A 72,089-nucleotide genomic window follows, 5' to 3' on the forward strand; every position below is an offset into this window, starting at 1 on the left:
AATAGCTATACCTGAGAGAATTTCCACCATGTACGTTTCTATAAAAAATCGTTGGGTGCTTTGTCTCATGATTCAACCAATAAAATTAGTTTTTGAATCTTGGAAAATTGCCATGAAGGCTTAATTAGTTGAGTGGAATTGTTGTGTTCAGGTTCATTGCAATTAAATATGCCAATCAAGAAATTAATCTGCAATTTGTAATATCAAGGCAAAACAGTGTAATGCAACTTACCTCTGAAGTTTCAACAGCATTGCAGTCAAAGGAACTGAAGTGAATTTTGGAGACAAAATACCTTTCAATTCTTTAGCTTGTAACTGGCATAGTGAGTGCTATCATGTGAGTATAACTTATTTGACAACAATGTTTTGATAGAGTTAGTTTTGTTTTAATCTAGAAATCTCACTTGGTGCTAAATGCAGATGTAAAATCTTCAGTCATGTCTTACTGTAAACAAGAATAGCTAAATAATAACTTCCTTTGTCTACATAATCCCATCAATGGAGTCATGTCCTAAATACCACGAGAATTATAGTTCATTTCTGAGAATAATACACGTGAAATCACTGTTCCTTATCAGTAGATAATGCTTTTATAAATTGTAGGCACATTTTCATTCTCTCTAAATTATCATAATTTATAAAATGATTTGATTTTCCAAACCATGTATCTGGAATATTTTCTCAACAGATGAATAACAAAAGTGAAATAAATACAGGTATTGATAATGTCACCTTATGTTCTGATCTCCATTTAATCTCTATTTTATAGTTGTTGGTGAAATTAAAATAGGAAAGTTTGAGGAAAAGAACAATGCATTACACCATCCATCTTAATATTAGTGCTCTGGCACCCAGCTTGTTGGTGAACATTTCAAACAAATTTGCCTCCTGTCTAAACACATGCACCTGCTATTAATGTACAGTTGATAAATTGTACTGTTGTCAATTCCTAGAATAAAAAGACAAATCTTTTAAAAGTAGATATCCTGATTTTTTAATGAGAAAGGATATTATTTTTTCTCATGTGTCATTACAGTTATAATAACTGAACAAAAATTATTAACAGGGATACGATTATAAAGATGCAAACAAGACAACAATTTAGACTGATTCAGGTTACATTCAGTTATATCAGCAAATAATTCAATATGGACCATTACCTGTTGGGCCCACTCTTCATAATTGAATGCTTGTAGAGAAAAATATCTGAGATGTGCTTGATATTCTAACTATATTCAAACTTTGTATTAAATCTGAATGTTTATAACGTTAGTGGGAGATATTTTGGTAACATTTCCCTGCAATTTTGCATAGAACTGTTGGCATACCCACACATAGGTTTAAGGAGCACTGAATTCAGTTTTATTCTCCACATTTAGGGAGATTGTTCAGTTCTGGTAGTAGGATAGAGGAAACTCATTAAGTTTAGTAATGAGGTGAAGTGTTTGATATACGATGAGAGGGTGATCATATTGGCCCAATGTTCATTTGAGTGAAGAAGAATGAGAGATATTCTGAGGGGATTGACACAGTGCATGCCAAGAGAATGTTTCCCTTGGAGGGATTATCAAGAACAAGAGGGCATAGTTTCAGATTAAGGAGATCAGCCCTTTAGGATGGGAGCAAGAAGGAATGTTTTCTTTTGAAAAGTTGTGGATGTTAATGGTGAATAGATTCAAGTCAGAAAATGTCAAACAATTGAATCAAAAGGTATGGGGAGGGAGTGGGATAGTGGTGTTGAGGCTGTGCCATCATCTTATTGAATGGCAGTGCTGTTTTGAGGAGCAAAGACTCTTGCTTCTGTTTATTATGTTCTCACACTTTAAGTGAGCAGTTCGTGAAATTTATAACAGCTTTGCTCCAAATTTGAACTCCTCAGGTATTTCGACACTGGAGCATAAAATCGTGCAGTACCCCAGTATTTAAGCTTAAAGCTTAAAGAACCTTTATTGATTTCAATGGCTTTGAGAGTATTCCATTGCTTTGAAGCACTTTTGTCAGTTAGCTTTTTCATTTTAATCTGACTTTTTGAAATAATGTTTTAATATTATAATTGCTTTTACATAGTTTTTGGCATTTTTGTGAATGTCAGGAAGTTTAAGGAAACTAACAGTGGCTTCTTCAGTGAGGCTAGAGTTTTGAAGTGTGCATTCATAAGTTCCTGATGACTGCGGACTAGCTGCTGAGTTTCCAAACAATTTATTTCTGCTATGCTCTGCTTATGGGATAGTGGGCAGGTTCCAACAATCTTCTGTTTTCCATTGTTTCTATGTAAATTAAGATTGAGCACATAACTTATTTGTGAAAGAATACTAATGTCCAAGTTTACCTTGTGTACTATTGATTTTTTCACAGAAAGTAGGCCCCTTTGTCAGATCTAACATTTATCGTCCTTGCCTAATTAACCCTGAACTGTGTGCGTTGTTAGGTTATTTAGGAGGCAGTATAGAATAAATCACACTGCTGTGAATCTGGAGTCAGATAGAGGCCAAGGGGACCAACAATGACAGATTTCCTTACCTTAGCTGGTTATATTTTTTATGATAGTGATTTCTAATATTAATTACTTAAAATTCTGTCTACCTTTTATGCTACTTATTTAATGATTGTATTATAAAATTGCATAGTTATCCTGGTGGGATTCAAGCTTAAATTTAGGGTCAATGATCCAAGCCTTTATATGCTAATCAAGTTACATAAACACAATGTTGCCATTACCCATAAATGGATTTGTGAAACTCTCTTGCATTTGTATTTTAAAAGATGACTTCAATGAATTCCCAACATGTATATTTTTAATTCACAATTACCACTGGATGTCTTTGTATATGAATTTATTGGTCCCTGTGGATTACAGAGAAATGGTTGTCCTGTGGAGTGTATAACAATAACTAAGTCTGGGATTGCAATACATTCTCAGTTATTTTAATTTTTAAGTCATACACTTAGCAAGCTGGGGTATAAAATCTTCTTTGACAGAAATGTTGCTTTCTGGTAAAGGGGCTCTATAATTGCAGCTGAACAAAGTGCTGAATTATTTTAGAGAAACACAACAATAATCCCAGGTTTTACTTAACTTCAGCAATGAGAATTGTTCCTTAAATGATCTCTCCAGGTCGGACCTTCTGCCAAGAGACCTCCTCTCATTGTACTCCCTCCTGTGATTCTTTGCATGATTCCTCCTTTGCAGCGACTACTTGTCAACTCAGATCTGGGAGCAAACTGTTTGAATAGAAAGATTTAAATCAAGTCAAAGTCACAAGCTACAAGCAGCCACTGGTGTTAAAGCAACATGAGCTCATTGACACCATGAATAGTCTCTGTATCCTGTTACCAAATCTGCAAGAAAGCAAACACATTTACAAGGATTAAAATCAGAAAATATGGAGATTTTGCCTGACTTTCTGAGTAGTTCCAGTATTTGCCATTGTGTTTCATACTTCTGACATCTATAATGCTTTCCTTTTGGACTTTTGAGAAAGATGCAGACCCTTCAAAGGTACACATGTAATTTTTTTAAGGAAATGTTTGGAAATAAAAAAAATATTGTAGCATCAAAAATGTGTGGCCTTCCAGGCTCAACATTGCTCCTTTATTGATTTAGGTCCAATCTCATCTGTGTACATACATTTTATGTGGAAACAAAAAAAAGCTCACATGCCCTGAAATGAGCTTCATTCTTAAAACACAGGAAGGGGTTGGGCTGTCAGCAAATTACAGCAACAAAGGAAAAAGTGATTATGGTCTGAACTTACACTTTATATTTTTAATGTTTATTACAAGATATAAATGATTCAAGTGGTGAGAGAGAGAAACTATGTACCTGGGTGCAGAATATTTTTGGCACTTGGGAGAAAATGTTTTCTGCAATGTAATTGGGTAAAGGCCAAAAGTAGAAAAACTAATTATTATAAAGGAGAAGACATTGGAATTTAACCAATGAGAAAAAATTGGCAACAAACTTTGCAAGCAGGAGAATAGATAACAGACCATCAAGAGGTATTATTGATGGAAAAAATGTTTACATTATATCAAAACATTTTAATGGGTATTGCTAGGAAGGTCTGCGTCAATGAATAGCGTATATTGGATTCACTCTATGATAACAATTTTCTGATTTGAACTGGACTGTGAACAAAGATGGATAAATGAAGATATGCATGAAACTTCACAAAGAGCTAGTAAAGGCAGTCACGTTGCATATGTTACACAAACGAGTCTTGTTCTTCTTTAACAGCTGAGCTTTCACTGTTTATTCATTTACTGTTTTCTTTTAAATTTACAATTGAAAGACAATATTTTTGAAAAGGTTCATAACAACGCGCGCACTATCTGCAAAATTGAGGAGACTGAATTTGTCACGAGACTTCTGGTTAGAGTGTGATATGGAGCAGAGGTCTCCTTCACAGCTCCATAACTTCAGCGCACTTTCTTCCCCTGTTTAAGTTTTGTCGAATTTCATATTTTGTGTTTGAAATCGATACAAGAAGTGGAAAGATTAGAAGAAATGGAAAAAATGGGAAGAAACGAGAAACTCTGGCTAATCCACAGCCAAATCTGATTACTGAAGGCTTTTTTGAAACACTTGAAGAAGTCAAAATGTTTTTTTGCTGCAGAATTTAAATATCTAGAAGATAAGCTTGTGGCACTGGAGAATCGACTTACACAGGTCTGTCGTTCTGCTGAAGACAGGGTAAGCATTTAATCTTGGTAGAAACTACTCTAAAGGATTTGAAAGACTGGCTCAAACAACAGGAAGATATCAATGAGAGGCTAACGACCAGCTGTTGATCTGGATAGTCGAAATAAAAGACAAAACCTGCATATTGCAGGCTTGACTAAAGATACTGAAACTGGTATGCTTACCAAATTTTTCTCTGAGTTGTTGGTGTTTGGGAACGATACATTTCTGACACCACAGGAGGTTTTCAAAGCACATTGCTCACCATTGTTCAAGCCTAAACCAGGGCAAAAGCCATGCTCGATGGTTATGCGCCTACATCATTATCAAACTAAGAAACTGCTGATTCATGAAGCCTGTCAGAAAGGTACACTCCAATATCAAGACAAACAATTTAGAATTGTTGAAGATTACTCCCCCAAAGTTATGAAGCAGCATATCATCTACATTGAGGTTATGTCAGAGTTGTACAACCATGGGTGTAAGTCATCACTCCTGTTTCCAGCAAGACTTCATATCTCTCTCTCGTCTATAATCTCAAAAACAAATATGACGTATTTCTAAGAAATTGGAATTTATACCTAAGGTATATTGGGGTAAATCTTTAATGATTCCCCTCTCTTATCTCTTCCCTTACAATGTCAAGGACCCTAGATAAGTCAGGTTATATGTCCCTTGATGGGAGTGGGGTTTATCCTAGGTGAAGCCAACTTATTTTTCTTATTCTTTCTCTTTTCTTAATTTTTCTTCTTGTTTCAGGGGGTGGGAGTGGTGGGAGGGTTCCTTTTGTTCTTCTTTTCTCTATTATCTTTTTCTCTCTTTGGTTCATTATGGACATTGAATTTGCATTTTTGTAGTATTATTGTAATTTTTCTTTCTTTATAATAATTGAATCATATGTTGACATTTTGTTTCTCACTTTCTTTAATATTGACATGGGGTCGAAATTTGTATTAATTTGTTAATATTATGGATATTGATATTTTACTTTTTGATTATTCTTCATTTTGTCTGCAGGTTGATTGAAAATTCTCAAAATAAAATATTAAAAAATGAATTTGTATCTCTCTTCCACATGGGAGTAAGAAATGGTTCGGTTCAATGGAGCCTTCCTGCTCCAGTTACTGAATGACTGGCTGAATAGCTGTTTTGAACTGATGATTGAACTTTGACACATTCAAAGTTCATTCATTTGTTTTTTAAGGCTTTCACAGGAAAGCATTGTTATTGAGAATTGATTGAATTTGGAGTGGCTAAAGGAAATGATTGTATTTACGATAAAGATTGCTTTAGCAAAATAGGATAAATAATCTTATTTCTTATATTTTGTAACACATTTAAAACAACATTTTGTGATTTTTTTTAATCCTTTTTCTGAAGGACGGCACCTGCAGGGGAATTGTTAGTATTTTGTTTTAGAGCAGGAACACTTTATCTTGACTCGAAGATAATGGGGATTCCAGATTTAATTAGCAGGCTGTTGGCCTATTTGACAGCCTCAGGGGTACGCGACTGGAAGGTCTATGGGATTTTTGTATTGCCATGGTGCTTCATTGTTATTGTTGACATGGTTCCATCTTAGGAAGTCATACTCTCAGATTTAATAAGACCATCTGCAGGCCGGAAGTCGTTGTGTATACTGCACAAACTCAGCTTTCCACATGCACATTGGAATTTCTGAAATTAGCTTTAATGTCAATGTTACTTTTTATAACAGAATGATCATGGCTAATCCTATTAAGTTCTTGAGTTGGAATGTGAAAGTCCTAAATCATCCAGTAAAACAAAGGAAAATGGCCTCACATTTAAAATAATGTAAAGCTGCGATTATATTTTTACAGGTGACACATATAGGTGGCAGTAATGTTTAGTGCCTGATGTTGTGGTGGAAAGGGCAGTAATATCATTCTTCCTTTCAAGCCAAATCTAGAGGTGTATCAATTCTCATCAATCAGAATATTCCTTTTAGTTTCAGATTCTAACAGTCGTTTTGTTATTGCTTCGGGGAAATTACACAATGTAACTACAGTAGAAAAAGTCAACAAAAGATTTCAGTGGAGTTAAAAGTTGCAAACCCAAATAATAAAGGCATGGTTGATTGTTCCACACCTTTAAATGAATGGTTTTTTTCAAATGTTTATGCTCCCAATATTGATGACCTAGGTTTTTTATTTTTTTTTAAACTTCTTTTCTGGATTTAGGTTGATACTCACTTGATTTAGGTGGGGATTTCAACTGCTGGTTGAACCCTATCCTAGATCATTCATCTCCTAACCCAGCTACATTAAACAAATCTGCCTCATTAATACATTTTTTGTATTGGACTCTGGCATTTCAGATGTCGGCACTTTTTAAAATCCTACTAATATAGAGTACTCTTTCTTTTCCCAAGTTCATCACACTTACTCACATATTGATTACCTTTTTTTTACTGATAATCACTTAATTTCACTAATTCTTGTGAATATCATAGTATTATAATATCTGAAATTCTTCTGTAATAATGTCACTGACTCTTTCTAATTTTCCTCTAGATAAAAGACCCTGGAACTTTAATTCAGTGTTATTATCAGATAGAGATTTTGCTAAATTTATGGAAGAACACATAGTTTTATTTTTTGATACTAATCTTTCCTCAGAGGCCTCTAGTTTAGTTATATGGGATATTTTGAAGGCTTTTCTTAGAGGGCAAATCTTTTTGTATGCTGTTAATAAAAAGGAAGACTAATAAAGATCTGAGTTAATTAAATAAATTAAACAGTTAGATCAACAAAAGGCTCAAACTATAAACTCAGATGTTTACAAAATATGGATTGAACTTAAAACTAAATTTGATCTTCTCTCAACATATCCTGCTGAATGCCAACCTTTGAAATCTAAAAGTCAATTTTACCTTCATGGTGATAAATCTGGTAAGTTTTTAACTAACCAATTGAGAGGAATTAGTGCTAGGTGACACATTACAAATGTTCATAAGGTTAATGGTATTATGTCTTCAGATCATTTGGAGATAAATGATATTTAAAAGATTCTACTGCAAGCAAAACTATTCTGAATATACAAATGATGATAATTTGATTAGATGTTTTCTGGACAATTTGAACATCCCCAAAATTTCTTCAGAAAGGAATATTAGACTGGATGAACCTATTTTGCAAGAGGAAATAATGGTTGCTATTTCCTCATTACAAACTGGGAAGGCCCCTGGACCCAATTGGTTTCCTGTAGAATTTTTACAATTATTTTCTTAAATGCGCACACCTCACTTGAATATGGTGTTTGCAGATTCATATAAACAGGGTAAATTTCCAGATTAATTTAATGAGGCTTGCATATCTTTAATTGCCAAGAAAGGTAATAATCCAACTGAATGTTCTTCCTTACTGATTATTGATGTTAAAGTTTGGGCTAAAGTTTTAGCCAATGGGATGGAAAACACTTTACCAATAGTTATTTCTGATGATCAAATGGGGTTTATCAAAATTCATTATTCCTATTTTAATATACATCACTTAATGAATATTATGTATTTGCCCTTTGGGAAAAGTGCTGAGTGTATTCTTTTATTGGATGCAGAAAAATCTTTTGATTGGATAGAATGGACATATCTGTTTACAATCCATGAAAAATTCAATTTTGGTTCTGATTTTATTACATGGATTAAATTATTGTACTCACGACCAATTGCCCCAATACTTACTAATTTACAACCATGTCAACCTTTTAATCTGCAATGTGGCACTCATCAAGGATGTCCATTAAGTCCCTTATTATTTGATCTGCTGATTGAACCATTGGCAATTGTATTTCTTGAGTGCAAGGACATCTTGGGGATACAATGGAAAGGGATAGAACATGAGGTTCCCCTTTATGCAGATGATTACTTTTCATCTCAGATCCAGATGACTGCCTCCCCCATATGATGAAATTACTTTCACAATTTCATTAATTTTCAGGATATAAATTGAATGTATACAAAAGTGAATTATCACTTTCAAATTTTCAATTTTATTATTGGGCAATCAATCTATTTATTTATTCATTATTACATTTTGATCAATTAGTGAATAGCTCTTCTTGGGTAGAAATGGACCAGAAGTTTTCAAAAAAATCATCTATGTTGGAAATTTTAGGTTGTGTTTAACCCTTTCCCTTTTCTAAAATGACACATAATCCGATAATAGATTGAGAATAAGGGCTCAATTTAGGATTTTTTTTGGTTATAACAGTTTTTGTTTTGCTAGTCCCATTATAGATAATTACCTTGTTCAGCTATCTGTATCAGAGGCAGGCTCTAAGGATGGTACAGATTAGGTATCAAAAGTTAAAGGTTTTTTTTTCAAGATAACTTTGCCTCTTTTGAACAATTGTCAGTTAAATTTAATCTTTCTAATAATCATTTCTTTAGATATTTACAAGAAATGCATTTTGTTCAGTCAAAATTACATGATTTTCCTCGAATTGCAACTATTCTTGATACATTTTTTTAATTTACAATTTGTTCCTGGTGGACTAATATCGTGCATTTATAATGACTTCTTGGATTTAAGATCAGCCTCAATGGCTGAGATTAAGAATGATTGGGAATGTGATCTCAATATAACATTTTTAGATGACACCTGGTACTCTACTCTATTTGATTCATGATTTTTCATTTTGTGCAAGGCATTGTTTATTACAATTTAAGGTGAAACGTAGAATATGTATGTCCAAACTTAAATTATCTTGTTTTTATGCAGATGTTAATCCATTATGTGAGAAGCGTAAAATTTTTAAAGTGTCATATGTTTTGGGAATGTCCCAATTTAGGAAAATTTTGGGAAAACATTTTTTAATGTTTATCAACAATTTTTAAGATTAAAATAGAGCCATGCCCTTTAATTGCCTTGCTTTGTTTTTCTTGTGAACAGATATACTTGTGTCTGCATCTCGAGAGAAAGTTTTAGCTTTTAGCCATATTAATAGTCAGACAAGCAATTTTAATGAAAAGGAAAGATGACTCTTCACCTACTCATATACAGTGGTTATGTGATGTAATGTCCTATTTAAACTTGAAGAAAAATAGATACAACATTATAGATAGAAAGTTTCAATTTCAAAAGATGTGAGGCCCATTCATAGAATACAATCATGATTGGCAAATTTAAGTAATTTGGATGCTCTGGTGATTATCTGTCTAGTTTCTATATGGTCCATATCTTTACTTTTTTTTTCTTTACAAGGTAACCTTTATTAGAAGGAGGGGGTAGATTAGATTTAGTTTAAGTTTTTTCTTTTTATTCCTTATTTTAGATTAACCAATTATATACAGGTTTAATTATGGGTTTCCTAGCTCATATTATCACATTAGACAGATGCCTCTCTGTGTTATGACCAAGACTTGGTATAATGTAACTCAATTGGTTCCATCCAGAATTATTTTTAAGAAATTATGTTAAATCAATAAATCCAGATGGATTTGAATTACATTTATATTAATTTGTGATATGCATATGACATGAATGCATTTTTTGCTATATTAGACAACTTTGTATGTAGGATGAATATGTTAAACTTCATAAAATATTTTAAAAAGTAAGTAAACTTCTTCCACTGAACTCTCCTGTAGCAATGTATGATGATTTTTTTTTTTAATTGTTGAAAATCAGCTTTCCTATCTTGTTATTACATTTACAAAGAATTATAAATAACTTTTTAAGGAGAATTATCTTGCTAAGCTTAAAAAAGTGAAGCATTTCCTGACCCAATGGTCAGCTTTGTCCATAACTTTAGAAGCCCGTATAGATTCTAGCAAAATTAATATATTCCATCATTTTTAAAAAAAATATTTTTACAATCTGTTCCAATTTTTGTTCCTAAATCATTTTTTTTTTACTTACTTGATTCACCTATATAATCCTATATATGGAAGGGTAAGCCTCCCTGCCCTAATAAAGTTTTCCTACAAAGACCTCAGAGAGATGCTGGAATGGCTCTGCCTATTTAGTTTTTTTATTATTGGGCAGTTCACATACAAAATCCTACATTTTGGCCCTTTCTTCATAATCATTCTGACTGCCCACTTTGGGTATCAATGGAGCTGAATTCCCCCCAAAACTTTTCTCATTTACCACTTCTCTGCTCTTCACTTCCTTTTTCAACTAAATTAATAGATAATCCAATTGTTAAATATTCTATGAGAATTTGGACATGGTTTAGAAAACATTTTGCATTTCATCATTCTTTCTTTCAAGCCCTATTGTATCCCATCATTGTTTTCAATATGCTTTACATGATGCTATTTTTCAGAGATTGTTCAGAGCGAGTATTTAGAGTTTTAAGGATCTGTTCATGGATGGATATTTTGCATCATTTGAGGAGTTTTCTGCTAAATTTAACCTGCCCAAATCTCATTTTTTAGATATTTACAAGTTCAGCATTTTCTTGAATCACAACTATCCAATTTCCCAAGAGATACTGAATCAAATTTTGTAGAAGAGTTTTTTTTTTAGTTTAACATTTTCTCGTAGAGGTTTACTATCTATTATTTACGAGAAATTGTTATGCTTAAATCAGACTTCATTAGTTAGAATTAAAAGTACTTGGGAACAGGATTTAAATTTGACTATATCAAATGTAGATTGGGATACAATTCTTAAGTTGGTTAATAGCTCTTCATTATGTGCTTATCATTGCTTATTACAATTTAAAGTGGTACACGGAGCAGAAATGTCTAATCTAAATTATCCTGTTGTTATTTGAATATGAATTCTTGTTGTGACAGGTGTAAGAGCAGGGAAGCATTACTAATTCATATAATCTGGACGTAAAAAGTACTGGAGAAAGGTTTTCCATACTTTGTCCAAAAAATGTTAACATAGGTTTAATACCGAATCCTTTGGTGGCCCTCTTTGGTACAATGGGAGGGAATGATCCTTCTCTGTCTTTGGTTCAGAGTCATGCTATCTCTTTCACCTCTCTTTAAGCGAGGTAAGTGATTTTACTTAAATGGAAGGATGCTGCCCCAACTACCCATGATCAGTGGTTGTGCGACATCATGTCCTGTTTGAATATGGAAAAGATTTCTTATTCAGATATAAGATTTCAGAAGTTATGGGGGTCATTCTTGATTCATTTTCTTACTTTAGAATTTCATCTCAATGTAATTAAATTGTCTGATTTTGTCTTTTCCATGTTTTCCTTTTACTTTTTTCCAACTTTGTTTTTCCTTTTAACATTAATCACTTATAGCATCTGGCAACACGGTTAGGCGGAGGTTTAAGTTTTTCTCCTTTTCTTCTTTTTAGTAATTTCTGTTCTCTTTTCCTTTGTTATTAATTCTCCATCAGCCAGCTCCCCACCATGACTACCAGCCCCCCCCACATCTCCATCGGGCACACAAAACTCAAAACGGTCAACCAGTTTACCTATCTCGGCTGCACCATTTCATCAGATGCAAGGATCGACAATGAGATAGACAACAGACTCGCCAAGGCAAATAGCGCCTTTGGAAGACTACACAAAAGAGTCTGGAAAAACAACCAACTGAAAAACCTCACAAAGATAAGCGTATACAGAGCCGTTGTCATACCCACACTCCTGTTCGGCTCCGAATCATGGGTCATCTACCGGCACCACCTACGGCTCCTAGAACGCTTCCACCAGCGTTGTCTCCGCTCCATCCTCAACATCCATTGGAGCGCTTACACCCCTAACGTCGAAGTACTCGAGATGGCAGAGGTCGACAGCATCGAGTCCACGCTGCTGAAGATCCAGCTGCGCTGGATGGGTCACGTCTCCAGAATGGAGGACCATCGCCTTCCCAAGATCCTGTTATATGGCGAGCTCTCCACTGGCCACCGTGACAGAGGTGCACCAAAGAAAAGGTACAAGGACTGCCTAAAGAAATCTCTTGGTGCCTGCCACATTGACCACTGCCAGTGGGCTGATAACGCCTCAAACCGTGCATCTTGGCGCCTCACAGTTTGGCGGGCAGCAACCTCCTTTGAAGAAGACCGCAGAGCCCACCTCACGAACAAAAGGCAAAGGAGGAAAAACCCAACACCCAACCCCAACCAACCAATTTTCCCTTGCAACCGCTGCAATCGTGTCTGCCTGTCCCACATCGGACTTGTCAGCCACAAACGAGCCTGCAGCTGACGTGGACTTTTTACCCCCTCCATAAATCTTCGTCCTCGAAGCCAAGCCAAAGAATTCTTTTATTGATATATATAGCACGGAATGCAAATTATGGATATGATTTACAATGTATGTATGTTTTTTGTTACATTTAATGTTTTATTAATTCTATATAATTATCCATGTCATTTTATTGAATGATATTACCTGTATAAATTCTGTATTAAAATTAATAAAAATATTTTAAAGAAATTTGTTATGGTACAGTCATGGGCCTCATTTCCCAGGAGATCACTTCCAGCCTGCAGCCTGCTTTTAGCTCCATAAGATACATGAGAAGAATTATCTGGTCAGTCCTGTTCTTGCCCAGCAAACTTCTTTATTTCTACAGTACTTGTTGCCATATTTATGAATGGGAAACACTTCAGTCAAGCAATGATAGGCTGAGTTAGAAACAAAATAACATGAGTAGATGAACAAATAAAAAGTGATGGCAACAACCAGGAAGCCAGCAAGTTCTGCTTCAAGTGCTCTACCTGTGGTTTCATGGATATGAAAAGTTGTGCAGATTGAGTGTGCAGTGGCTAAATGATAGATTAGACACAGATGGTCTTGATCCACTAAACTGGAGTACATGAGATAAGAGAGAGAAGAGGCAATGAGCAGAGGAGGTGGTGCTATCAAATCATCTTCTGGAGTCATAGACCCTTTGAAGGAACGGTTTCTTCTGTCTCACTTCTTCAACCACAGTGTGCAGGATAGCCCACCAAAAATGAAAATGTATGTATTAAATGGCCTTTTAAGAAAAAGTTGCTGTAGAATTGTTAGACTCCCTATCCTCACAACTCAAAAGTTATAAGTTTGGAATTGTAAAACAGACATTTGATACAACATTTGACATTTATTTTTTATTGAAGCAATTAAAAGAGAAAAAATGCACAAAGTACAATAGTCGGTTAACATTATTGCCTTCTGTACACCAATGCCAAATTAAAATAACTCTATTTGTTGTTAGAATGATCCTGATAATGTATTGAGATCTTTCTTACATAATCTAAGATGGGTAATGTCAGTGAAATTAAGAGTACTCTGAAAACACAGATGTGTGATCACCAACGCTACCTTTCCCCTTGATCAGTGTCCAATCTTTCAAACTGCAAAACCAGTAATCTTGTACCATTGTTTCCTGGGTTTCTTAGACACAAAGATCATATTAGCAATACAAATTGTAGATTATATGGTTTCACACTGTGCTTTGCAAAACACACCACTTCTTCAAAGTTTATGTTTCTTGATATCAGCTTGCTTTCACATGAATCCAAAACCACTTAAGATTAAAAGAAAATGATGAAAGTTAACATTATCAAGGCTATGTACAGTGGCAAAATCAGGACAGCCGCAATTACTCAGACTCCCTCCAATTGTTATCATGAACTGTGTCTGTTTTATTAATTATGAAGATGTTTTGTCTTTCAATTGACATATTCTGTCTGTGCTGTGTGTCAACTTGGCGAATGGTACTTTTAACAGTAAAACTGTACATTACAGGAGTAATTCAATTGAATAGGAATGGTAAAATCTAAGCAAAGAATTGTGAGAAGGTATTAGCGAGAATAATACATACCTCCACAGGCAACCCCTGTTTGTGGAAAAATACAGCTTGAAGTCTGTTTAGTGAAAGTTTATACTTGCTGATAAACACATCCAGAATAAAGACATGGATATCATATTAAATAGGGAGTATCTGCCAATAAAGCATGAGTCAACCTCAGCCAACAGCCAAGTTGAATCAAACTCAAGTGTTACCACCAATGTACTGGTACATCAAGAAAGAAAACAGAAAATACTTGCAGTACATAACAGATCAGAATATATCCACAGAGGGAAATGGAGTTAACATTTCAGATCAGTGATCTTTCATCAGAAATAAAAAAAACAAAATATGTTCTGAGGTAGGAATCAAAAGCAGAATAGAAACGGAAGATGCTGGAGATACTCAGCAGGCCAGGGAGCTTTTGAGAAGAGAGGGAAATGAAAGTAAAATTTCAACTCTATGACCAGACATCAGACCTTAAAAAGTTAGAAGAAATATGCCCCTTTACATGGGGGAGGGATAAGGAAGAAAAAAGGAAATGTCTGCAATAGAGTAGAGACCAAGAATGTCCAGTTGACATAAATGCCAATGATGTTGTCAAAGAGAGGTTGATGTTGCTCGTTTAATCACCGTTGATCTGTCTGGAGGAGTACAAATAGATGAGAGGGCAATAAAGTAGGAAAAAATGCAGGAGGCAAAACTATTGGAAATCTACATTTTTTTTAAAATGTAGAAAATAATCAGTAAATCAGGTAATATTTGTTGGGACAGAAAAGCTGAAGCAATGTTACATCAGAATGACCAGTCCTGACACCAACAGGAAAAACCGGAGATCTAAATTTGTTGAATTCAATATTGAATACTTAAATGAGATGCAGTGCCCCAAGCTTATTTTGAGTGGAAACATTAATAAAGAACAGGAGGAAAGGGGTAATTTAACCAAGGAATCCCAAAACAATGGTCCCTTCAATAGCCTTTCAAGTATGAAAAGAAATACTGGATAAAATAATGGATATAGTATTATCTTAACAGAACTTATTCACTGGACCAGCAATCTCATGGAGCACTTTTATCCTTGATTAAAAATGAAAGTTGATATATCCAATCAAGTTTTTATTTTAATTTTGTTCCCATTCTCAGAACATTTGGTCTGTGTTAGTATTTCTATTAGATGCATTCTACCAGTCCCCAGGAAAACTATTAACTTTTCAAATGCATCCATTATTTTTTATTAATCTCAAGTTCTGACTCTCTGCTCTGTGAATAAGGTCCTGATACAAATGCAAAAACTACCTGTTGCTACCTCCAGATGGCCTTGTTTTGTATTCCTCCTTCAACTTAACCAACTTATCATGTCATAGAAGCAGCCAAGAAAATATTAGTGCTTCATCAATGTTTGTGTAATTTTCATCTGAAGTCTGATCTGCTGCCATTATATTCATGCTGTGGACTCATTGTGAACATAGTTGGAGTAGAGTCAAGTGGAGTGCTACTAACTCAACAACATAAACAGATTTTGACATACACTCTGTTTATTGCAGGAGTTTAATTTAAGGTTGCACTGCGAAGTCAATAACAGTCCACATACCATTAGTCAACCTAGTGCCTGACCTGGAAGTACTTAATCCTATCAACAGATTCAAAGAATATTATCTCCAATTTTTCATTCACAGCAACCCTTAGCCCTGGAGAGCACAAAGATAGAAATGGCGGTTCACTGAACTTTGTATAACAAAAATTGTTTAGTCTAACTTACATTGGGTCAAGCATCATTTCTGTCATTGATATAAGTAAAGTTTATACTATATTGTATTTATATGATTATATTCACTCCAAATCTGTTGAAAGTTGGGGAAGTTGGAAAGAAAAGGGAAATATTATGGGTGATATTAATGTCATTTATTAAAATCAGCTGCCCTGATATCATATTGGTATTTTGAAGAGGAATAGAACTGATACAGACTATGTTTCAGGCACGTTGACCATTGGCTGAATATTGTGAGTGTTACAACTCTGCACAATTGATGCACTGAATATAAGGGCCTGCAGTAAATAAATAAGAAGTTATGTGCTTTCTTGGATGAACCCTGTTATTGATGGGAGCAGTAGCCAAGCCTGGCTGTATTCAGAGCAAAAAAAAAGGGAGGGAATGCAGACTTCTGATAGCTGTTACTGAATCTTATGTCCAGTGTAATCTGTGTCAGTTCTTTCCTTCCCAGACCAATTAATCACATTATCCTGTGACTGCTTTGGGGCTTGATTAACTTCATGGTAATCTTTGGACTTGTGTTAGAAACAGGAAGTTTGACATATTGGTCTTGAAGTAATCATGGCAATGTGAACATTATACCTCATGTCAAATTTGCTTTGAACAAATAGGTCGCCAAACAAAACATTGATGTTCATCTTGCCGTTCAACTTCATTCTCCAGTTTTGCTTCAACACAAAGGTTTTCAGACATTAGAGAAGTGGCAAATGTGTTTATCCTCGGTAAACTGGCAGATATACTGACCGTTTATTTAAAAGGTGAGACTCTGAATTAAATTCTGGCTTTTATTTTGCACTCAGTGTGAGAAAGTCAACATTTCATTTCCCACTTTATGGGGTGTTGGTGACAAATTCACAGCCACCTGGCATGCGTCTTTGGACCACTGCTAAATGCTTCTTTTAAATGGCCCTGTTGACTACATTAGACAAGCACAGGGTGACCCCTTTTCAAATTAGTAATGAGAGACCGGTGTCTATTACCTAGGGCTGATCTAAGCTCTGACAATATTTTTGGATCTCAGGAGACATAAGAGGATCATTGAAAGTAACTGAAAAAGCACCTTTGTTTTTCAATTACTCATCATTGTTGAGTACTCTAAGTCATTGAAAAATGCAATGAGAAACAAGTCCTTTAGCCCACCAAGTTAGCACCAACAATTCATCACCCATTTACATTAATCTGACATTCTTATCGACTCTCCTCAAATTTTGCCACTCACCTACACAATGGGGGAATTTTTCAGAAGCCAAATAAAAAATCAAACTGCATGTCTTGAGCATGTGGAAGAAAATCATAACCCCTGGAGGAACATATGTGTCATAGGAAAAATGTACAAACTCCACACAAACAGCATTGAAGGTTAGGCCTGGAGTCTCTGGTGCTGCGGGGCAGTAGCTCTACCACCTGCATAATTGTGCTGCCTCTCTTGAATACTACTACTGCCCCATTCATTAGTGTATGCTCACATGTGCCTGCTCCCAAATAGCTTTGCCTGTATCCCACTCAGTCATCCACAGAAGTCACTGAGTACTATAGGTGAAATCCAAGCCAGAGAAAATTTTAGGCTTGTCTGAGAAACTCCATTAGAATCCTTAGCTTCTCAACTTTAAGTTAACAATGTCCTGTAGAGCACTCAAATAATTTTCAGACTGGCTATTGTAGCATTTGACATAGTCAAATCCAGACACTGGCACTTAATCTAGCACTGAAAAGGTCAAAGATCCATTGGTTGCAAAATTCCCCTTGATTCTGATGAATATATTGAGGGATACAGAAAGCGGGAATTATAAGCCAATTAGCTTAATATTCCTCATTGGAAAACATTATTGAGACAGCAATGGAAAACACATAAGACATTAATAGTTCAATGTTTGGGAAATTTGTGATTGATCATTTAGCTAAATTTCTTTGAAGATGTAGTGTACTTTAATTTCCAGGAGGCATTCTACAATATTTCCCCTCTATAAAGCTCTGGTTAGAATGCACTTCGAATAAGATGTTCAGTTCTAGCCACCTCATTATAGGAAGGATGTGCAAGCTATGGAGAGGGTTCCGAGGAGATTTAGCAGGATGATGCCTGGATTAGATAATATGTCTTATGAGGCAAGGTTGACAGAGCCAGGGCTTTTCTCTTTAGAATGAAGAAGGATGAGAACTGAATTAATAGAACTGAATTAAAAGAATATGAGAGGCATAGATAGGGTGGACAGCAATCACTTTTTTTCCCAGAATTTTTGGAAGATGTAAGGGTAAGTTTTTTTAACAGAGTAGTGGGTACTTTGAATGCATTGCTAGGGGTCGTGGTGAAGGGTGTATGATAGGGACTTTTAAAGGCAGATGGGCATGTGGAATCAAGAAAAACAGTGGGTTATTGGTGTGAGGTAGGGAAGGCTTTGTTTGCTGAGTAAATTTCTAACTGTTGTAACGTACTATGTGCTGCATAAAAGTTAGCGAGAGTGCAGGGGGGTCACAGATAATGCTTTTAAATGGATAGGGAAGTAACTAACTAATGGAAAAGAGACTTAGGATAAACAGTTCATATCCTGAAGCATCATTCAGTAACTAGTGGGGTGCCATACAGTTCAGTGCTGGGGCTCACATCAGATTTCCTGATGATACAAAAGATAGGTGGGCTCATATAGAGAACATGGAAACAGGTCCTTTGGTCCACCTTATCTATTGTTGATCATCAGGTACCCATCTATCTCATCCTATTTGCCAGCAGTCAGTCCAAAATCATGGCATTTTAGATTTTCATTGAAATATTTCTTAAATGGTGAATGGTCCTTGCCTCCACCTACTTCTTGGGCAATGCAATCTAGAATCCCACCACCCTGTGTGTGTGAAAAAAAAATCTCCCTCTAATCTCCTCTAAATACCCTACTCCTTTTTTATAGCTATGTATGCCCTCTGGTTATTGATGCTCCTATTAAGGGTATAAGGGTATAAGTTTCCTATTATATGGCCTATCTACACACCTCATGATTTTGTATACCCTCATTCTCCTCTGCTCCAAGAAACAAAGTGGAGGAGTACACAGTCCTTTAGCTTAACTCAAGTTAGAGGCAGTTATTTTTTTTACAAAATTGTGATGAGGACACAAAAAGCCTGATTGGGAAGTAGCCAGGACAATACGATGGTCAAGTGGTTGGAAGATCAAGTATAATGTGAAAAACTGCATGGGTATCCATACTGAAATGAAGAATGAAAATGCCAATTATAAAAATAGATAGATACATCTAAATTTTAATACTCAATTTGCTGAAGAAACTATTTTTACTCTCCTCCTGTCTCATCGTCTGAGTGTGTTATTCCTTTAGATGCTGAAAAAGCTTTTGAAAGGGTAGAATATGACATTTAAAGTTAGAAAAATTTAATTTTGTCCCTAAATTTTTGAATTGGATTAAATTTATATATTTATCTCTTGTTGCCTTAATCTTAACTAATTCATTAAACTCCAAACCCTTTAGTCTTTGCTGTGGAACTAGGCAACATTGTCTTCTTAGCCCATTACTATTTAATTTGGCAATAAAACCATTAGCTGTGGCCTTTCAGCAATCTAATGACATCTCTGGAATCATAAGAGGTTGGAGTGTTCATAAGGTTTCTTTATATGCATTTGAACCTCTGTTGTATATTTTAGACCCTGATCATTTGATCCCATCCATTCTGTCACTGCTTCACCAATTTGGTCAATTTCCAGGTTATACCCTAAATCTTCAGAAAAGCAAGTTGTTTATATTGAATTCTTCTGGCTCTCTAGATCTCTCCTTCCTTTTATAATAAGTAAAATTAATTTAATTACCTCAATGTTACAATTACTATAAATTATAATAATTTTTTTAAAGAGAATTTTCTTACTTTAATGAACTATGTTAAGTCTTTAGCCTAGGGGTCTCCTCTCTTGATGACCTTAATTGGATGAATTAATGTCATTGAGATGAATATCTTACCCAATCTTTTATATATTTTCCAAGCAGTTCCTGTATTTGCTTCCAAAACTTTTTTTTTTATTCACTTGACCCAATTATTTCTTCATATATTTGGAAAAATAAGCATCATCATCTTAGTAAAGTTTTCCTTCAAAACCTTAAAAAAAAGTTGTTTGGCAAGAACTGATTTTAAATTTTACTATTGGCCAGTTAACATTAGATGTATCATTTTGTTGGATTCATTATAAGATAGAATGGATGCTTCAAATTTAATTAATTTAGAAATTAACTCTACTAAAAAAAAGTCTTATTTTGATACATGGAATGGCATTTTACCACTTCCAAATTATCCAATAAATTTCTTTTTTTACACCTTCTGTGAAAGATTCTGCTTTTCATGCATGAATGGCTTAATTTGGGTATCCAATCTTTTCAAAATGTATTTGTGATAATAATTTAGCTTCATTCGAACAACTATCTCTTAAATGTAAACTTTCCAAACATCATTTCTTTTGATACCTACAAATTAGGAGTACTTTGAACTATGTAGAGTTGAGACTTCATCAAGATCTTGTTATAAGTATGATAGGAAAGATCTATGTTTTTAAACCAAATAAAAAATCTATATATATTTATATATTATTTATTATTAAAGTCTATGGATAATTCTCTAGAAAAGATTAAAAAAATATGGGAGCAAGATCTTCAACTATCATTTTCCAATTCTACATGGGATTCCATCTTAAAATTCATCTTTGTGTGTTTTTGCAATTGAAGTTAGTATATTGAGTTTACTTTTCAAAAGTTCAATTGGCTAAATTTTTCTTTAACATTTCCTTAAAATGTGACAGGTACAAGACTGAAGAAGGTACTTTGTTAGATATGCTTTGGGCTTGTTCCTCTCTTTCCAATTTTTTGGGAGGATATCTTTTGTATCTTATCTTTAATTCTCAATGTGAATCAGATACCTTTTTGGATCAATTGATTTGAATTTAACCATGTCTCAATCCCATGTAGTCTCTTTTGCCTCCCTTATTGATAAATGTTCAATATTGATGAGATGGAAAGATGCTGTCCCTCCTACTTGTACTCAATGGCTATCTGATATGATGGCATGCTTAACTTTGGAAAAAAATCAGATGTTCTTCTACTGTAATGGATTTAAATTTTCTCAGTTTATGGGGTCCTTTTATCAATTATTTTGATAATTTATAAGATCACTTGGACCTTGCTTTGTGAGTTTGTGGTGTCTTTTAATGGTATTGAAATTATATGTACTTACCAGAAAACTTTAGAAGGGAAGGGGTAAGAATTTGTAGGACAGTATTATAGTTGTTTTTTTACATATAAATCTTTTTTTAATTAGCCATATGTTGTAATTGTTTAAGTCAGGGGTGTCAAACTCAAATTCACGGAGGACCAAAATTAAAAACTTGGACTAAGTCAAGGGCCGAACTAAATATTTATTGAAAATTTTCAACAACATCTGCATGTTTTCTCTTCTTTCAACATATGTAATGTTAAACTTTTTCTTATTAAAATAAATGTTTAATAATAGTTTTGGATAAACTCTTTCCAGAAGCTTTAACAAATGAGAAATAAAATATTCAATAAATAATATTTCTCTATAGAGGATTTGTCAAATGTTGCTAGTGTGCTGTCGAATAGTAAAATCTGAGGGCTATTGAGAATGTGGGAGAATAACATGATTCCTGAAACAATCAAATGGGTGACTGATTGTGGGCATGAACTCTAGCAGGGTTATTTGCCATGCCCTTTTTCCATTGGTACAGATATCCTTTGATTTACACACTTTTCAAGTTTTATGCCAAATGAGCTTGTATCCAGGTGCAGGTCCATTTTTAACCAGGAATATATTTATCACTGTGACATGAAACTATTGGAAGATAATTTTATCCTGAGATTAAAGTTCATAATACTTACTCAGGCCTGTGTGCGGGAGGGCAGGGTTTGCGGGCAATCGAGTTGGACAACGACAGTGCGGGGGCATCGGCTCTCGCTGCAGGGCGGCATCTCGGCAGATCAGCGGCCCCATCACCGTGAGTCATGGGTCGGCCTGCGGCAGGGAGGGGGAGTGGGCAACGGTCCTGGTGAGGTCAGGCCCGAGGCCTCCGGTTCCGGGCGCTAGGAAGTGGCCTTGGCTTCCCCTGACACCGGCCAGGCCCCAAACCCAGACCCCACGGTGAGACCCTGCAACATAAACAGAGGAGGAGGGGGCGATTAGCAGGCTGACGCCAATGCATTCTGGGATTTGTTGTATTATTGTGCATGCGCTATACTGGCGCGGCGGCCAGCGGGCCAACTCTAATACATTTTTGAAATGATCTTGCGGGCCAAATATAATTATATCGCGGGCGAAATTTGGCCCAAGGGCCAGAGTTTGACATGTGTGCCCTATGCCATCGGAACTCTGTAATTAGTAAGGGATTGCTTAAGGTGGGATGTGAATGGGAAGGAAAGGGTGAGAATCACTGCTCTAGACCCAATTGTTACTGAACTATTTTGCTTGAGAAAAATTGTCATTGGCCCATTTCCTTTAGCGTTCTGAAACCGTGAGTCAATGAGGGATGATTAAAGCAGTGGTCTTCAAACTTTTTCTTTCCACCCACAGACCACCTTAAGCAATCCCTTACTAATCACAGAGCACCAATGGCACAGGGACGCGAGTGGAAAGAAAAAGGTTGAGAACTGTTGTATTGTGGTAACTCCACATCTGATTAGGTTAATTGTTAGGCAAGTGGTCAGAGAAGGACCCCCCCCCCCCACCCCAAGAAAGGCTTAAATCACAGGAACAAAATAAGCTTCCGTCTCACTGCTCCCAATCTTACACACAGTCCTGATGTGGAATGTGGGGTCGCAGCTCCACATTCACCCGAGTTCAGGTGCTGTCTGTGTGGAGTTTGTATGCTCTCCCCTTGTCTTGGACCAACAGGTCGGTCGCCTGACGAAGGCACCCGAACCCCCCGTTGAAACGCCAGCGTCCAGGCCAGTGGAGGAATTGGCTGAGAAGAGCGCGTTGCTCCCACCCCCCTCCCATGGTTGGAGAGGGATTAAACTGTGATCTCACGGCTCCGGGCTCGTCTCCAACAAAAGGAGCGGGAGGCAGGGTCCACCGCGCACGGAGCGAGGGGTAAGGCATCGCCAACGAGACGTTCGGTCCGGCGTCGCCGCTGAAGCGCAGACCCAGCGAGGATGGTCCCCAACTCCAGCCGCGTCTGTGTGTCCGGGAGCCGGGCGGGCTGAGTGCGGCGCTCCGATACCCGGGATTCGGGACTCTGAGATCCCTCCACACCTCCGGCGTCTTCATTTTCATCTTCAGTGTGCATGCGCTATACTGGTGCGGCGGCCAGCGGGCCAACTCTAATATATATTTAATATGATCTTGCGGGCCAAATATAATTATATCGCGGGCCAAATTTGGCCCGCGGGCCAGAGTTTGACATGTGTGGTTTAAGTGTTTGCTATTTTTTTCTGCATGACTATATATAAACTCAATAACATAACAATAGTTTTATTTTTCTTATATAACTGTTTTTCCTGTATATTCCTTTCTATATATTAATTTTGATTAATGGCTTTTACTTATGTACTATTTCTGTAAAATCCCATAAAAATATTGAAAAAGATAAAACAACAGCCTTTAATTTTCTCTTCTTTACATCTTTCAACAATTGAAATATGTTGGGCACATGCAATGCAATTCCACCCATGGCGAGTGTATTGCTCAGTGGAATTTCCATATTCCTCTGGACAGGGAGTTAATGGGATCTGGATAGAATGAAATTAATCTGGGGAGGATTAGGGTAATAATGGGTGCCTGGTGGTCAGCATAGGCTTGATAGGCCAAAGGGCCTGTTTCCATGTTCTGTCTTTCTTTGAATCTAAATCATTGGGGAACAATTTTAATGTTCCAGACGAGATTTGGGTGGGTTAAGCATTAAAACTGACCATCACTCACCCATTTCTATTTTTTTTTACAGATGATGGAAAGAACATTTATCCTTTCCCATGAATTGGTTTGCTCAATAAAATATTTTAAAGAGGCGGCATGTTGCAAATTTGATCTCAGTTTAACCTGTTACGATAGAAGAAATGTTTAAGAAATATTCCACAATTTTAAATTAATTATTTTATGACCCTTTCTGATAACCATATGCTCACATGTTGAATTTTTACATACAATTATGTACAGGTGGAATGGTTCAGTTGCTATTTTTTTTTAAATCTTCCATCTTTTGGTTATACAGGGATGAGGCATGATGTGGGTTTGCCATCCTAATCCCAGAAAATGGGTAATTTTAATGAACGCAGAGCCTTTAATTAAAAAGAACATTGAAAGCACTCAAGGATCTTTCATTCAGAACTGGAAACATTAGAAATCAAGTATGCTGAAGTTGTTGGAAGGGAGAGGGGAAGAAAAAAGAGGGAATGTGTGATGGGGCAGAGAATAAAGTGATCAAAATAATAATACCTTTAAAAAATAATTTGAAACAAGGAGATGCAGAGACAATTTGAAATATAACAAATTAATAAATGTATATATTCTAAATATTTTACATTAAATTTTTATCTGTGTGTGTGATTATTATGTGCAGTGTATTGTGTGTGCATGTGTGTGCATCGTGGTCTGGAGAACTGTTTCATCTGGTTACTTATGTACAGTCAGATGATAATAAATTTGAACATGAACTTAAAACAAAGGCACACTCACATCAGATAGGATACAATATGAGTGTTTATTGTGCAATGCATAGATACAACCAAAGTTGCAACAAAATTCTTACTTGCTGCAACTTCACAGGTATGTAAGATAAATCAACAAGACTATTAAAACAGAAAATGCACCATGAGATGGAAAAAACTAATAATTATAAAATGATAGATGAATAAATATTTATAGTTGCAGCCAGTGCAAAATTATGTGCAGTTCAACTCAGCTTTCCCACCATCCACCGAAAGCTCCTCTAACTCACAAGCCCTACTTGGATGAGGGTTCAGGATGCTCCCAAGGCAGTTTCCAACCCAAGATCACATTACTTTTGTGCTTTCACGTCATCAGTGGTGGATGAACGACCCCTCCCCCCCCGGGCCCGAGGTAGAGCTTTAGTAAAATGTCCCCCTGCCCCGACATTTCCTTCCTACCTACCCTATAGCCCCCACTCTTTGTTGAATAGTATAAAGTGAAATTGTTCCATTTATTAGCCTTTGGGCATGATACCCTCACATATTCTCAATTTATCTGCTCGATATTTGCTGGTATTTGGTTGGAGGAGGGGAGAAAAAAACCATTAAAATCAAGCAAAACTTTGCCTTGCAGAAGCTGTTTGGTAGCCCCATATAATTTGAAAAGTCTGTTAGTTACAAAAGGATAAATAAAATCAGTTCTTAAGAAAAAAGTCTCAATACAAAATAACACAGGAGAAGGGAGAGTATTTTTTTAAAGAGTAAACCTCCTGTGAGTGACGCTGTGTTAAGCATGCTCTGCCGCTGGAAGCAGACCTCAGACATGTGCGTGCTTACAAATGTGAGTATTGATTGACAGGTGGTATTGGGACCGATGGAACCCGAATTAATAGATGGGACCAAGACCCCGCTGCTGATTGACAAGTGATCACATTAGTTCCACAAGCCTTGATTGATGGGTGGATCCAGGACTAAGGCGAGCCCATATTGACAAATGGTTACATTGGTGCATCAGTGGTTGTGACAGGCCCCCCCTAACTTCCGGTCCCTATTCAGTCTAATCGTTAATCCCCACTGAATGCCACCCAATCAAACAGCTTTCTCAGGAATGTTTCTGCCCACAGGAAGTCTTTATTGTAGGTGGGAACCTTCCTGGGACAAAACTTACATGTTGCCCTGACCATTTTCTTGCTTGTAAAATTAGCCAAATGAAAAAAAGTGTGCAGATTCCAAATTCAAAAATCATATTGAATCTGGCCTATAATTCTTATTCACAATTTTTATTCACAGTGTAACTCAGTATAATTTTATTGATATATGCAATTTCATCCAAAGATTCCTAGCAAATTTCAAGGAATGTGAATTTCAGTTCAACTTATTTAACTGGTGGCTGGTTACTGTCTATTGCATGACTTAATTTTAATCTGTGCAAATAAAACTAATTCTCAGTCTTTTCAGAGTTGGACACTTTGGCAGTTCGGAATTTTTCTGCTTTGCATGAACATGTTATTTCTCTTGTTGTGCAATGTGAGGATTGCAGTGGAATCCGCTCAGTGGTAAATTACATTTTGATGCAGCTGAGGCAACAGTAATGATGTGCACAGAGATTATGTGAATTCCGCTTCAGAACACACTATGCATTGTAAAACACTGGTTATAAATCATGGCACTGTGCAGCAATAAACAAGTCATTTAAAATGTTCCTTTGCATTAAATGTACATTCTATTCGAAAACCACGGCATGTTCAAAATTTGCAGTTAACCGAAACTGGCATTATATTTTCTTTGGGAAAAAAAGAAAGGTCAATGCTAATTTGTAAAAGGCAAAGGGAGAACACATTAAAAATAATATGAAAGTTAAGTGAGGGGAAGTAGGAATAAAATATTGGCTATGATACTTGGAAGTTACTGAGAAAATATATTTCATTGGTATTATGCAGTCACAAATCTGACAGTTATTTTGAACATAACCATTCCTGTCTAGTATATTCATCATCAATTTTTTTTTTCTTGAGAGTTATCAGTGACGTGATGGAGTCATTCTTACCTGGTCTGGCTCGCCTGCCTTGACAGAGGGTGTCTTATATTTTAAAGGCCGAAATGCCCAATGATAGCAGGGAATGCAACCAAAGATGTGTCGATACCAGATACTATTCCCTAGTGGTCATTCTCCATTATTGTAATTGAGGCAACCAACTGTATTGACTCTATGAGAGAGGATCAATCTAACCAATCCTGAAACGTCAGGGATTGAAACATCTAGTCCTTTGAATCAATCAACTTGACCCAACTCTGAATATTTAACTCTTTATTGACTCCTCAGTTAGGGGTAGACAATAATGTTTGTGTTGCCAGCTCTGTCCCATGAACAGTCAAATGAGAAAGATTATAGAGAATGGCACATTTTAACTTTGCCAAAACTTTGGTTACTTTTACTGTTGGAGAACAAATGTGGTTAGCATTTTTCCATTAATGGTGTATTTGTTTGAGTGAAAAGAACCAGAAAATATGAAATGTCTCAATCTGCTTTCCAGCATATTCAGAGACATCTCTTTCCCATTTATTTTATAGTCACCACCAATCCAAATTAAATGTCGCAAAACAATTATGGATTTTTGACAATGCCAAAAAAATAAGGAATCAGGCTGATATATCCAAGTCAACTTAAAAGATGCAGCAACAAAGTGGATATGTTTCAAATAAATTCATGGCATTCACATTGATACCTATTAGGATCCCAAGTCAACATAAATCATTATCAGACTTTTACGCCACCTGCTAATACTAAAGGGAATTTGGAAGGTCTCCTTACTTGCGATACATGTTTCTGACACCGTTACTCAGAAGCTCAACGAAGTGAGAGCTTTTAGATTTTGCCTCAACATTACTTGTGCATGATACTTCACTGCCTTTTCTTCCCTACTCTCCCACATATACTGTTTCACTCCTCACACACCTCTCTCTTCATTCCCTTCACTCTCTCATCTCTCCATAGTTGCCATCTCAAAAGGCAGTCAAATAAAGGAATGCAGAGCTTCTTTCTGTGGATGTTTTTAATTTTTTTTTAAATTTTTCACACTATGAACCATATCAATCAAAATACACACGAACATTTCCCTCTTAAATGTACACAGCGGCATTTTCTCCCCTTTTTTTCTCCCCTCCCTTCCCTCCCTCCTTCCCACCCCCCCTCCAAACCCATTAAACGTTCAATATATACAATACAATAAAACCATTAAACAATGTCATCACACAATGAAAATAAACAAGAACATTGTGTCGTTTACTTTTACACACTGGATCAGGTCATTTTGTCTTCTTCTCATTTTGTTGATACACCCTTTTCTGAGTTGTGAAGTGTAAATGCCCCTGTATTGCCAATGAATTTCCAAATGGGAAAAATCTGTCATGAATATAGATTCCCATCACAGGACACTTTGGGAAATTCCAGGAAACATGGTGCTTTTCTTACAAGTACTTAATTGGATTTTTCTGTAACTGTCTGTTTATGCAACAGTCAATGCCTCAAAGGTCATGGAATACATTTGTGCATGCCTCTGTCCTCTGTTAAAATGTGGAAAAGTATATGGAAGATGTTTCAACTCTCCTGAAGTGTGATGGTATCATGATTACTAGACTGAAGTGTGAGAAGCAATGACCATGAATGCTGCAGTAAAAATGATGGTGAGGCTCTCAGCTTGTGTCCATTATCACAGACTAAACTCGACACCAGCTTCACCAAATACTCACCTGGAGTTAAAAATGTAAACTATCACTCTAGCTCTAAAACTCTACTCGTTTTACACTTCTGACAGTGTGTGTGTGTGTGTGTGTGTGTGTGTGTGTGTGTGTGTGTGTGTGTGTGTGTGTGTGTGTGTGTGTGTGTGTGTGTGTGTGTGTGTGTGTGTGTGTGTGTGGGGGTATAACAACCACACCATCTATAAATTTACTGATGATGCCACAGTAATGGGTTGTATAAAAGTTGGCTAAGAGTCAGTTAACAGGAAGAGTGAAAACTTGCCTGAATGGTGTACTAACAATACACTCAATGCCACTAAAAACAAAGAGTTGATAATGGACTTTCGGAAGAGATAACTAGAGGTGTATTATCCAGTGATTATTGGGGTATCAGAGGTAGAGAGGGTGAGCAAATTTAAATTCCTGGGAGTCACTATTCGGAGGTCCTTTCCTGGTCCCAACACACAAATTTCATCATGAAGAAAGCATGCCAGCACCTCTACTTTCTCCAGAGTTTGCATTGAAAATCTTGGCAAACTTCTACAGATGTGTAGTGAAAAATGTACTGAAGGGCTGCATCATGGCCTCTTACAGGGACAATAAATCTGAACTTTATATCATTGCATAGATTAGAATTGTTACAGCGGATAAGGAGGTGATTTGGTTTATGTAGCTCTTGACTAATTCAGTCAGTGCCATTTTCTGCTCTTTTTCTGAAGCCCCGCAAAGCATTTTCCATTCACTTTATCCAATATTATTCTTAAAACGTTAATATTGTCTAATTTCAGCGGCCCTACATTGGGTGATTTTCAGATCGTAACCATGTCCCGCATAACACTCCTCAAATTTTTGCCATCCCCACCCAGGCCACTAATCTCCAAAACAAAGACTAGCATTCAATTAGACTTTTGACTATTACCTGTCTGATAGTTCAATAGTCAGTGTGCATGGATCCTCGGATCTTGTTGGGCTACAGCATTTCTGGCTTTTTATTAAAGTATTCTATTATATTTTTGTTTTAAGTCCAAGATGAATAATCTGACATTAATTTACTGAACCTTTATTCTCTCTGAAATATTATCTGTCAATCTTTACTATTGCAATGCAGCTCATTCAGAACTTTGAAAATGTTACCATCTCTCCCATCATCTAAATTATTCATAAATATGGTGAACAGTTGAAGCACAGGTACGTCTGAGACTCCACATCCTGCCAACAGATGACCTGCTCATTTTCCTCTCTCTCTGTCTCCTGCCATACAATCTATTTTAGAGTTAGGTCAGTAATCTCTATTAATTTTCCTGAACTTCAACAATTACTAGCACCATCTTATGAGGAACTGTATTAAATGCTTTTGGACATTTATGTAAATAACATTCATAGACAATTTCCTGTCCAGTATGTTAATCAACTTATTTATTTAAAATTCAATCAGATGCGTCAGGCGTGATTTATCTACTATAAATCCACGTTAACTCTCTTTTAACATGTTCAAGCTCTCCAGACTTAATTATGGACTGTGGTAATTTCCTAATGGCAGATGTTAGGCTAACTGAAATATAATTCACGTCTTGCTCACTTGTATTTATAAACAGTGAAATCATTCCCAAATCACAAGAATGTTAGAATATTAAGGTGCCTGCCATGTTCTCATCTATGTTTAAAATCACATTTAATCCATGGGATTTGTACATCCTTTATGCAACTATTTTATTGACTACAATTATTGTTTCCAATAATTCCTATTCCTGATTCATGATTTAATTGCAGGAAATATTAAAACATGGTTCATTATTTAATTGCAGGAAATATTAAAACTACCTCTTTAGTAAACATTGACACAATGTAATTCTTCATCGTAAAAGTTTTTTAAAATTTTTGTTCACAATATCTCTGTCATCAGTTCTAGATTTCACATTGCTCCTAATTCACTTGTTACTTCATAAAATTATGAAAAAGTTACAATCATAAACAACTTTTTTGACACTGAATTCTTAGAAATGTGTAGTTTCAATCCCTCTTAGTATTTATTTTCTTCCTGAAAATGGGAATCTCTTCCTTTGAACCCTTTCAAAATGTATTATGCGGCATATTACCAGGAAGCATAAGCAGACACCAAAAAAAAAATGATGGTTGTTCTGTGCAAAACAAATACATTTCAAAATGTGCAAAGTCACTTTCAATTGTAATATTGACCATCTGAAATTAAAATACCTTTTCCCAAAATAGTTAAACATAATGGACTCACAATACTAATGGTGACTCATGTGTTTGGATTGTGCCGAGCTATCACTCTACAGGATCAGTTAAATCTGGTGAAAGTGTAGTTCTCCAAGATGCAGTGCATTATGTACAAGGCTCAGGAGACAAATTATTCTAAGCAAGAGTTCTTAAAGAGCTGCTAATCACAAATAAATAGTCATATTTTTGCAAACATTAAAATGGCTGGAACAATTTCCAGAACAGCAGCTTTCCCAGATGCTGCTCATGCGGTGCTTTGTCAGGAAGCGTGCCAGAGAATAGTGAATCCATTTCAAGCTGAAGGTCACACACAATTCAAGAGTACCACCAACTTAGCCTGACTTAATAATGCTTCATTAGTGCAATGTGCCTGGGAGTAAGTGAAGGAATAATTTTCTGTTAAGTTTACCACAGTAAATGTTCTCACCTTTTGCATAGTATTACTGCACTGTCTTCTCCAGAGCTTAGTACAACATCCCAGGCTGACAGTGTCCAGCCCTGTAAAACTGTTCATCTACTTTCCAAATGTATCACTAAGGCATTCTGGATTGTAGCCCTATGACCTGTTGAATGTGGTTAGCCACAAACATCAAGCATGCTGCCCACACAAGAGGCCTCCCTCCTGCATGCTATTGCACTTACATAAGATGGTTAAAAGTCTGGGAATTTTGGTCATACACACGCATCTTTCCTAACTTTGGGATCCCAGATGGAATTCTCGCCCACTGGCTGCACAGATGGGAAAAGATTATCAGCACATTTAAATCAATGCTTGAAAGATTATGCAACATATGTGTTTGAATTTCTCATAAGCACTCAAGGAAGATGGAATTCTTGCCAGGAACATAAAATCAGAAACTTGACCTCTTTTATTCCTTAGAATTTCACCCATTCTTTGTAGCCTAATCCTGTGGGCCTTTAACACCCATTTGGATACTCCAGAAGTTTTTAAGAAATTGGCTGACCATAGGTTGGAAACAGTGCTGTTGTGCAGAGCTGTGCAGGAGAACATACTATATGGTGCAGCTAATAGACTACTGTCTCAAGAGATGCAGGTTCAATCCTGACCTTGAGTGGTGTGTGTGTGTGGATGTGTAGGTGGGTGTGTGTGTGTGTGTGTGTGTGTGTGTGAGTGGGTGAGTGTAGGTGTGGGTGTGTGTGTGTGTGTGTGTGTGTGTGAGTGGGTGAGTGTAGGTGTGGGTGGGTGTAGTTTCCTTTTTTTCTCTATGACCACGAGTCAAACCTGGGTTAGAATAAATTGTCTCCCTCATCCCAAAGGCGTGGGTTTTTAGGTTAAATTACCTGTAAATTTCCCTGGGGCCTTAATGATTGCTAAACCCTAGGGCAAATTGAGAAGAAAAAAATAGGTTATTATAGGATTATGATATGATCAGTGAAAATAGTTGGTTGATGATTAGTGTGGGTTTGGGTGTCCTGAAGGTCATTTTTCCAGGCTGTATTTGTCAATGCTTAAAACACACTTGCACAATTCCAGATGGGACCTCACCAAAATACTTTCCTTCCTAGAAATCACAGAAAGGCACAAGACTCTCTGCATGGCAGCTGATCACAGAAACTAAAGTAGTTTTCCCAGGAATCGAGAAACACACACACATACTCACACTTCTGCTCACCCCACCCAGAGTGAAGTTTTCTTAGGAAAGATAATGGGAATGTCATTCACAATCCTCCATCTTCAAGTCAAGTTTATTGTTATCTGATTGTACAACTACAACCCAAAGAAACAGCATTAGCCGATCCTCAGTGCAAAACAGACAGACAACCAGACATAACACACATACAGTCAGACGATAAATATGCAGGACAAGTATTCATCTGTACAACTAAATAAATATATATTGTTTCAAGGATATGAGAGTCTCAAATGGTAAGTGTGACCAGTTCTTTTGGTCGTTCATCATTCTCCCTGCCCGTGGGAATAAGCTGTTTCTCAGCCTGGTGGTGCTTGTTCTGATCCTCCTGTATCTCTTGCCAATGGGAGCCGCTGAAAGATGCCGTGTTCAGCGTGGAAGAGGTTTTCAATGATTTTGTGCACCCTTTTCAGACAATGATCTCGGTAGATCAAGTTGATGGGGTGGGAGGGGGGAGGAAGGAGACTGTATTGATCCTCTCTGACACTCTTACTGGTCCTGTGGATTGACCTCAAACCATTTCTCTGCAGCAACCATACTACACTATGATACAGCCATCCACAATGTTCTCAATGGAGTTCCTATAGAAGGTTTACATAGTGGTGGCTGGTAGCCTTGCCCACCAATCTTCTGAGGAAATGCAGTCATTGCTAAGTCTTCCTGATGAGTGAGGAGATGTCACTAAGGAGATGTCACGATAGGTCACTAAGTTAAGTGGTGCTCTCCACTCTCTCCACTACAGAGTTGTTGATGTGTAGTGGAGAGTGGTCGTTCCTGGTCCTCCTGAAGTTCATGATCTTCTCCTTCATCTTGACCATGTTGATACTCAGGTTTTTACTCTTGCACCATTTCATGAAACTTTCCACCTCTTCTCCGTAGTGTGACTCATCATTGGTGGTGACGAGGCCGACTACTGTTGAATCATCTGCAAACTTGATGACACTGTTGGATCTGGATCTGGCAATGGAGTCATGGGTCAGTAGCGTGAACAGAAGTGAGCTGAGCACACAGCCCTGAGGTGCATGAGTATTCAGCGTGATGGTGCTCAATACTCTGCTACTGAGCTGGACACATTGTGGTCTTTACGCTAGGAAGTCCAGAATCCAGTTACAGAGAGGGGTGCTAAGTTCCAGCAAGGACAACTTCTTCACCAGCCATTGGGGAATGATGATATTAAATGCCAACTTGAAGACAGCGAGCAGCAGCAAGGTTTAATGAGGCATTATTCTCCAAATGGGTCAGGATGGAGTGAAGGTTCAAGGCTATAGCATCTTCTGTAAGTTAAGTGAATTTCATGGAACTTGGTGCTCTCTGCTCTCTTTACTACAGAGTTTTTGATGTGTAGTGGAGAGTGGTCATGCCTGGTTCTCCTGAAGTCCATGATCACCTCCTTTGTCTCATCCATGTTCATGTCTAACATCTTTGGAGAAGACTACACTGCACCTCAAACAGAGGGACCACTCACTGACACATTCTCACTGAGATTCTCCATCCCCCTTTGGTTCAATCACCAGGGAAAGCTTCCATTACTCTGAGTTCACCCCCAGCAAAATTAAGGGTTATCAGCCATTGTTACAAGTGAAAATTTTGCTTCTGTAATTGCAGGGTCTTCTAATAGTTCCGTCTCAGAAGAGATGGAGGTAGCATAGATGTAGAAGGTCTATAGAGGTAGAAGAGAAGAGAGGTGATGTTGTCAATGATGTAATTGTGCCTAAGACCTCACCTCGTGGAAAGGCACCGTGATGAGGTGAGAGGGTAGCACACCACAGGGATATACACCGGGCACCAGTGAGCAGGTTACACGGTACCTGAGGCAGATCCTCACCAGAGGAATATTCACACTGATGTGCTGTCTCAGAGGTCTCTTGTGAGGAGTACAACAAGAGTTATATGGGGATGCAGCAATATGGCTGCAATTGATCATGTTTGCCTCATAGAATGCAGGAGATGACATGAAATTGGGAGGACCCCATCCCCGAGCTCTCATAGAAAATTATGCAAAGCCAGGGGACCATACCTAATTTTATTCCAGGGATTATACAGTTGACAGCTACTGAGGAGACGATGTGAATTGCTTCCAACAATTGCACCCATAACCTTATGATTGGGCAATTTTCTGTGCGGTGCTCTAGAACGTATGGCTCAATGGCACATTTTGGTCACTGTTATGATTGTCACCTCTCTCCTCCTCCGGATCCAACTGAAGGTGTGGTCTCTGCTACCTTGCAATATCTTGAACCTCTAAAAGAACAGTGAAGTCCATTGGGAAAGAGTTCAATGATCTCACTGTGCAGAGAGATGTCAGACATGAATTGTTTACTGTTCTTCATGAGAAGCAAGATGCCATTGGTGAAAAGTTTGCCTCCATCGGGTGATTCTACCCATGATCAGCTTGCAATATTCCAGGAAGCAAGCACATGAAGAGCTTGATGTTCTGTGTGAGCAGAGCGATGTGGCATATGGACAGACGAATTCTCCTGCATGTAAATAATTGGATGGGCAGGATGATACTACCTGCAAACAGATCCATCTGATGCAAAAGCAGAGAAATTACATGGAGGAACTTCAATCTCATCTGCAAGAGTAGTGATGCATGTACCTTTTCCCTCCCCTTCACACCACCACCAGCTGACTGCACCTTTCATTGTGTGCAATGCACATGGAATTTGCACCAAGAAGAAAAATGGCAACACCAGAAACCAGATGTCAGAATATGCCAACCAGAAACCAAAGATTTAAGAAAAAAATGAATGAATTCATGAATGCGAGGAGTGTGGAGGGCTATGTTCTGGGTGCAGGTCAATGGGATTAGTTTGGCTCAGACTAGATGGGCCGAACTGAATGTCCTGTTTTGGTGCTGCAGTGTTCTATGGTTCTAACTAGCTTAGGAGCAGAACCAGAAAATAATGCTTTGGTTCTGGATCTTAAAGGTTCCTGGGTCACTGTCTACCCATCCCCTGAACAATCACTTGATGTGTAGGTCCAGAAAATATATGTGCTTTGCCCCTCCTATGAGGGCACCTTTTCACCTTCCCACCAGACCAATCAGGCTCTCCCATGCCACACAGGCAACCACACCAGATGTGTAATTCACCTGACTTTGGCCAATCGTATGAGGTCCTCATGGGTCACCAAGAACATCCATGCAGACATAAAGGGAAGGAGAACAGTCTTCCACCAATAAGACAGCAGCTGTACAGGAGACCCTGAGTTAACACTAGAACTTTCAAATGTATATATAAGGTATTAGAAAGGAAAGAAACTAGAACACAAATACATTAAGACCATTTTAAATTGCTTTTCATGCCCACTCTTCTAAGACTAATCTTTCATTTCACCACTTTTCCATACTAACCCTATATCCTAAATTCCCTGAATATCTAAAAATCAACCAAACTCTATCTAGAAAATATTCAGCCTCCATGGTCAACTTAGGCAAAAAAATCCAAAGATTCATTACCTACTCAGGAAGAAATATCTTTTCTTCTCGTCCTCAATTTCACTCCGTTTACTTTGAGTCTGTGACCACCCCTCACTTTCCACCCCCGCCCCCAACCCCACTCAGTGCCAGACACTCAAGCCAGGGAAAATATAATTCCCGTATTTACCCTGCCAAGCCCTGAAGGAAATTTGTGCTATTTGTGTCATTCTTCTAAACTCTAGAGGGGAAAATCCCAGTATGCTCAATTTATCCTTGTACAACAAATCTACCAAACCAGGAATCAATCTGGTGAACTTTGGCTGCACTCCTTCCATTGCAAGAGTATCCTTGCTTAGGTAGGAAGACCAGACATACGCATTATTCCAGGTGCTGTTCCATCAGGGCCATTGAGCTATGTAACGTAACTAAAAGATATCATGATCTCTGATATTTGTCTTTCTTATTTTTTCTGTATAAATTATTAAATATATCCTCATGAAGATGCTTCATTTTGCACACAAAATTGCCACTGGTGTGGTAGATGCTGGCATTGCTACAGATCCTACCATGCTTCAACTTGAAAGTTGCAAGTGGAGAGCTGCCAACAGTGTCAGCACTGGAATGAATGTCTCAGCAGCTAACTGCTGGGGAGCAATTATCGTTAGCTAACGCAAACTCTGTTAACTCTGGAATGCACCTGGCCAGCCTGCATTGAATTCCAAAGGACTCCCATTGTTTGTAGCTCGTCCTTTGAAGTAGAGACAATTATTACAAGGTAACACAGTTGTACTGTGATTGAACAATGAACGGCATAGATTACGCCTCAAAAGCTCCAATTTAAGATGACAAAAGTTTCCTGTGCATGACCTTCACCTGCAAAAGATTTGAGTTGCCCATTGAAGTGCCTGGACCAATTTCCTGATGGCCACAACTTCACCTGGAAACTACTGGCAGCACAATCTAGACTGGGCAAAACCACTTCCACACATGATTTGCGCATGAAAAGAAGACCAATGGATCCAGTTTCTTTCTTGTCCTAACGTTGATTCTGGTCAATCTGCTTGCAGGAGAAAATTACAGGCAACTCGTGCCAGTAGATGCAAACAAGATAGGTTTGCCTCAGCTGGGATCCTTGCTGCCTGAATTAAAGGACACTGGGGATGGTAGTCATGGAAGTACATGTGAAAAGTGAGAAAGGAAAAATTGAAAGGGGGAAAAATAATGGTGAGGCACAATGTTGCAGCAGGCACTTCAGCTCCTCGCAATATCAGAGCCAGCATCACCAGGCTGAAGAGTAAGTTCTTTCCATGGCAGGGAGAATGCTGAACAACCAAAAGAACAGGTCACACTAACCATCTGAGAATCTCATATTCATGAAACAAAATTTATTTATTTGTATAATGAATACTTGTCCTGGATATGTATTGTTTGTCTGCTTGTGTGTAATGTTTGGTTGTGTATCTGCGTGTTTCACACCAAGCACCAGAGAACACTGATTCATTCGTTTGTACTTGTCCAAACAGATGACAATAAACTTGACTTGGACTTGGCCTTGGCCTTTCCCAAGCTAATCATTGGTATCAAACTTCAATTTATCGTGCTTCCTGCTGCCTTTCATTCTTGAGGTAGCACTGCAAAATGGACTTCCGAGTGAAACTCTCACTCAACAGGTGACTATCACAAGCATTCTTTGGTTGTTCTTTAGAGCCAAACCTCCGCAACCAACCTCAGGTGAGGTCGTCAAAGACCCCTGCGTCATTCGCTGTTACAATAGCAAAAGGTAGGGAAGGTTATTTGCTGAGCTGCATGAAGGAATTGTTCACAAGAGCACAATTTGGAGAGAGGTGAAGGTGGGCCTGCAGGGGATCTAATCAGCAGGGGATATAACCAACTCCCTGCCGGTTGGAAGATCATCACATGGGAATGACTGGGTGTTGGAATCAGAACAACAAATCTCACTCACCTGGGAACACTTAGATATCTCTAAATGTCACTCACTCCCAGTCTCTTCACTTGGATAATAATCAGTCTTTTAGTTCCTCTTATAAAAGTACATCACCTCCCACTTCCTCACATAAGCTCCATTTGCAGGATTTGTCCAATTATTTACATGCAAGCTAAGCGCATCTCCCTGAAAGCTGCTCTTTTTGAATCACCCAGCACAAGGGCCTCAGTGGTGATTTTAAAGAGCCCCTGACAGTTTGCTCTCTCTGAGACTAATGCTCTAGTTAAAGCAGGCAAATATGGAGAGCATCTGGATAGAAAATTCAGTTAAAATAGTGTCCAAACTGGGCTTAGCATTCCTGCGCTTGGCAGCAATTTTCTGCTCAATCACTGCAGCAGGCAGAAACTCGCAGATTGATTGGCACAGAGATCAAAACTATAGGAGTGAGCCTGCAAGTCTCCTCAGTCCATGTCCAACATTTTAGAACTATATTAGGGTAGCACAGTTGGTGTAGCGGTTAGCACAATGCCTTGACAAAGGCATTGGGCAAGTTCCAAAGGCATTGGGACCGGGGTTCAAATCCCGTGCTATCTGTAAGGAGTTTGAACGTTCTCCTCGGGTCTCCATGGGTTTTCCCCAGAGCCCTGGTTTCCTCCCACTGGGGGTTGTAGGTTAATTGGGTGTAAATTGGGCAGCTCGGACTCATAGACCGAAATGGCCTGTTATCATGCTGTATGTCTAAAAATTTCCAAGCTTAGACACCAGAGAACCTGTGAGATATTTTTCAATCAAAAAGGATGAAGTTTATTGGAAGTGTTTGAAATATTGTTTGATATGGATTTTTTTTAATATAGACATGCATCATGGTAACAGGCATTTTTGGCCTATGAGCTCATGCCGCCAAATTACACCCAATTGACCTACAACCCCAATACTTTTTTGAACGGTGGAAGGAAACTGGAATCCCAGAGAAAACACATGCAGACATGGGGAGAATATATAAACTCCTTACAGACATGCCAAATTTGAACCAGGGTCTCTGTTAATGTAACAGTGTTGCGCTAACCGCTACACTAATTGTGCCAACCTTTAAAATACAGCTTAAATAATATGAAACAAATGCTATGGTTTTAGATCTTTATCATACAATGTATTTCTTTATTCAACTGTACATTACCATTGGAATAGATATACAAACACCGAATATTCTCATCAGGTTAAATCTGATGAAAGGAGATAAATAGCTGAGATACAAGATGCAAAATCCTTTCACCAGCTGGAAAATATAGACAAATCTTGATTCTGTTTATGCCTTTGCATCATACTGCATACTTTCAAACTCTGCAAAGTTTTATAAGAAGTAACCCATCCACAACTTCAATTATAAGCAAATAAATGAAGTCTTCCCCACAATTTAAACAATGAAAATGCTCAACATGTATTTATATGGACATCATAATAATTAATAGACATAGAATAGTTCCCTACATTTTCAACTTCACTGAAGAAAGATCTAAATTATTCACTTGTATGGTAATAAAACAATAGACAGGTGTTGGATGAAGTTTCTTCTCATGTTGAAGCTCAATTTGCGACTACAGGAAAAATGTTGAACTAATGTAAATTTTCTCTGTATTAATTTTTAACATTAAATAATTATTGGTTTCTTCAGGAGTTACTAAAGTACAAATTACACAAAATAAGCTCCAGAAACAAGTTTACTCGGATTTCATGAGACCACAACAGAGTACAGATGAGCCACTGTTTAATTTATTTTCTGAAATACAGTATATGTTGATACATCAGTTTATCATTTGGCTGTGTCAAGCAATGAATAGAAACGGTGATTTGTTTCCATGCAATAGTGTTTTAATAATCACTCTCTAGCACTAGCATTTTTAAGTCGAGTACATTTGACACGTTACATTTTTTATTATTTTTGAACAATTCAATGTGTTTCTATTGGAAAGTTAAAAACTGACAAATACTCAAAATTTTTAAAAAAATAATAATTCTGAAAATATATAGACGGCCAGGCAGCATCTGTGAGCAAGAAATAAAACAATCTAACCTTGTCTGGAATACTACTAGATTCTAAAGAAGGAAATATGAATCAGTTTGGTTTAAAATGTGATACTCGGGAAGAGGACAAGAGAACTGGTGAACTTGGAAAGAGGAGGGAAAAAGTAGAGGGAATCAGAAGAAAACATATAAAGGAGATAAAAAGGGCAGAGAGAGAAAAGGAAGGGAGGAAGTGATTGAGAATCAAAGAGGCATAAACTCAAAATCTTTCTAATTTATTTGATATGGCGATATGCTACTACATGCATATATAGGAACTACATTTCCCAGCATGTCATGCCTGCTGTTGGCAGAAACCGGAGGTGACATATGACGGGGTTGTCATTGGAAGTCACTTGAAACAGCTCAAGGAAAATAAAATCTGTTAATTGTTACACCCATGTAGTAAAGTTGTTCTTAAAAGAACAAGCATAGCATGATGTCAGAGGTGTCTGGATGAGTAAGGGAAGACAATGGTTCATAAGTATGGATAAGCTAAGACCTCCCACACCAATGTACTTTACAGGCAATCTAGTTGATAATTGGAACCATTTCAAATAGTGATTTAACATTTATTTAGAACCGAGTGGAAATGGGAGAGAAGGAAGGAAAATGGAAAGTGTCTATGTTTCTGCACATGATGAATGAAGGTGCCTTGGGCATCCATAACAGTTTTCAAATTGAGAGATCGTTTTCATGTTGGACACTCTGATGACAAAATTTGAGGAGCATTTTGTTCCAACTATAAATGTCACACTTGAGAGATTCAAGTTTTTCTCCTGTGATCAGAAACAAGGTATGAGCTTTGACCAATACTTAGCCAAGCTTCACACACTGAGCAAGTCCTGTGAATTTGGAGATTTGAAAATTTCACTCATTAAAGATAGAATAATTTGTGGAAACTCAAATAATGGACTTAGAGAAAGACTTGTATGAAAAAAAAGATTTGACTCTGGAAAAGGCTGTGAATATGTGTAGGGCAGCAGAGACCACATGAGCATGAGCTAAGGAGTTGCACAGGATAGACACTAAAGAAAAAACAATTTCATTACAAATTCATATTCCAAAGATAGTTCTATGGAAAGTCCTGCTATAAATGTGGGAAGAAGAATCATTTTGCAAAGTGCTGCAAAGCAGGGCATACCAAGAGAAAGGTATACACAGTGGATTAAAAAAAAAGTAATTATTTGTGGATTCACTTCAGACTGATGCTGGCAAAACAGAATGTATCGTTCCAGTGACTGTGAATGAGACAACAAGTCCATTTAAACTCAACACCGGAGCCCAGGTAAATCGGTTATCTTTGGATGATTACAAGACCCTCACCATAAAGAGCAAGATTTATCCTGTGAAATTACATGGCGGGCTACACTGGAGAGAATGTTCCAGTAAAAAGGGCTGAATGGTCACCTTCAAACTCAAAGGGTGGCAACTAAAGACATAGCTGATAGTAGAAAGGGGAGTGCAGCCATTATTAGGTTTGTGTGCATGTGAAAAGCTCAACCTGGTGAAAAGAGTTGTTGTAGTGGCTTCATAGGCCGAAGATAAGCACACAACACTCATGGAAGGAAGGATAACTACATTGGAGAAGTGATACCTTAATGTACAGAGAGAATCAACCTCATTACATGACATGAATGACAAACTGGAAAATGAGTTGGCAAATAAGGATGCCTTTTTACGCCAGCTAGAAGACAAAAATAGACAGTTACAGGAATGTCTGGAACTTGCTAAACAGAAACTGCAGCAAACAATGAAGCAAACTGAAACATTACCAGTAGAAGCTGAACTTGCCCAATGAATTGCAGATCTGACAAAAGCTAAAGAGTAGCATTAAGAGAGTCAGCTTGACTCTAATGAGCAACTTCAGCTGCATCTAAAAGAAAGAATGGCTGCATTAGAAGATAAGAATATATCAATGCAAGAATCTGAACTCTTAAGAAAACAATTTGAAGAGTCTCTTCATGATAAGAATTGGAAAATGCAAACCATCTTCTTTGAACTACAAAGCTTAAAGGAGCTGCCACACTATCAACAAAGGAACTGGCAGCTACGTCACCCACTGCAGCAGCTGTGGCCAAGATTGTGAAGCCAGGAATGAAGCTCACAGAGTTGTATAATGAATACGTTGAAGCCCAAGATCAAATGCTATCGGCAAAACAGGAAAATAAGCGAGTGAATAAATAGTTGGATGAAATTGTGAAAGAAGTGGAAGTGAAAGCTCCACTTCTGAAGCGCCAGCAGGAAGAATATGAACGTGTGCAAAAGACTGTGGCAAATCTCCCAGCTAAATTAGAAGATTCTATGAAGGAAGATCACCATTCACAAAAATGCACTAAACAGGGAGAATCAGAGATACAAAATACAAATGTCAGATCTTTCACAGCAGAATAGATTGTTTTTGATGGAACTAGAAGATGCATAAGGAAAGCATATTTCATGTGAAGATGAAGTTAGTTCTGCTGACGTAATCAATTCGTCTGAAGTGATTTTTCATCATCTGGTGACCTATTGTAACGTTGACGAACTACAACAGCAAAATCAACAGCTATTGGTAACTGTATGTGAATTTTCTGATAAACTGGAAAAGGAAAAAACTTCCTCGGATTTCTAAACTTCCGCTGAATCTTGTGGATGCCCTGAATGAACTTAAAAGATTTTGTGAAGCTAGAAGTCATTAGTTGCAACTGGTGGAAAGAGATGGATCATAGAATGTTTTTTTTAAAGGGGAAAGATGTGTTATTATGTGTGCAAATACAAACTACCTTCCCTAGCATGCAATGCACATGGTTGGGTAGAAACTGGAAGTGGCATATGGCGGGGGTTGTCATTGGAAGTTGGTTGAAGCAGCTCAAGGAAAATAAAGTTCTTCCAGAAAGAACAAGAATTACAATCACAAAGTTATGAATTGATGAAAAGCTGAATGCATGAGAATATAATTGGGCCTGACATTATATTCAATCTCCACCTATGATACTGATTTTACCTGCCAGCATAGAACATAGAGATAGCACTCACTGACTGAGCAGCCAATATTGTGATTTCATGTATTGAAACAAATATAACACAGTGCCATCTACAGGCATAAGTATCACTGCAGATAAATACAAAAAGCAGATTTCCCAGAATTGTTGTGATATAAATCTTCAAATACATTTTAAAAAGGGAAGTCCTCCAATACTAGTATCAGAGAAGGGAGAAGGGTGCTTTAGAATATCTTTATGTGGTGTAGTTTGGTTCAAGAAAAGGTTTAACTGTGAAGATTAGCCCATTTCACACTGCCACTGAAGGTGGGAAGAACGGGGCAATTTAGTGGGTATTTAGTAGGTCACCTGCCAGTGTGAACACTCCCAAATGGGCAGGGGGGTAAAATCAACCAGGCTGGGATACAAGCAGTGGCAGATTAACTTCCCATAGGCTGATCTTTTATAAGGCCCCTCTGCCTCACCCTTGTTGAATAGAATAAAGTGATATAAAGTTACATTAATTAACTATAATAAATAAACTTACCAGGGCATCAGACAATGTAGAAACACTCAGGATGGAGATCCAACCAAAAGCACACACAACCAGGAAGGAGGGCACCCTGTCACAGCCCTCCAAAGCCCAGAAATCCAACTCCAGGCTATCGCAGAGTGGCAGGTAAAGTGAAGGTGGACAGGGTGATAAAGAAGATCAGGGCAGTGATGATCGACTTGAGCGCAGGTGACTGCAAAGCTGGCTACACTACACCAGGCTTCCCCTGCCCTCGTGGCTGCTCCCCTCGGTGGTTTGCAGGCCCTTGCAGATGACCACCAAATCAGGTGACAACTGCCAGGAGAACTTTGTGGGTGAAGACCTAGCCACTCCAGAGCCCACATTGAAGCTGGTCTGCCACTGAGGCATGGCATCATGGTGAACTGAGTAGCTCTCTTGGTTCACATCTTCCACAGGGCCATGAGGATCTTCCCTGAGGAGCATGCCAAGATGATGGTTCACCCTCCCCTCAGCCTAGCAAGCAGCAGGGAGATGTCAGAGATCCTCCAAGACTTTCTGCACCCTCACCATGAACATCACCAGCAGGCTGTTCTCTCTCTCTACTCCCATGGCCGCACCACCGGCTGTGTGGTGGAGTGCAGCCACTGAGTCACCCCATGACACCATGCATGAAGGTTACATCATGGCCCATGTGACCATGATGTCCAGGGCCAACTGCAGCAGTGCTGACATCAATACTACCTCCTGAAGCTGCTCAACAAGGCGGGCCACGTGCTCACTGAGAGCAGACTTGACATTGTGAAATGATGCTACACCTCAATAAACTTCAAGGAGGATCTTGGCCTGGACATGACCGAGCACCTGGCGAAGTAGGAGGTCCCCAAAGGCTACATCATCATCCTGGGAAAGAAGAGGTTCCACTGCCCAGAGGTGCTTAGTCTGAACCCTCCCCTCAGTGCACACTGGAGATCCCAACGCCTGACTCCTAACTCTCCCCTTGGCCTACTACACAGGCACAGCAGACGGGTGTCGAGACCGCCGAGGGATTCAGTGGCACCTATTTTTGAACTGTGAGGCCACAGCATCAGTGCCAGATGTCGTGATCTCACAGTTCAAAAATGTGTGGTGGGAGAGAGGACAGTGCCGGGCTGAAAAGGAGGGGGAGCGGTCACACTCCTGATCCCCCCCACCCCCCGGTTACGTCCCTGCCTGGCCAGCACCAGGTGAACATAATGTGGCCGCAGGGAAAGGGGAATTTGGCTGTGTCTGGTCTGAGCTCAACCACAAATGCAGATTCGCCCAGCAGTTGTGGGCAAAGGAGGCAGTGAGCAAAAGTAGCCAGTTGTGTGCGGGCCTTCATACTCACAGATACACTGGCAGTATTATAATGAAATGCACGACAAATATGTTTCTAAATATCTTAAACACCCAGTGCAACCAGACAAAGTTGGGCCAGTGACAGCGATGCTGGTAGCTCAGGTGCACTTTGGCGGTCTCTTGCAATTTAGCAGGTTTAACAAGTAAATATCAGAGAAATCCTGGCAGAGCCTCCAAGGAAAACTCATGGAGACGCTGGGAGAAACTTCTTACAAATAGCGTTGGATTTGATTGCTGGCGCTGTAGTCTGCCTGAGGTTAATAGACATTCTTTTAATAAACTGGCATGGTTACAAGGGGTCAAATTTATATTTCTACAAGTTTCTTCTTTTCTTTGGCTTGGCTTCGCGGACGAAGATTTTGAGTAGGCTAAAGCCTAGGGACTCAGGACCCCCTTACCCTCCGGGCCCATAGGCTTCAGCATAGTCAGTCTAATGGTTAATCTCCCACTGGATACAACCCAGTTGACTTGGATTTGACTTGGCTCCAATGTGAACAGCTAACCCGCTCAATCGAGTATCATTAGTGATGTAAGTGCCTGCGTGCATGCATCAGTGTGGCGGGAAAAAAAGTTGATGTGGCCAGGTAGCTTGGAGGGAAGGTTAGTGTGGTCTGTTTTACAAGGTTTTTAGTGTAGTGTCAGTGTAGTTTTAATGTCAGTGCAGTTATATTTCAAAGGATTTTAGTGTAGGCATTAGTATTAGTGTGTAGTATGGTAAGTGTAGTTTCAGTGTTGTGATAATGGCAGCCAACTGAGGGGGATCGGGAGGTGCGGGAGCTGTTCTCCATAACAGCAGAGGAGCAGATGGCTAAACATTTTACATGGACTGTAAGAGAAGGCCCTATGTACGAGAGGTTCACCTCCAGCCTCAGGAATGCAAGGTTTCCAGGGACAGAACACGAGTGATAAATAAACTGAAGAATCTTCGCAAGAAGTTTCTTCAGTTAATTGATCCTAATGGTAGGTGTAGAAGAGGCTGGCTGGACTGACCTTACTTTGAATTGGCCTACCAGATATAGGGTGCCAGCTGATTGTCATGCCCTGTGGCCTTGAGATCCAACCTGAAGAGGCCAGGGCCCAATGACACAGCCTGCCCCAGTGTGACAGCCACCCCCAGCGAAATCCACCCCTCCCAACAGAACAGGCGACCCCAGTGAGATGGGCCACCCCAACGAGATGGACCACCTAATGAGACGGGCCACTCTGATTCTGTGTTGTTTGCAGTGTCATTTTAACCTTTGAGAGGATACAATGTACATTATTTAATTTAGATTTTTTTTATTATTTGATCGTTTTTTAACTTTTTCTGTTTGCTTTTCAATGTTTTAGATTTTTTATAGCAGGCTTTAACAAATTAATTGATTTTAATTATGAGTGAAATATTTTTGCAAGTCAAGAGTATTTGGTAGATTTAACAGCCGGAAAAGCCAACCAAATTCTAAAGGTAATATATTTACACTGTCTTTCATTGGTGGCTATTTTACGACCCTTCCATCATAATCCTATTACATGAAGGACAACATTATCAATTATGCCAGACCCAACCACAAAATATCAGGTAGATTTTACCCCAACATCCCCAATGAAGGAGCTACACAAGAAATATCTGTACATTGTTCAGTGCATGATACTGCATCTGTGGGCTTCAATGGTTACTGAAATGTTCAGTGCTATGAGGTCTAGGTCCTGATTTGTAGAAATTGAAGGTCGGGTGGGTAATGGGCAATATGAAGGAACAAGAAGCATAGCGCACACATGGGATATTCACCTGAAAAACTTGTCCAATGACCCTGATTGGACATGGGATGATCAAATAGCTTATGGCATTGAATGAAAGACCTAGCTAGGGGCAGACTTTTGGCAGAGACTTCCACAATTTTCTTCACTCACTGCCTTCTGATTCTTCATCTGGAGTATCCTCGGACTTTCTGTTGACAAAGGCTAGTTCTCCCCATCTCCATTCTGACTTTTGATACACTCTTCTGTGTTTTGCCACCAGCTTTTTCTCAGTTACAATAATTTCCACACCTAATCGTGACACCCTTTTAACAGTTCCAGGGTGGTCTTGAATGATGAAACCTCATGTGATTCCAAGGTGGACATAAAATATATTGGGTACTCTACTGAGTTAATGAGACATGAGGTTAATATAGCTGGCCACTGTAACCACAGTGAGAAGGCAGCACAAATGATTGACAAAAGGAAGATCGATTAAATGTACCAATCATCTTTTTTGTTAGGGGGATGCCATCCTAATGCATTCCCAATGATCGTCTTTAAATAATATAAGTACTGAATGTCATCAGTGAATTACAGAATAACATAGATTGTATTTAATGCGGTGGCTCTCGACTATTTTCTTTCCACTCGCATACCACTTTAAGTAATCCCTATGCTACAAGTGCTTTGTGATTAGTAAGGGGTTGCTTAAGGTGGTATGTGAGTGGGAAAGGAAGGGTGAGAATCATTGCCCTAGACCTAATTGTTATAAAATATTTTGCTTGAGAAAAATTGTCCTTGGCCCATTTCCTTTGGAATTATGAAACCGTGCACATAATGAGTCAATTGGGTATGATTAAAACAGTGGTTTTCAAATTTTTTCTTTCCACCCACATACCACCTTAAGCAATCCCTTACTAATCAGAGAGCACCTATGGCATAGGGATTACTTAAAGTGGTATGTGAGTGGAAAGAAAAAGGTTGAGAACCACTGATTTAATGTGACAATAGTTTTATCATATGTTTCAAATGAAGTGCTCAATTCAAAAGAAACAATTCCCATCCTGAAAGTTATGTGTCCCCCATTTTTTCTACTTTTTATGTTGTAACTTATTTGTAATGCAGTGCTCTGATTTCTAATTTGTTTTCATTTGAAAATGGAAGCAAATCACATTCCAATTAACGTGATCCAGAGGCATGGTCTTTTATCCAGAATACTGGGTTGCAGAACATAACACAAATACTGTACTTGCTTCCTTGCTTGTAAAGTGGTGTTTTTTTGATGATTTGATATTGTGAAAGGTGCAAAGTGTTTTCTAATCTTTAGGTATAAATGGGGAATAAGAATATCTGTCAAAATAAATTAATTCTTCATTTGTGTCATTAAAATATAAATGTGAACAGGCAGATATCATAATCAGTTATTTATACATTCTAGAGAATTTTCCTACTATCATGTTAGGGTGGGTGCCTATTTATTTAATTAAAATTAAATCTTCTCAGAGTGTAAATGAGCTCATAATTAGTTATAAGACACTGTTTTTTTTTAAAATGCTTTGCTTTTTTAAAATGCAAGGTGATTTCAAATCAAATTTTCTTTGAATAAAACTGACATTATGAGTATCCCTACCAATACTCACCCCAATCTCCCACTGTGGAACACAAATGATATACGGGGTGTTTGTAATTTTGCTCACCTGATTCCCTCATGTATCAATATGAAGGTTTTATGGAACAAGCACAGGAATCTCAGAATGACGAACTTGGTCATGGCACCAAGCCTCAATCTAATGAGAGTGTAAGTTCTAGTCCCAGGGCTACACTTGTCTTAATTAACTTCATTCAGCATCCAAGTAAACACTTAGCATATCATTGGTTTAGGAAAAGCTTGATTCAATTTGGCTTGATGTTACTGGCAACAGTGCAGAACAAACACTATCAACTCTTTCAACCTGCTTCCCTTCACATTGCCTGCTTGCATGGACTAAAGCCAAGCTGAGAATGGTTTTATTGTGAGGAATCAAGTTCCATAGAGTTATAAAGTGAAGCTCGATCCAAAATCATTTCATTTCAATCAATGCCAATTCTTTATTTAATCAATTTTCTTAAAATTATTTATTGAAATGAGCATCTATCCCTCATTCATTTCAACCAGCAAGCACCCCCTTGGTTCTTTTGTTTTCCTTCTTCAAAAACTGTTGTCTGTTTTTTTTTTAAATTGGCTAATTAACTTATCCTTTTTGGTCAGGATTAGTAGCTTGACAGTTTTCTGGCTTTTGTAAGTTGATTGTTAGAACATCCATTGACTGGAAAAGCGGAAAGATGAATCTATTTTGTGCTAAGCTGCAGTCCACAGAACAGTCAGAATGTTGTGTTACCTTTCCAATTAGATGTCTATTTGACCAGGTGGCATATCGCTAATTTTATTTCTGTTTGAATAACATCAAAATACTTTTTTTTTAAATTAACCAATGTAAATGATGTCAATGCAAAAAAAGAATAAATATAGAAGAGTATATGGAAAGAATCAGAAAATGTGCATTTCCCTGATCTTAATTCTTGTGGTTTGTGCATGTGCAATATCTAGCAGATACTACTGCTTTTTGTTTATCTATTGTTTTCCTCAATAAAGGGTAACATTAGTTTTATGACAGGTTTGGGAAAAGGAATGGTTCTACCATTGCTGTATCATTCAAGATTGGAACAAAAGGGCTTTTTCCACTTCCTGGATCAAACCTTGGCAGTTTGACTAGATTTTTTCCAGTGAAATAGAAGATCAAATATGGAAGATATATTGAGCCAGACTTTGGTGTTGGAGGGAATTTGAATGGTATCTTACTTTAGTGCCGCTTGATGTGTATGTGCAAAGTTTTTTTTTAAAGTGGCTGAGTATGGACTTTGCTCTTTGTTCATGAACCAATCAGATTGAAGGACAATGAAATTAGCATTGGAAAGATTGGAGAAGAGTGGTTTTCATGAGTGATTTCAATAGCAAAAGAGACAGGATGAGACCTTGAGAGGGAAATAAATTTTGGACCAGGAGGAAGTGATTAAAAAAAACAAAAAGTTAAAAAAATGTTTCAAAGATTAAAATCAGTAAAAGCTAATTTTCAGGGTTTAAAAAATCTGCATTGTGATAATTAACATGTGATACGCTCCATCCTCAACATCCATTGGAGCGCTTTCATCCCTAACGTCGAAGTACTTGAGATGGCAGAGGTCGACAGCATCGAGTCCACGCTGCTAAAGATCCAGCTGCGCTGGGTGGGTCACGTCTCCAGAATGGAGGACCATCGCCTTCCCAAGATCATGTTATATGGCGAGCTCTCCACTGGCCACCGTGACAGAGGTGCACCAAAGAAAAGGTACAAGGACTGCCTAAAGAAATCTCTTGGTGCCTGCCACATTGACCACCGCCAGTGGGCTGATATCGCCTCAAACCGTGCATCTTGGCGCCTCATAGTTTGGCGGGCAGCAACCTCCTTTGAAGAAGACCGCAGAGCCCACCTCACTGACAAAAGGCAAAGGAGGAAAAACCCAACACCCAACCCCAACCAACCAATTTTCCCCTGCAGCTGCTGCAACCGTGTCTGCCTGTCCCGCATCGGACTTGTCAGCCACAAACGAGCCTGCAGCTGACTTGGACTTTTACCCCCTCCATAAATCTTCGTCCGCGAAGCCAAGCCAAAGAAGAAGAAGACATCAGCATCAAAGGACAGAAATGGATAACAAATCCAATAACCATGCCATTCAGTGAGTTACATTCTAAATCATTTATTGCTTGGTTGTTTTATTAGTTTTTGCTTTTCAGATCAATGTTTGGTGGTCTGCCCATACCAGGAATAGCTGATTATATTTATAACATAACATGTTATTCATCTAACATTACTGATGCTGCTTTGAAAACTCTCCCATTTCCAATGCTCTCGCTATGAGATGCTAAAAGAATCTGAATACACTGAATTCAGTAAAATATGTTATCTCAGCCAAAGTCCCTTCTGCAGTGACAAAGATTGAGATAACAAGCTGTTGATTGTACTAGGATAATTAAAAATTGAAATAATATTTAGGAGAAAAGTAAAATATGCTGCCAATACAGTTATGACTTACCTCCAATGTGCAACATAGAAAGAAGTCTAAGTGTACTAAATGTGTCATTTGAATGGTATCTTACTTTAGCAGAATTATCAGGCATAACTTTAACTGTGTTTATTTAGACATCACTGTCTTGGGAAACTGGTCATTTTTCTGGAAATGAAAAAAATAGTGCATCCCACCATTTTGAATCACTGGGTGCTGGATTCTCAAAGCAGGCACAATTCAACAATCTTGACATCGCTGAATGTTGCTATCCACAAACAAATTGAAATCCCATTTTTAAAATTTCAACAGTATTCTTTTTTAAATTAATGGTACAATTGTGTGATGTAACCAACGACTAATCTGTGATTTAATAAGTATCCTCTCTAGGCAAATGTGGTCCTCAATAGCACTGTAAAACAAGGAATTCCCTGGAGCTGCTCCCTCAGCTCTGCCTACAATGACCTTGAATTTGGGTTTACTATCTTTAAGGTCAGGAAGCAATAATCTTCCAGGTTTTTTGGTACTTCACTGTGCACCCATGATCTTCATATAAAAATGTGCATAGGGATCAATAATCCCAATTGTTATCCAACATTTTAGATTTTAATTTATAAGCTTCAATTAAGTTTCTAAAATTCTGAGAGGCATAAACATGTGCTCAGTCGATATCATTTTCCCAGGGTAAGAGTATCACATACTTGAGGACATGTTTAAAGAAGATGTATGGGAATGATTTTTTTTTTGCTTAGAATGTGGTGGATGCCTGGAATGGCCATCCAGAAGGATTTGATGGTAGTATTTAAAAGGCTTCCAAGTTGGCATTTAAAGGGTTTACAGACAGGCACATGAATAATGCAAGATAAAGGGATGGGTATCATGTAGAAACAGCAGAGCCTGAACTTAATTTGGGTACCTTGTTCAGCATGGACATTATTAGCCGAAGCCCATCATCTACACTCCAGACCAGAGGTGCCAAACTCCAATTCACCGAGGGCCAAAATTAAAAACTTGGACTAAGTCGAGGGCCGAACTAAATATTTAGTGAAAATTTTCAACAACATCTGCATGTTTTCTCTTCTTTCAACATATGTAATGTTAAACTTTTTCTTATTCAAATAAATGTTTAATAATAGTTTTGGATAAACTCTTTCCAGAAGAAGAATTAACAAATAAGAAATAGAATATTCAATAAATAATATTTCTCTATAGCCTTTAAGCTCCTTTTAAATGTATTTTCTTTCACAAGCCAACAAGTCAAAAAAATAACAACTTGCTTCAATGACAAACAGGTTTGTCTTTTAAAATGATGAACATATAGTCTGCCTCCCACCTGTCTTGAAAGATTCTGTTTACTGACTTTCGTTTGGCCATTTTTCGTGAGGGGTTTATTACATGTGAGTTGGGCGACAGGTCGCAGATGCTAATGAAAGTATAGAGAGGAGGTGGGGGCGATTAGCGGGCTGGCGGGCTGGCGCCAACGCATTTGCAAAGCATTCTGGGATTTGTAGCATTAGCTGTGCATGCGCTATACTGGCGCGGCGGCCAGCGGGCCAGCTCTAATACATATTTGATATGATCTTGCGGGCCAAATATAATTATATCATGGGCCAAATTTGACCCGCGGGCCTGAGTTTGACATGTGTGCTCCAGATTAATTGGTCAAATTGGTTCTTTTGGAATATTTGTCCCTGTGATCAATATCCACAATAAATCATTGCTTTTATGAAGAAAGCTTTATTTAAAGTGTGGCATAGTATGTTGTGTTTTTGTTGTATCATGTTTTGGGGAGATAAATTGTGGCAGGTTTTTTAACACTTTAAAACAGATCTTAATTAAAATACTAGAGCTTTGCTAATGCAAGACATTTCAGCCCCAAGATCCTTTGCAAAAGTTTGAGAATGTCCAAGAGACTTCACTGATGGATTGTTGTTTACAAAAAGGCAACAGATGAAAGAACTTGTCAGAGCCGCAGACTGTCTGGAGTGGAACTTGCTGTTCTAAGAGGGTCAGGTGGTTTTGCAAGCAGAGAGAGTAAAACAGGTTTTCTCTCTGAGAGAGAGAGAGAGAGAGAGAGAGAGAGAGAGAGAGAGAGAGAGAGAGAGAGAGAGAGAGAGAGAGAGAGGGAATTCAGTTCTGCAGTTTTACGGTCAGCAGCAGCAGCAGCTGGGACTGAAACAGGACAAGCTGGCAAGCTTGTGGAAAACTCCATTTGGAAGATGGGTTGTGAGTGCTTAGTTCAGCCTGGTCAAAGCTCTTGTGGTTCATGCAAGAGGAGAGGACTGGCTGCCTAATGTTTCACTTGGAATAAGAGAAACAAAAAGGAACTCTGTGATGACCTGAAAGAAAGAGGTCATCATCTGGAGAACCCTGAGGTGGAAAGTTTCTTCAGCAAGACATTGAAGTGGCTGATTAAAAAGAAATTAGTTGTGGGTGTCCAGTGAATAACAAATCTCTCTCTGAAAATTGACAAGAACCTTCTTAACCATTTACCTTTCAAGCTCCAAAGCCTGGTGAACTGTATACATGTTAAATTCTGTGGACAGTAGTAGAATTTCCTGCAACCAGTGAACTTGGAGAAATGGGAAGTGAGATTGGACTATGAATCAAAGAACTTTTCTGAACTTACGCACACATTTCATACACGGGCACTTATTATTAGAAGGGGGTCAAGTTAGGTTAGTTAAGTTAATAGTGATAAGTTAACGTGTGATTCTGTTTTCATGTTTAAAGATTATTAAAAACAACTTTTGTTTAAGTAACCATTTGCCTTGGTGAATATCTATCGCTGCTGGGTTTTGGGGTCCTCTGGGCTTGTAACAAATGTAATACTGCCAAATGAAATACTGTTATTCTTGAAACTATGAACATAAGTTGTCCATGCAACTTTGTATTTCCAGTGGTAAAACACATCAGAAACACAACTACATAGTGTGCATGTTTTTTTTTTACCATTTCCACCCATGGTGCTGCCAAAGATCAGCTTCTTTGTATATGAATGTAAATTCGACCCTCATTCTTCAATCCATTGGTATGATGGACATTACCTGACTCATCAGGTCTACTTCAATTGAATCAGAGCCCAGAGATGATAGGTGGTTGATAGTCATCATACAAAAGTATCTTAAAGGCATTAATTCTATTATTGGCACCACCATTTCTAATCCACATGGTGCGCATGACATTTCTCCTCAAATCTGCCATCAAACATATCATTATTGTTCATGAGCATTTTTTCAGTTCTACCATTTTAAAATGTAACCCAATAAGCTATGTCAGTGTTAGTCCTGGATAGGAGAGAAAATTTGAGAAGGGTGTAAATGAAAAAGTTAGCTCTCCGTAAATTGGTTAAATGTTTTCAATATCTATACAGGCCTTGTGATAAGCCGTAAATAACCTAAAGTTTAGGATAAACTGGATGGCAAGAGTCCATAGAAAAACATTTACAACTAAATGTATGCAGTTTTATTGCCACTGCTATCCATTCTGCATAGTTTAGTCTGCTAGAAACATGATTACAAAAGTGTTTCTGCTGTCTAACCTAATTATCTTTACGGAAACTCACGCACGCACGCATGCACGCACGCACAGACATTGCTATTTTCCTTCGAGTTAAACAGCTGTATTCCATGCTCTGCTCCTTTGAGATGTTTTTCTTTACTGAACTTTGCAGCATTACTGAAAATCTCTGATGTGAAGATCACAACTCCACTCTCTCAGAGCAGGTACATGAAAATCTACATCTGTTCACATAATTTTTATGCTACTGATCAGGGAACTCTTCACCACCATTATGGTTTGAATTAACATTTGCCACACAATATTTCACTTCTGGTCAAAGAAAGGTTTTGGGCCATAACACACAGCAGGTTATGAATACTTTGTTGGTAGGTTTCATCATTCAGCCACTATCACAAAACAGCACAAATGGATTTTTCTGTATCCCCCACTAATTAGCAGCTGCAGTCAACATGGGCATTGGATGGACAGAAACTTCTGGGAGGTTTACCTGCAGGAAGGGCTGTGGGGGGGTGGGGTAGAGTCTACTTTAGATCTCAGACCTTGGGTGCCCTGGCTGCTGGGATCATGGATGGGAAGACAAACCAGAGTCAAGGAGCAGACACATGCTGGTTGGTAAGAGGAGACCAGGAGTGAGGTGGAGGGGGTGTGGGGGGGGGGGGGTGGGAAGAGTCAAGAAAACCCTGCCTGACTTCCACCAGCATGAAACCTGCTGTACCAGAAGTCCAAGCACACTTGATCACTGCTACACCAAGATAAGTAAGGCCTAATGTCCTTTCCCGAAACCACACTTTGGTAAGTCTGCTCACCTGGATGTGCTCCTGCTTTCATACCGACAGAGCCCAATAAGGGTGGCTCCAGAGGTCAGGACGGCTAGAAGGTGGTCACAGGAGGTTAAAGAAAGTTACAGGACTTCCTCAAGTCAGTGGATTAGGCGGTGTTGAAGGACTCTGCTGAGAATCTGAATGAGTACATCAAGGCTGTCACACATTTTATCAAAACAGCAGTGGAATTATGTGCCCCCACCAAATCATTCAGGGTTTTCCCCAAACAGAAACCCTGGATGAATGATGAAATCCAGAACCTGCTGAGTGCCAGATTCAAGTCCAGAGATCCAGATTATTTTAGAAGGAGCAGGTATGACGTGGGGAAAGCTATCTCCCTGGCGAAGTGGAAATTCCGCAAGCGAGGGACACCTGACAGCTGTGGCAGGGCCTAAATCCTATAACCTGTTCTAAAACCAAATCTGGCAAAGAAGCAGATGGCAAAGTTTCTCTCCCAGAGGAACTTAACACCTTCTATGCCTGATTTAATGACAGTAACAGTGAAGAACCACCCTTCTTCACCCCCCGCATCCCCTGATGATTCCATCATGTCCGAATCTGAGGATGACGTGCATGTTGCTTTCAGGAGAATGAATCTGAGGAAAGTATCCAGCTCGGATGGAGTTCCTAGCTACGTATTAAAAATCTGTGCTGACCAATTTACCAAGGTATTCACGGATATCCTCAATATCTCACTCCAGCAGGGCGTGGTACCCACTTGTTTTTAAACAGGCATCAATCATACTGGTGCCCCAGAAGAGTGCAGTAGCCTGCCTTAATGATTATTGACCTGTAGCACTTACATTGACAGTGATAAAGTGTTTGGAAGGCTGATAATGAAGCATATCAGTTCCTGTCTGAGCAGCAACATGGATACATTCCAGTTCACCTATTGTAGTAACAGGTACAACAGAGCCATCTCACTGGCTCTACACAAAGCCCTAAAACACCTGGACAGCAAAGATGCATACATAAGGATGCTCTTTATTGATTACCCTCAGGGCCGGTGCTACCATTAGGCTAACCAGGCAGCTGCCTAGGGAGCAAACTTCAGAGGGGTGCTGTTGAAGGGAGATTCCATTAGCTCTGGCACCTCTGTGTCTTTGGGGGCAGGGAAAGTAAAATGTTAGATTTATTTAAAAATTGAATTGATTTGCAAATAGTGCCCCACAATTCAGGAGAGCCAAGGGGAGGGTTCAGAGTTGGTGTTAGTAGCTCCAGTCACCAGAGCCAGGAGCTCTTGATGTCTGACTCCAAACCCTCCTTTTGGCCTACACCGGAGCTCTCGACGCCCGAGTCTCAACAAGCCAGGTGGCCTAATCTCGCTCCGATTTCTTATGTAAGCCTAAATGTGTATACATATAAGTGAGATATTTATATTTATTGCTCCAATAATTTTAACCTTGATTTGTGCAATTTATTAGTATTTCATCAAGAAAAGTCAGTCAGTCCATGATTAGCCCCTTTTTAGAGGATCATAACTCATGAGAAGAGGAGCCAAGCAGATTTGAGACCAAGGTGGTTCAGGGTAACTCATTAAGGTTAGCTCAGGACAGGTAGTAGCTGGTTTCTAATAGCAGAATAACTATTAATATTCATAAATGAGAAATAAAAATATATAAATTCTTAAAATAAATCAACTTAGCAAATACTTCATGCTATTTTTGTCATTATATTAATGATTTTGTTTATCCTAGATGTCAAAGTTTCATAAAACTTGAGAACCGCAAAAGGTAGACTAACAGAAAAGCATTTTTGAATTTCCATGTGTAAAGACTTGCTGAAATTATATAGTTACATTTTGCTCAGGGTTCTCTATCAACGTATTGCAAGTTCTCACTGTTGTGTAATATGGAGATACTCTCCTTCCAGGCAGTTCTTAAAGAGGCATGTAATCAACTTTATTATTTCTGTAGCTGAGGCTGCCTCACAGAGGTGCGATTAATGGAGCTACTATCTCACAACTCCAGCGACCTGGCTTCTGCTCTGAACTCTGATCCTGTCTGTGTGCAGTTTGCACATTCTCCCTGTGACCATGTGAGATGCTTCTGGATGCTTCAATTTCCTCTCGAACTCAAAGATGTGGACAGGTAGATTATTGGCTATTATTGTAGTGTGTGAATTGTAGAATCTGGGGAAATGATAGAAATGTGGGAAAATAAAACAAGCAATAGCATAAATTTGTAAAAATGTTTACGGGAAAGTCAGAGCAAATTTGAAGGGCTAAAGGTGCATTTTCATACTGCACCATTGTTGTGGAAAAAAATGGACTCTGGAAGGTATATAGGCTTAAAGGTGTGTGAAGTAAATGGTTTTAATGTTGTGTTGCCCTTGGCGGAGGTCTGAATTCTACTGAGTGTCCTTTAATTCAAAATTATTTGTATGCTCAAATATTTTTTTTTGTATTTGAGAAAGATAATCAAAGATTGATGCATTACTTATTCTTGCAATTTAAAAGTTTTGTGCTTTACATTTTTTCTTCAAAACATCTGCTTTTGAAAATAGAAGTTGGAAATTTTTTTGAGGGGGTTGAAGTAGTTGGCCTTGCCTAGGGCGCAAAATAGTCTGGCACTGGCCCTGAATACAATTCGGCACCATTATCCCCTCAACGCTGATCATCAAATTCAAAGACCTGAAAGTTAACCCCGCCCTCCCCCCAACACCTCCACTCTATATTTGGATCATGAATTTCCTCTCCTCCAGACCACAATCAGTGAAGATCAGTAAGAATATTTCCTCCACAATCTCCATCAGTACCAGAGCACCACAGGGCTGTGTTCTTAGCCCCCTGCTCTACTCACTTTACACCTATGACTAAGTATCTCGGTACGACAATAACACCATCTACAAATCTGCCGATGATACCACAGTAGTGGGTTGTATAAAGGAAGGGGAAGAGTCAGCATAGAGGATGAAGATTGAAAACTTGGCTGAATGGTACAACAACAACCTTGCACTCAATATCATCAAAACTAAGGAGCTGATTGTTGACTTCAGGAAAGGAGAATCAGGGGTATATAATCCACTGATCATTGAGGGATCAGAGGTGGAGAGGACGAGCAAATTTAAGTTATTGGGAGTCACTAACTCAGGGGATATTTCCTGGACCCATCACACCAACGGCATTGTGAGAAAAGCTCATCAGTGCCTTTACTTTCTCAGGAGTTTGTGGAGGATTGGCTTCTTCAGAGTGATGGTGTGCTGACTGGCTGCATCACAGTCTGGTATGGGGACACCAATACCCCTGAGCATAAAGCCCTCCAAAAAGGTAGTGGACACAGCCTAGGATATCACAAGCAAAGCCCTTCCCACTATTGAGCACATCTACAGGGAATGCTGCCGTCAGAGAGCACCAGCAATCATCAAAGACCCACACCACCCAGCACACGATCTGTTCTTGCTGCTGCCATCAGGAAAGAGGTCTAGGTGCCATAAGACTCGCACCACAAGTTCAAGAGTAGCTACTACCCCTTCACCATTGACTCCTCAATGAAAAACTCAATGAGAGATTCATTTAAGGACTTGTATGCACTTTATCAATTTTCTTTTTGTTCTCTCTGTATCACAGATGCAGTTTGCTTAAATTGGTTGTCTGTTTAGAGTTCTTTACTTGTTTACATGTTTTACGCTGTGTACACTTTTATTTTTTGCACTACCAATTAGTGGAAAAGGAATCTCAGGGTTGTATGTAATGTCATGTATGCACTCTGACAATAATCTGAGAGACTAGGAAAAGGCTGAGAGATGGGAGGCAAGAAAACAAGGAGAGGCTTCTGAGGAAATGTTATGGTGTAGGTTGTGTGCAAAAGCTGTGTGTGTGTGTGTGTGTGTGTGTGTGTGTGCATATAGAAATATGAATATTTGCCCTGATTATGAGCTAAGTTTGTTCTGTCACATTTTTGTTTTTTGATGTGATTCAGCACAATGTCTGCATATTTCTATTCAGATGACATAATAAATTGAATCGATAAAGGAATTATTTCCAGCAGTTCAGGTGCTGATAATTGATCATGTTGTTTATGTGAGTAATGTAATTAAGTCAATGATGTCTTGAAAGAGAACCATGATCCATAACATGGATGTTGAGAAGACAATAAGCTATTGTTTCTGACTCCTTCCACAGTAAGGGTTAAGAACCTCTGGTCGAGACAATTAAGCTTTGTGTGACTAAATAATAAAACAATCAAACCACAGGGAAACAAGGCATCAGTCTGGATAAATGGTTCCTCACTTCTCAGTTGAAGTTACTGAACAACCGTACTACAATGCTCCTGTAATTTTGAAAAATTAATGCTGTAATAAAATGCAAAAAACTGTACAAGCCATAAACTAACACTAGGATTGGGCAGATTGTCTTACAAGGAAGAGGAGTATAAGCGAAGCTTCACCTAGTGAAGTTCAGTGGAATTGGAAACTTGATTTAAATATATGAGATTAGCTGTGGAATTCACTGCCTCAAAGGCTAATGAAGTAGTGGTGCATTTCTAAGACAGAGGTTCATGATTCTTGACAAGAAAGAGATGAAACATGACCATAGGGAGAAAGGAGTGCAGAGTTGGGGGTATAATCAGATCAAGCATAATATTACTGGTTCACAGAATAGACTCAGAGGGTGAGTCATTAGGGTGCAAATGTCACCTAACATCTTATTTGTTTAGTATTGGACAAACTTTGTCCTCCAATTTTTCCAGCGTAACTTCTATGGTGAGTAGATGCAGAGACATTTGAGACAAGAAAGATTAAAATTGATGCAATAAAGAATGTCAGAATTAGATATGTGTTATAAAAGTGAAGTTAAAATAGCATGGGGAATGAAGATGAACCTGCTCCTAGGTTCCACGTTAGTATGTATGTTTATATTTATAAGAGGCAATGATTTAATAAAGCCACCCACAAAAAAATCTGTTTTATTATCCTCTGGGACAAAGTCATTCATTCCTGTGATGTACATGCAGCAGGCCTGCCAATTAATTAACTTAAAAAGCAGGTGTTGGAATTACGGTTAAACAAAATGCAGCAAGTTGACTTGATACAACTGGATAAACTTTTAATATATTTTGGCAAAGTACATTGGGAAATTCAGCTGTGGTTCCCAGAACAAATACATATCCAAGAATGTAATTTATCAATTAAATTCATCTCTGCACATTTGATCTAACCTGTGGAGGAGGGTACTATGATTTTTTTAAAATTCAGTTTCAAGATCTGGGGATTATTTGGTAGGCCAGCATTTATTGCTTGTCCATGAGTAGACAGCAATGAGTTGCTATTTTAAAGCACTGCAGGTCTTCTAGAAGGTACACCATGAGTGCTGTTGGGTGTACACATCCAGAATTTTAGCACAAGGATGATAAAGAAGCAACCATATATGTTCAAGGTTAGGACAGCTATGTGACTGAAAGAGAATCTGCAGATACCTTGGAACATTAGGGTGCAAATGTCACCTAACATCTTATTTGTTTAGTATTGGACAAACTTTGTCCTCCAATTTTTCCAGCATAACTTCTAAGGTGAGTGGATGCAGAGACATTCGAGACAAGAAAGATTAAAACTGATGCAATAAAGAATTTCAGAATTAGATATGTGTTATAAAAGTGAAGTTAAAATAGCATGGGGAATGAAGATGAAGAGAAACTGAGAATAAAAGAGAAAGCAGCTGAACTCAATTAGAGGGTCATAAATTTAAAATAGAGACAGCTTGATCCCCAGAATTTCAATGTATTTACACACCAATGATCATATACAGTGTCAAGAATTGGACAAAAAATATAGTTACTTATGGTAGATATTCTTAAAATGGCAATTTGTAAACTGCTTCAAGTAATGCGCGGTTAGCGCAACACTTTTACAGCACCAGTAATTGGGACCAGGGTTCGAATCCCACACTGTTTGTAAGGAGTTTGTACATTCTCCCCGTGTCTGCGTGGGTTTTCCCTGGGGGCTCGGATTTCATTCTACCATTCAAAAATGTACCAGGGGTGTAGATTAATTGGGTTCAATTGGGTTTCATGGGCTCATGGGGTGAAATGGCCTGTTACCATGCTGCATCCCTAAATTTAACATGGTGTAACTAGGATGCAAGGAGGTGTGGGTCAAAGAGAATAATATGTATTCCATCCCACCAAAAGTTGATCAAGCAGGTGAATAGGTCACAGGACAAATAAGAAAGCAATGAACCATTCAATTGTCCTTCCTTCCAATTGCCTTCATGAACCACACCAAATTACTATCAGAGAGCATTACAAAGTTGGTGCATTGGTGAATATCCTGGCAATAACTTAGGTGATGGTGGCCCTTTGGCATAGCTTTGAGCATACAGCCATCCAGCAATGAAAGTTTACTTTTCAGATTAAGAATCATGTCCCTCTTCATCTGGTTTAGTGATCTGATCTTATCACATCTACTCTAAATATATTTTACGTGTTGATTGATGACATTGGCACACAATTTGCAACTTGCAGCCTTTGTGCCTAGGACACAGAGATCTGGAATTCAATTTCACCTGGATTGTGACACATTCAGGATCAATTTTCCAGTTGAGGACAAACAAGAACATATACAGCATGAGGTTCTTTATCTTATCATGGTATGTAAATCAGTCTCTGCATCTTAATTTAATTATCATCTCACAACCCTTTCCTTTAGCCATGCTGCAGGGCTTGCTGTAGACCTGCCAAGTGATATGAATTTATCTTAAGCTTCAGCCATCATTATTGATTTTCTACCAATATCCATCTAATCCAAATCAGTGAAGCCTGAGTGATGATAGAGTCTTAATTTATTTAATGCATTAATTTCTTGGAGTGTTTCTTGCTCGGCCACCCTTTTATTCCCCATTCCTGATTACTCTTAAAAAGGTGGTAATAAGACACTTATGGCCTGCTGTAGATAGGCTGTGAATGTGCATCCATAATACTGTTGAATAAGGAGTTCCAAAGGACAGATCCAAGCATCAATGAAGGAACAGCAATATATTTCCAAAATAAGATGGTATTGAGACTTGGAGGGAGCCTGCAACTGGCAGCGTTCCCGTGAAACTGGTGGCATTGTCCTTTTGGTGGTTGAAATCATTGTACAAGGGGGGAAGCAGTGGGGCTTTTTAATAGATGGCACACACTACACTCACTGTGCCCCACTGATAACCATATAACCAAATAACCATTTACGGAGTGGAAACAGGCCACATCAGCCTTTCGAGTCCACACCGGTTCATATATATATATGTTGAAAGAAGATAAAACATGCAGATATTGTTGAAAATTTTCAGTAAATATTTAGTTTGGCCCACGACTTAGTCCAAGTTTTTAATTTTGGCCCTCTGTGAATTTGAGTTTGACACCTCTGGTCTAGAGGGTACTGTCAGGATCTACCGTTATAATTTTTTTTTCATATCTTGATCTCCTTTTTTAAAGTCCAAAAATCTTAATATTACTCTGTCTACTAAAGTTTTCCAAAATGTCTATTTTTTTGCATTAACTGTTCATGCTTTGCTGCAGCCTTTTTGGGTCTTTGATACTTTGAATCTCAAATTCATTTACCATCCACTCTTTCAAATAGTGGGGGTGGGGGGGGAAACAGGAGGTAATTACACAGTGCAGAAGATCAGCAGTCAATGTTGTGAATGAACATTTAGGGTAGTGGATGGAATCCCGATCAAGCAGAGGAAAAGATGAGTATTGTTGGAGCTGCTCTGAGCATAGTAAGTGAAGCATATTGCTACAATCAGAGGTTCCCACCTGCTTCAAAATGGCATCAATCATCCTAGTGCCCAAGAAGAGTGGTGTGAGTTGTCTCAATGACTATCGCCCAGTAGCACTAACATCTACTGTGATGAAATGATTTCAGAGGTTGGTCATGGCCAGAATTAACATGTACCTAAGCAGAGATCTGGCCCCACTGCAATTTGCCCATCGTCCCAATCGCTCCACCACAAACACAATATCACTGGCTCTCCATTCAGCTCTGGATCACCTTAAAAACATTAACGCATACATACAGCTGCTCTTCATCAACAACAGCTCATCCTTCAACTCTGTTATTCCCTCAGTGCTAATCAAGATCCTCCAAACCTTCGGCATCTGCACCCCCTCTGCAACTAGATCCTTGACTTCCTCATCGGAAGTCCAGTCAGTATAAATTGGAAACAATGTCTCCACAGGTGCATTTCAAGTATACTTGTTTAGCCCACTGCTCTACTCACTATACACCCATGACTGTGTTGCCAAGCACAATTCCACTGCTATCTACATATTTGCTAATGACACCAGGGTTGCCGGCAGAATCACAAACAGCAATGAGAAAGCATACAGGAGGGAGATAGATCAGCTTGTTGAGTGGTGTCACACCAAAACAAGAAGATGATTGGAGACTTCAGGAGAAACATGATTTAGTCCTCATTGAGGGCTGAGTAGTGGAGGGGATCAAGAATTTCAAATTTCATCAACATCACTAAGGATCTAACCTGGAGCCTCCATGTCGATGCAATCCTGAAAAAGGCTCGTGGCTATACTGGTGACATACTGAATCTCTTCAAACACCTCACAAAGATCCTTAAAAATTTCTACAGGTGAACCATGGAGACCATTCTGGCTGGTTGCATCACTGTCTGCTAGTGATGCCAATGCTCAGGACAAGCAAAAAACCAGACTCGGCCTGCGACATCATGGGCACCAGACTTCACTCCATCGAGGACATCTACAAAAGGCAGTGTCTTAAGAAAGCACCCTCTATCCTTAAGGACCCCCACCAGCCAGGCCATGCTCTCTTCACTCTGCTACCATCAGGAAAAAGATACAGGAGCCTAAAGACGAGCACTCAGTGGCACAAGGACAGCTTCTTCCCCGCTGCCATCAGATTCCTGAATGATCAATGAACCAAAGACATTGCCTTACTTTGATTTTTCGTGCACTATTTTTTTTTGTAAGGTGGATTATATGAATGATTGCAATCTGATACTGCCACAAAACAATGAATTTCATGACTTGTTCATAACAGTAAATTTTTATTCTATCACATTTTTGTCTTGTGTCATAGGAATGGTTTTAAGAAGTGGGCAGATAATTGTCACATTTGAAGCCAACCTAACTCAGCACATCAAAAGTTGAAAAAATGTTGAGAATTTACTGCCGAGCTGCCAAACTCATTAAAAGCAGAGAAATGTTTTAAAAGTCAGTGACAATAACAAATATTCCAAAACTCTTAAAACTCAATGAAACAATTAGAAAAAAAATCTGTTATTCCAAAATTTAAAGTTTAAAACATCAAAAGCATTTAAAAACAATCAAAACCATTGAATAAAACTAAATTAATATCAAAAAACATATGCTTAACTAAGCTCAATTAATTTTAAAAGTATGCATTTTCTTCTTCTTGCCTAGGTCCTTTACAACCATTCTTCTTCAATCAAATAAGTTAAGTCACTGTCTTTGCACAAAATCTAACATGGCAACCCTTTGATTAACAACTTCTTCATTTTTACTATCAGGATGATATCAAGATACAGCAAATGATACATAATTTGTTGTTCTAATTTGACATTTAAGAGATCTTGGACTAGTCCTTGATGTCATGGGTCCAGTGTTCCTCTTCCCTGCCCATGGCCATCCATCTGTGAAGTTACCTGACCTAGAAGTGTGGGACCTACAGATACAATGGACTGAATCATTTCCTGGGTTGCAAATGTCTTCTGATCTCTTGGGTTGTAAATGTCTTATGACCCAATATTTGACCGGGCAATTTCAAGCTAACATAAGCAGCCACTAATAAGAAACAATTAATCCTTCTGAATAAGAAACAAGAGCTTGCTTAAGAGGTCCTTATCAAGTTGGGACTTGAAGAATTGAATGAGAGGCAGGAGTGCTTCATTTTTTATTGGAGGCCACTGTAGCTTAACCAATAGCTGGTACTAAACACAAATGTGTGTACTGGCAAATGCTTGAGACATCAAAGCATCATTGAAGCAAGTGCAGCAGGTGTGTTCCATTTGCTCCAAAGTACCATAATTACTATCAACCTCGAGTTACTGTTCCAACTTCTCCAGGACTTGTCTTCTGCTGCCTGACATTCCGTCTAATGGCTCACAAAGCCTGAAATTCACTTTCAGCTTAATCTCAGTTTACCTCTCCCAAAGCCCCCAATAGGGCATACACTACATATTTAGAGCCAGAGGGTATTAGAGCCATTGAACATGTATCAGGTGCTTTGACCCAATTTGTCCTTGCCAATCAAGTTGGCATTCTGTGCTAGATTATTTACATGCATTTGGCCAATATCCTTCACAACTTTTCCTGTTCATATACATGTCCAAAAGTCTTTTTTAACTTTTGGTGACAGACCCTAAAACAGGCCAGAAACAATTTCTGACCCTATGTCAATAAAAAAATTAGCTGAGGGTAATGAATGAATAATTTTGGACTGGAATAATGTTAAACAGTGGGATTCCTCTGTGGATTGGCTTTCTTTATAAATATACACATATATAAATATTCATATCAATGTTTGAACTCAAATTAAAGCAGTACATTCTCAGGTGACAGCAAAAACACGTTTGGTTGTGAAAACAACATCGACTTGAGCAAACTAGGAAAAGAACTGATAATTCCAACAAGATGAAGAGGAACATAAGGATAGATCACAGAAAAAGAGAAAGTAATACAATAAATGGAACTAATTTATTAAAAACTTCAAATGTTAATGATCAAAGAGATATGGTGTTCAGACAGCAAAATAATTTAAAGTGACCATGCAAGTTTTCAAATACATTAAAATAACACAAGATTCAAACTTCTAAACAAACCTGCATAGAGAAATCAAAATTAAACTAAATATGTCATAAATCATCAAATTAATAAGATTTTACACATCAGCACTCCTTAAATCACAGAACTAGGTTAAATGTCAGGAAGGGTTATCTTTTCTCCATGGGTCAACATCCGTCAGAATAACTTGGCAGCTTATACAGTGAGTGCAGATTCCCTTCACACATTCAAAAATGAGCAGGACAAGTTCTTCGAGGGGGCTGATGTGGCTTCATCTAAAGGATCAAAGGAATTTAACTTGACATTTTTTGTGATCTATTAAAATTTTATTTGATTGCATTAGAAATTTGGAGAGAATTTTTCCATCATTCTTTGTTGCTTATTTTGGCATTGTTATTGATCTGAGTGTTGGTGTCTTCAGAAATTAGTTGGCTCTACCTGGGTGAGAGAGAGCAGGCACTAAATTTCTAAGTTGCAATAAGACTGGAAAAAATGGATCAGTTGGTCTTTTCCTATCTGTTAATTTCATATCCCCAGTCAAGGATGTTCTGTCCATTGAAACTCCATGGGCTAAAGTGTGCAATTCCCCAAGAAGTGCCTTTATAGAAAGACTCCCTTATTAGATCATTTTTATTTAAGTAGATCCAAGATCTTAGATAGAGGCCTTATCTTGGAGAAAGATATTAAGATTTAGTAGAATGAACATCATAAATTTTCTGATTTGATTTCTGTGAAGCAATCCCTACCATTAATCACTCATCCTAAATTAATCTCATTTTTCATTATTCTTTGCACATTCCCAGATTCTACCCCAAAGGAAGTCCATGGGGTTAAAGGGAGAACAAACTCCACACAGACAGCTTTTCTAGCTACACTATTATGCTGATGTTGGGCTAGATCTTGCTGGGATGAGCCTGCCGCCCGTAATCACAGCCTGAAGTCACTCCGGACTCGAATATGCCTGATCCAAACAATGGATGCCCTACCATGCTGGCTCAGTGTCCCAACCTCCAGCAGCATGTCTTGAGGAGAAGCAGAGCCTTCAACAATGAACTAAAGAAACAGGGTCCCTGAAACAAAACCCTGAAAGCTCTGACAAGCAGAGTGATCTGAGATGACCACATCTTTATTCTTCAGCAACATTTGAAAACTTATTGGAATTGGTAAGTAATTTACCATGTGTTTCTAAATAAAATGAAAATAAACAAGAACACTTAGAAACATTAAACCAAATTAAAGTATTTTAAAGAAATTTACCTTCCCCTTTATTTTCTTTATCCATCACCCTATAACATTGATTTGAAATGGACCCCAAGCCAAGTCTAACCTGGGGCAAGTTCCAAGAGCATAAATGATACGGAGACTCAGCAAGGACACACTCCACAGCAGCTCCATGACTGCTCCCCATAGTGGTGGATGGGAAACAGGAGCAGAGCTTCTGCACAGGTGTAGTCTTCAATTGGTTTCAAAGCCATCATGCCCATTACCTTATATTGCACATGCACGGCTGTCCTGAACGCAGCCACCATTTACCTGCAGAATATAGGTCTATGTGAAGATCGGCCAAAGAAACAGCTTATTTTACAGAGAAATTAAAGAAGGATCCTTGCAGATGAGGTTCAACATAATGATAAGATTAGAGCAGGGATTTGGTTCTTGGGGTTTCCCGGTAAATGGCAAGTGGTGGATCTCATCTGCTTTCAGGTCTAATGAATATGGTCTTCAATGCTTTCACACACCATAAAGTACGGAGTAATTAGAAACCATGTTTTATTTCAAGGAAGCTCCAATCAATATGCAATATAGTATATACAATAACTGGTGTTATGTAGATGATAGTGGGGTCACAAACCAAGGTCCTTTGATTTTCAATCATGGGTACAAATTGTGGAGACAGGGGGAAACAGCATTCAACCTGAGAGGGTAGAGTGTCTAGAGCTTATTGTCTGAGAGGATGGTAGGCTGGTCCAGTCCCTCCCCACCTATATCTGCGATACTTCATATTCCAGATTTTTTGTCAGAGTTCATACATGGCATCACATACAACCCTGAGATTCTATTTCTACAGGTGAAGCAGAATTACCACTTGTTGGTAGTGCAAAAAAAACTGCATGCAGCTTATACATGTAAACAAATAAAGAACTTTAAACAGATAATGAATGTAAACAAATTGACTGCAAATCAGAGAGAATTTAAAAAAATCAATAAAGTGCATAAGTAAGAGTCCTTAAATGAGTCCCCGATTGAGTTTGTTGTTGAGGAGTCTAATGATGGAGGGGCTGCACATGCCCTCCATCTCTTCAACAATTTCCAGTTCCCTGAACTCAACTGCCTCATTTTCATCATACACCCAATCACTACACACCTCCATCCATCAAACCAATGGCCTCAAAGCAGTTCATTTCTTTCTCAACAACAGACCCAAGTAGCCACCTACTACATAATCCCACCACCAGACACATCTTCCCTGCTCCTCTCCTCTCACCCATCATAAAGGATCATTCATTCCGTGACTCCTTCATCCACTCCTCCCTTCCCATCAATCACCCCCATGCTACCTACCCCTGTGACCACAGGAAGCGCTAACCTTTCGCCCGCACCTCCTCTCTCACCACCATTCGGAGCCCCAAACAGTCCTTCAAAGTGAAGCAATACCCATTTGTGAATCTGCACGGGCCATCTACTGCATCCGTGCTCCCATTGTGGCCTTCTCTACATCAAAGACACTGGATGCAGACTTGGAGATCAGTTTGTACAGCAGGAGAGCTCTGTCTGCTGTAATAGTAGGGATCTCCCTGTGGCCACCCATTTTCATTTTGCTGCCCCATTCCCATGGCAACATACCTGTCCATGGTCTCATCAGCTTCTAGACTGAGACCATGTGGAAATTGACGGGGCAACATCTCATATTCCATTGTGCATTAGCCCCCCCCCCCTCATTTCCCATCCCTATTTTCCTTTCCTCTAGCTCCAGCTCTGCATTCACAGAGAGACTCTCTCCCAGATCAATTGTCACCTTTCCCCTCCTGTCCAAGTATCACCTTTTGTCTGTTTTTCCGAGCTCCTCCCCCTGTCCTTTCTTCTCTTCCCCCCCCCCCCCCCAGCCTTTTAAGTCAGGTGCCTGTCTGCTTTTTGCTCACACCTTGAAGAGCAGCTCAGGGCCGAAACATTGGTTGCATGTATATTTACCTCCTATGAACGGTGGTGGTCCCGCTGAGTTCCTCCATCATTTTTGTGGGTTGACAATCACGGCGTGTGAACTTTTCGTGTTCCACCCGCTTCTCATTTAAACTGACAACCACTTGAGGAACGGTTTCTGCGGGTCGGCAGAACAAAGCTGAAAGCTGGAATTCGGTCGGGTCGCTTTCTCAGGCCGAATGAGCTTTTTTTTCTTTCGTCGATTTTCTGTGGTGCAATGAAGCAGCGCCCAGCAACCAACACACACACCCACCCACACACACAGAATGCCGGGGACAGCGGACAACGCCACATGCACCAAATAATAGAATGGAGAGAAAAAAATCAATCTGTATGTACATCTTTCCTGTTTTCAGTGTTTTGATTGTCTTCAGCATTTCAGGACAACACTAATTTACATACAGCCAGGACAGGTTTCCCAAATTGCAGTTCAGACAAACCAGTAACTCATCGGTTCTGCTATTCTTGATTAAACTGTCTGTACGGTAGGACTTTCTGTCCCCGAAGTTAAACGGCATCCTGGCATTGTCGGTCAATGTGAACTTATCAAGTTGTTCACTCTCTAATTGACAGAGGAGATTGAGGATTGAGTCAAACTTGCACACAGCGGATATGTATATATAATTAAATAAACAAGAGAAATCCATGGAGCAGGATAGAAGACGCGTGTCGAATTTAACACAGAATAGGCGAGAGAGAGAGAGGAGCAAAAACCACTACAATAGGTGTCAACTAGGCAGCGGCTTTACCGACATTAAAGCAGATGACAGCGCAGGACACTCTCATAGCCAATTAATCTCGAGATGCACTGTGAGCGCCTTTTCTACGAACGTTTCACCCTTTTGACAGTGAATTATTTTACCCTGAATATTTATACTAAGCCTGTTGATTTTTCTTTTACTTTTCTCATTGACGCGCTATCGCAACTTAGATTGCTTAGAAGAATACTGATACAGCTTCAAATCATGTTTACACTGGGGAACTGAAGGAAATTGGAGTGGTTCAATGTATTAGAATGTCGTATTGCCACTGCGCTCAAATTAAAATGCAGTGCTGTGAAGAAAGCTTTTTTGGCTAGTTATAAATACTCCCCTGGAGCTCATTTATTGGAGCTAATTGTAAACTTCTTCTACTCAAAATAGCATTTAGCACAGAAATTGTGTACGCGCGAATTTCTATGTCCACAAAAATGGTTCTTGCTTGAATGCATTATAATAGCGCCATAAATCACGTGTGGATCAAATGTTCTGGATCTCCCTTATAGTTGTCATAGGTATTATTGGTAAGGAAGAGGGAAAACAAACTTTCTACTGGGTTCAGCAAGAGGGGTTCTTCTAGTACCGGGATTTCAGATCATTGCTCAGAGCGACAATGTACATCTGGCCATCCAGCACTGAATGTTAGCATTAATCATTTGTTTTATATTATAAACACTATATTGACCTAAGCGTGTTTAATGCCAAGTTTGAGTGCCAAATCTGGAAAATCCATTGCCTACAGCTGTTACATTTCACCCTCATAAGCCCAAAGAGCGCAGAGATTATTTTAAAGAGGTAGCTGCAATATTTTCTCTTATTAATATGGGAGCTTTAAAAGAAACCCCAGAGCGGAAACAAAAAATGTAGGCTGTACATAAGGATGTGAGAAATGAAAGGAGACAGCCATTCAGCCCTCGAACTTGGTGCATGCTATAAAACTGTTCCTGGTCTTTCCCCCTCAATTTCCCGTTCTGTATTCTTTCCATATCCCTGATCGCCGACAAGAAACGTTCAATCTCTGTTTGGTTCTGCTCATTGATTAATCCCCTACAGCCCTCTTGAGAATTCCAAAGTTTCATAGCCTTCTGGTGTAAAAAGAATCTGAATCATCAATGGTCGTACTCTTATCTTGAGTCTGTGACCCCAAGTTCTCCGTTCACAGGAGTTCAATCAGTAACTTAAAAAGTTCATAGTTCAGTTCAGTAAAATACGCCAAAATACGCGTCTCCTTTTTAATTCAATCAAATCCGTTGTGGTTCTGGACATTGTTATTCCAATGTCACATTTCGAATTTCTTCAATATTAACAAGCGTTTTTGAAAGAAAACAAATCCGAACTTCTTAAAACTCCCACCAATGAACTCATGCTTTCACTCCCGCAATTATCCCTCCCACTGAATCGCACGATTGCCAAGTGGTCTCTGCTCTGGACCCCAGCAAGAACATTGCAACGTGGCTCTCAAGGGCTGAGGCGCTTAGTTTGCCAAAGGGTGCAGTCGTTGGACATTGCATTTTTTAAAAGGGTAATTTCAATTCGATATCATATGTCTGAAGGTCTTTAGCAAATCCTAATCCTATCTTGCAGATAATGTAAATAAGAAAGCTGACGATCCCTCTAAAGATTTAAATATTAATTGGTGTGTGAAATTCCCCCAGGGCACAAGGGAATGGATTCCAACTGTCGGCAATGAACTTTAAGTACAGTTGAAAACTGCTCACAATCTTATGCCGAGTCGACATTTCGACTGTGAGCCCTTTAAGAACCTTACCCTGCTGCACCCATCCTGCTGCGCAAGGTTTCAGTCCCGGTGCGAAGCTGCAGATCACACGGTTTCTCGTGAACGAGGTTGCCAATATACGTAGATGAGGGTGCAATCCTGTTCTCTACAGGGACGATTCCCGGACCTGCGGTCGTCAGTTGTGAACGGAGAACAGGGTCAAAGTACAGTATAATGTAACCTCGTAGTTTATGGTGGAGCGCTGAATCCTGACCTCACTATCATATTTACATTGCAATCATTAGATTAAAATATAAACAATGTCCCCGTAAAGCAAATAAATCTTCGAACGGACATCATGTTCCTGCAATCATAGGCGGGAAATTATTTTTCCATCAATGAGAATAGGAAGCTGTTATGGTCGAGGGGACCGTTTTATTTTTAATTTACGCTGAAATGCAAAACCAAAATGTTATCGGAAAGGGGAATTCTGTTCTTTTTTTGATTGTCCAGCTGGTTTCTGAAGCTTATTTTTATACCAGCCGATCTGCGAACAAGCTCAAAGCTTGTGTGGGTTAAGTTTACAGAAAAGAATGCACACTTCAAAAGCTCTTGGCAATTGGGGATTTTCAGTGCAGGGTTCCAATATTCCCACGTCCCCTCGGCCAATCTGGTCAGTCGGGGTCCTAAATATTGTCAGTGAAACGGGAGGACGCTTTTAGCGCAATTCTGGACTAAAACATTGCCCCCAAGTCAACAGGTGAACCGACCCCCCACGTACAAAGTCCATCATATCGGCAGCTGCTCT

At 38.8% G+C, this 72,089-nt stretch overlaps 1 pseudogene; it reads left to right on the forward strand.

Moving 5' to 3' along the window:
- Window positions 1-40,551: 40,551 nt before the first annotated feature.
- Window positions 40,552-42,566, forward strand: LOC138737350 (nucleoprotein TPR-like; annotated as a pseudogene).
- The last annotated feature ends 29,523 nt before the right edge of the window (window positions 42,567-72,089 follow it).

Source organism: Narcine bancroftii, chromosome 6, assembly GCF_036971445.1.
Source record: "Narcine bancroftii isolate sNarBan1 chromosome 6, sNarBan1.hap1, whole genome shotgun sequence".
NCBI classification, from domain to species: domain Eukaryota; kingdom Metazoa; phylum Chordata; class Chondrichthyes; order Torpediniformes; family Narcinidae; genus Narcine; species Narcine bancroftii.